Here is a 72,089-nt window from a genome sequence, read left to right as displayed (position 1 = left end):
GCCAAATGCAGTTTCAAACAATTACCCCCCTAATATTGAAAGTAAATATCTCTCAAATATCAATAACTTTCAAAGTGCAGCATGAACAAAAACACGTCCAATATAAACAACAAAATACATCAAGGTTAATTTTGACCTTGGAAACAGTCATTTGCATGGGTGAAAGAAGTACCAATAACACAATGTTAAAATAGTTTGTTTAGAATCCAACTTAAGTAAAAGTACAGAAGTATTATCAGTTAAATGTCCCCTGTGTTACTATATATTAATTAGTTTGATTGTTAATACTGTTGTAGCTGCTCGGGGTGGAGCTAGTTTTCACAACTTTATATACATTTAGCTAGTTTAGTCCAGTGCACTGGGCAGCACTTACTTTACATAAGTAACAATACAATCATACAAATGTAAGTGTTGAATATAGATGCATATCAGTGGGTGTTGGTGCAATTATGCAAAGAATCAGTGTAAAATATGCAAATCTGAATATATACACACATAGACCAAGAACTTAGTCCATGAGTAGATTTTGGGGTGAACTGTCCCTTTAAGTCCTTTTGATATGGTTAAGTTCAGAGTATGCCCCTTATTGGGGGTGGGTCCGGAAACATGCTGAGTGAGGTCTAATGCCTCCAGTAGGCTAATTAAGTTTCTAGCAACGGGTTTGTTTGGTTGTCAACATGAATGTTAAAATCAGCGATAATTACACGATTGTAGTCAGTGGAGAGAGAACCATATTTAGACGGATAGATTTTTGCGGATAGATGTAATGATTAAAATCGTAGAATCGCACAATTTATAGATACAGAAAGGTATTTAAAAGATGCGAATTCCCCGAGAGGGATTTCCTTGCATATTTAGAGAAGACAACTGATATTCCACTGCCTCTCTTATCAGATCAAGGATCATAAATGTTGGAGCAACGTGCTTAACGGCCATCCAATCTGCAGACTTGCTACGTTAGTTTCTAAATTTGCGGAAGAAAAACTAATAAATGAGTCTAAAAGTTGCTAAAATAACATGAGATCTTCTGCCCTTGTGTTGTACAAGCAAAGCTAACAGACTGCTACCTAACAACTGTTTTGACCTTTATGGGCCTCAAACAGTTGTTTGAATGTCAGTTTAGAAGGGGATTGTCTCTTTTGCAGAACTAACATTTCAGCCATCTGAAACAAGGAGCCCCAACTGACACTTTTATAAGAACCACTGGTTAAATCTTCAAAAGAATGTAATGGCGTATAAGTATAAAGGTGCATGAAATGGAAATTCTCAAGTAAAGTACAAGTACTTTAAAATTGTACAGTTCTTGAATAAATGTACTCAGTTACTTCAAGTCAACTTTACTATTTCAATATTTAACCAAGCCCACAAAAACAGAACCATAAAAAAGTTGAATCACACCTACTACTTATTTAAAGCATTTTATCAATACGTTTATTTAAAAAAACACTACACATTACATATCCAACAAAATATTTACTGTTGCAAATTAATAATATATAAATGTAATTTCTAGGAGACAAAACCTCCTCCCAAAAGGTGTAGTTGTACTATAATAACATCCACCACTTCCGCATTTGTTCCTAACAAACAAAGGCCATTGTTTGCACAACCACAAGACTTGAACAAATGACCAATGCTGTCATTTTTCTGGTGATGACAGATTCTGTATTGAAATTGGAAATGTCAGTATTGTAGCAGCACAAATGCAGATTTAACTATTTGGGCCATGTCCAAAGCTGCTAAGGTGTTGAGGTTTTCAAGCAGAAAAGGAGGGATAGAGATTCAGAATGAGATGAAGACAGACTGAGTAAGTGTTTACCTGGTTGGAAGTCTCTGTGGTGCAGACAGAGTCTCCAGCCCTGCTCTCCTTCCAGCACTGGAAGCATCTCTCTGTAGACCCAGGCCTCGTCGTGAACGTTGTAGGAGATGAAGGCATCGTAGTGGTGAGGAGCTCCCTTCTTCCTCTTCCTGCTATCATAGAGGAAGGCCAGGAAGAGGTAGAAGGCGTAGGCTAGCTGCCACCTCAGAAAGTGGTAGATGAACGATGTGAGGAGAGTTAGCAAAGTCAGACAAGTGCTGCAAATGAAGCAGAGGAAACTAATGTCTATCCAACAGGACTGGATGTCAAAGTCCAGCAACTTGCTTCCTTGCTCCGCCACAGGAAAGGAACAAGTGTACTGATGGCCATTAACAACCTGAGTTTGGTTGTTGCTCTTCACCCACTGGATAAAGCCGGCATTAGAGCAGTCACAAGTGAAAGGGTTATTGTTCAGGTCCAGGTATGTTAGTGCAGGGAGAGACTTGAAGACCGTCTCATTGATCACTGTAATCTCATTGTCACTCAGTTTCAAACATCTTAGTGCAGAGAGGTTGGCCCGGGCCAGAAAATCCAAAGACTTGAGCTTACTGTTAGAAAGATCGAGAGCCTGCAGGTTTGGGATTGGCTGAAACAGTTCAGGACCCAAATCTGACAAATCAGTCTGCCCTATTACCAGACTCTGGAGCTGGGGATTGAATTGAAATGTGCCAGGATCCGGCGCAGCAATATATATATTCTCAGCTGTGAAGTCCTCTAAATGTTTCATAGCCTGCAGCATTTGCATTGGTACGTCAAAGGGGAAGCCATAGTGATCACCCTTACATATTATTGTGAAAACTTTCAAAGATTTTAAATGGAAGAAAGCTTCATAATAGTTTGGATGAGGACTTTTGAAACTATCGTCAATATTGAAATAGACTGTGAGATTTTCCAACTTTTGTAATCCTCTGAAGTTATTTTCAAACTCGAGTGGTAGAGATACACTAAGAGTTCTTATGTTGTCCAGTCCGTCAAAAGCCTTACTTTTCACCCTTCCAATATGATCTGACCTCACATCCAAATATTTTAGGGACCCTAAACCTTGAAAATACCCCGTTTCAAGAACAGATACAAAGTTTTTGTTCAAATCCAAGAACTCGAGCTTCTGCAGGCCTATTTTGAAGGTGTCTCCGAATGTCCACAGCAGGTTGTCACTCATATCTAAAACCTTCAGATCATTAAGATTTTCAAAGACACACCTGTCCAGTTTGGCAATGTGGTTAATGTTCAGATGAAGCTCTGTGAGGCGTGTTGTGTTTATGAAATCCTCACAGCCCAAATCAGAGATAAGATTGTCACTAAGATTTAGGATCTCGAGGGAGGAGAGACTCCTAATGTCATCTGGCACTTTGGTGAGTGAGTTGGTATCTAGAGTTAGGGACCTCAGTCGCTTCATCAATCGTATCGAGCCTCTAGACAGTTCAGTCATGCGAGTAACTGACAAGTCAAGCTCAGTGAGCTGAGAGCAAGTTACAAGTTTCACACTCAAATTGGCGACATGATTGTAAAACAGATCCAGCCTCTTAAGTGTGGGTATTTTGCAGACCGTAGCTAAGAGACCTTTGTGGATCCACTTCTCCATATAATTCAGTCTTAGATGCATCAGTGAATCAAGACTCTGCAGGACTTTTTGGATCTCTTCAAAAGGAATCAAAGTGAAACTGAAATACAGTTTGGTTATGTTTCTCAGTAAAGTCTTATCAGGTATGTCCCATTTGAAGCCAGCATCTTGGCAACTTTGAGAAAGGTCTATCATCTCAAGGTGAGGAAAGACCTGTGTTGTGATGCTGAACTTTTCAAACTTATTATTAGAAACATCTAACACCTTCAGGCCTGAGGACATGTTAAGGGGCAGATCTTTGGTCTGAAAGGAGGTAAATAGATTATTGCCAATGCTCAGCTTCTGTAGGTGAGGTAGTTGTAAGATGGGCTGAATGTCAGCGACTTGTCGGAGCTTGTTGTGGTGTAGCATCACAGTTTGTAAGCTGGACAGGAACTGAAAGGCAGAGGTATGGATGAACTGAATGTTGTTGTTACTGAGGTCAAGCGTGGTAAGGTTGGACAGACCCTGAAAGAGGTTTCCTGTCAGGCTGGTGAGTTTGTTGTTGCTTATGTGAAGCTTTGTCAATGCCACCAAATGGATGAAAGATCCATCGTCCATGTGAGCAATCTGATTTGAGTCCAGGAACAAAATTCTCAGCTTTGACAAGTCGCCAAAATCTCGCCTGTTAATCTGTTCAAGCAGATTGAAGCGGAGATTTACTGAGCTCACATCTCTGGGGATGTCATCAGGGATAGTAACAAGTTTTTGGTTTGAGCAATCCAAAAAAACGTCAGCCAAGGTATCCTCAGAATAATTGATGGCACAATTTTTTAGCGAATAAGCAAGTGAACAGTTAAGATGAAGCGGGAGACATAAAAGGAAGAGAAGAAGTCTCTGTATTAAGTACGAAGACAAACTTTCCATTGCTAGCATGCTGATCTTTAAGACCATCGCTGGCATGATTGTTGACTTAACTGTCTGGTGGAGATTTGTTGCTGTTAATGTTGTTCAAGGGTTTACATCTGCAGAAGACAACACATGTTCCACAACATTACTTCATAGTAAGTAATAGTTTTACATTTTGGGAAATACACTGGATTGCATGGTTCTCACTCCCAGCTCATCAAATACTGCTGTTTGGCCATTGTCCCTCCACTTCAAAATATGACGCTGTAGGTACCTAGCGTAATTTCAGAGCACCATGTTAGCAACAATAAATATGCAACGGTCAGACTTTCAAAATAACGATGCTGTGGTTAACGTTGTGAAACAGTCGCACTTCAAAACCACTTCCTTAGGTTTAGGCACAAAAACTACTTGGTTAGGTTTAGGAAAAGATACATACCTCATGTAACTAAAGTACATTGTAGCCTACCTCACGTATCTTAAGTACATTACGTAAGTTCGTTCACGTGCGTTACTTAAAAGTAATCATTTACTTTTGGTTTCACACAGGTCTCGGACCCTGGTCTCCCGTGTCCAGTACTTCACCTGACTTTGAAGACAGGCGTGTCCAGAAATGACGTTAGAGGTGTATCTGTGGCGTCATATTTTGAAGCGGAGGGACACTGACCAAGCTTCAGTATTTGATGACTTCAGAGTGAGAACAGGTTGTGGATTGACATCACTCTCGGTTAGGAGACGGTTAGCTTAGTTTAGCAAAGGGAAAACAGCTAGCCTGGCTCCGACCAAAGCAAATCCACCTACCAGGATCCTGTAAATATCACTAATTAACACATCTTGTTTACAGCTAATGTCTATTTTCATTATCGATTAATCTTACAATTATGTTTTTGATCAATCGTTTAATTCTTGAAATGTCCGAAAGTGATGAAAAATGCCCATACAATTTCCTATAGCCCATGGTGACATATTAAAATGTCTTGTTTTGTCTGACCAACAGTCTAAAAGCCAAATATATTCAGATTTACTATCACATACGGCAAAGAAAAGCTGGAAATCCACACATTTAAGAAGGGATGTCTGCACGAATCACTTATCTCAAGTACCATTTTCTTGATTCTAGTGCATTGTTTAAACTTCCTGAAACAAGACAAACTGTAAGAAACAAGAAATGCTGTATATCATATTACCATATCACCAGATTTCTTTTTCTTCAAGGAAAATAAGTCTTGAAGTCTTACTGAGAGTTATTAAATCATTAAAATGTTTTATTTTATGATTTTTTTAGGGAGGCATGTTGTTATTAAAGAAATTAAAGTTATATTTTAACACAGAAACAGATGCAGTGACACAAGGTAAATAACACAGATAAATAGATTTCTCTGATACTCACGGTTCTTCTTTAGAACGTCTCAGCCGTCAAAGCTCAGCACTGAACACAAAGCTTCCTTTCAGTTCTAATATTTCCACTTCCTTTTACATTTGAATGATTTCCTTAATCTCAAAAACACAGGGACAAAACGTGTGTAACAAAATAAGAAACGTTTTCCTGAAACTGTAGTTGTACTGTGAGCTGTTAACAGACTTCTGCTTCTGTGTCAGAGCCCAGTGACGCTCACAGACAGAGAGCGTGAATAAACTGTTGTCTGATCTAAATGCTGAAAGTTTTAAAAAAAACTTGTCTAACACTGAGTGAGCACAATCCGAAAGTATCAAGTTTGATGTTCACCTGTTCAATATGATCAGTAACTATTAAAAGAAGCTACAAGAAATACTTCAGAAAGGCTCGTTAGGTATCAAATAAAGTTGTAGTACACAAGTTTCAGGAAATATTTCACAATGTTCAAGTAGATGTTTTAAAAGCTTGTAGCAAAACCACCATCAGCAGGTGATAATTACAACTTCCTGTCACCCTTTTTTATTCTTCTGTCCCCATCATTGAAGTGAGACTTGATAATGAGCCTTCAGTCCTCCCGCAGCTTTCATCTCTGAAGTCTCCTCTCTGTTTTATTTTTTTCTTCTTTATGTGTCAGCGAAGTTCTTCTTTTGCTGGATTCTAAGTTTGGACTTGCAAATGAGGCTTCCTGTCATGGTCACCCACTGTGGGCTTCTGGGTAACGCAGTTAAAAGAGACGAGGAGGTTACAGGAGTTCAAGCCATCTGAATGATGTGGAAAACAAAACTCCATGTTTGTTTAACACTCAATTTGTTTAATTTCGGTCTTATACAGTTTTCTGAATCATCTACTTTCATGTGATTTTGTTTTTTACAGCTTGAAATTAGGTATGATGTCATAATGTTGATACAATGTCAACATCCTGTCAGCTGTTTTTTTCATAATGCCAATTATCGTAGAAAAGGTTTCAGTCGTAGTCATCTGGACACTGTTTTCAGAATCAAGACGTTTCGGCTCCCATCCGGAAGTCGTTCTCAATTGTGAAAATGGTCTGAGAACTCAGAAATTTAAGCTACTCTGTGTTACTTCTAATTTCCTGGCTGTGTTTTCGAGTTCCCGAACCAGATCCAAGGTTTTCTGCCCAAAATTCTTCAAAATAAGACGGTGACTATGACTGAAACCTTTTCTAAGATACACTCCTGGACGAATGAGGGACTACACCGTCTCATAATGCCAATTGTTATTTTCCCATAATCACATCATAATATCAGCAGTTATGACATCACAATGTGTTGTTTCGTTACAATGATGACATCATAATGGCAATTGTTTTGTTACCTTGGTGACGAGGTTCAAAACCCAGCTCACTTCCGTGTGGACTGGTGACTAGCTTGTTAGCTAACTAAATATAACATGTAAATCAGATAGACTTGAGCTGTGTCTGAATTTGCATTCCTCCATACTTACACTTGCTATTTTGAGTGCGTACGCGCGTTCACCCTGATCACACAATCACGGCAACATGCTGTCAAGTCAAGTCAAGTTTATTTATACAGCACATTTCATATGACAGGTGTAGTCTCGGTATAGTGTAATCCAGTGCTCATAACGGTCAGAAAGTTGAGTGTGGCACACCGGGCACTTCTCATCCTCAGTGGTCGCCATCGTGCTCCGGAGAACGCCGCATTATGCAGATGTAAGTTATGCATGTGTTTTTTTTCCACTACTTACCACTATACTGTTGTCAGAAGCCATCAGTGCGTTTATTGCGTTAATTTAATGATTTGGTAGAAGAAGAAGCGGTCAAATGTTGTGATCGCCATTTCCAGTAAGTGCGACAGCCGAGTTCAACCCTGTCAAAATTCACGCACTACGCAAGTAAGTACATAGTGTACTACAGGGAAGTGTACTAACAGGAGTAGGTGGATTGAGACACAGCATTAGAGTTACTGGAAGGTGGATTCTTTTCTCTTTTGATGGAGCTAGGCTATCAGTTTCCCCCTGCTTCCAGTCTTTGTGCTAAGCTACTCCTAACACGTCCTCGATCCATCACTGTGCCGGACACGCACAGATGAAACAGATATCCATATCCAACATCCGGCACCTTGACATCAAACAAGAGGAGTTCCAACAAAGTGGAGTGAAGTCTGGTAATGCACTAAACTCGTAACTGCCTCTATACGTTGGTTTTAGTCTTTTCCGGGTCCTTTTATTCCAGTCTGGTGCATTTCACTTTATTCTCCTTGAGTCTGTTAGAGTGTCTGTATCCAGCCTCTATCCTTTGACTTTTGACTTTCCTTTCCTCGTGTCGCCTCCTCTCTGTTCATTAGTCCATTAACGAGATGAAGAGTCGCCTTCAGCGTCTGTCTGAGCCCAGCTGCTCCTCTTCACATTTACACACTGCTCATACATATTACATATCAAACCTCAGAGGAGTCACACCTGCGATTAAAGCACATCTCCACTCACAGGTTCACAAACTGCACAGTAATGTGAGGGTGAGGTTGAATTCCCTCAGCGGAGCAAGGCACCAGCACTGTCGGGGTTAGAGGTTCAAATCCCACCGGGAGCACCGATTCCAGAAATATACGCAGCTGTTTTCCAGGTGGCAGACATTATGCGAGTTTAAAAAGAGTTTCAGTTCTCCTGAGAATAACCGAGGAGGTGAACTGTTTCTGCTTTATCTGACTTTACCTCGTTAACTAAAACATGGAGCCCGAACACTTCAGCGGAGACAAACTCACAGGTGATCTAAGAAATTAAATATGAAAACCACCAACAAAAACATTTCCTCCAATCAAAGAACAGCCAACATGTCTGAGAAATACATCACCAAAAAAGTTGCAGACCTTTCAACCAAAAAATAACCTGCAAAGACACGGGTGGGTTTTATCAACTCTGAACCCAGATCCTTTCAAATCCCTTATTGAATCTTTCCAGGTTTGTTTGGTGGGAAATGAAGACATCTTGTTTAAAATAAATATATATGTCCTGTTTTTATTTCCCTCAGTATCAAACCTGAACCACCGAGACAGCTGAGCTTTAACGGTGTCACTAACATTCTTTGACCCTGTCCTGACTCATTTTTCCTTTTCAGCCATACGTTAAAGCAGTTCGAACATTTTAAATTGGTTGACAGGTCAAACAAAACAACAACAATAATATCAGCTGATCTAAACATCCACACTGCAACAAAGAAAATCAAAGAAAGCCTGTTTTACTAAAGAACCTCTGTAGCTTCTTCTTAAAACTGCTTTTTTAATAATGAATCATCTTCAGCTGAGGTAGCGTAATGTGACCCCTCCTCGTCTGATAACCGTGGAAATAATATTTATTCTACTTTAAAATTCAACTCAGTAAATGAATGCATCAATGTGATAAGCGAATAATAAAATATACATTATTGTGAATTGTGCCATTCTTCATAATGAGGAACTGCTTAGATGTCCATGAAGTATCCTTGAACTTCCTCAACCCGCTCGCTTGCTGTTAAGTTATGAAAAAAAGCTCAACGCTTGAAATGCAAAATTCAAAGACTCTGGGCTTTTATGATGTCTGCTTGCTTTGCTCTGAAATGCGTCTGAATTGCTCTTCATTGTGCTCTTCATTGCATCACAACCACTTCGCTTCAGACGTTAAGTGCTGCTTGAAAACGAACAAAAAGCTCTTTAACAGGCCTTCAAACTCTGCAAGGAAGTTTCCACAGACATTAAACCCTCCTGAAGGAGAACAGAGAAGGTGTTATCGTTTTAGATGCAAACAGAGAGCGAGTGCTCACCTGAAGTGTATCCGCGGCTGCTGAATCTAAAAATAAAGCTACAGCCAGCAGCTGATCAGCTGATTCGCTCAAACTGCGAGGCCCAAACTAATTCTGGGAACTGAGGGCTGGGCCCACAATGTCTTTCAGAGACTGTCAAAGCCCCAATTTCATCCAGACAAGAACGGGGGGAGCTGCTGGGAGCGGTGACTTCCTGAGAAATGATCTGACAGATGAACGCCTCGCTAAGACTCCTCTAACTCATCCAAAAAGAAAATACGCGTTTTTCCTAAAGTGTCGAACTATTCCTTTAATTAAGTTAACACAAACTAACATCCACTCAGTGAACCTGGAGCCTTCAGCGGCCCTTAAGGTCCATCTATAATAATACATGACAATTATTTTGCTATGTTGATCTATTCTGTGCACACGACATCTCCTTCCTGTCTGTCCGTCCCGGGAGAGATCCCTCCTCTGCTGCTCTTCCTGAGCTTTCCAACATTTTTCTCTGTTAAGTTTTTTCCTGTGTCTGAATCAAGGCTCTGAGGACGGGGGTGCTGCATGCTGTACAGACTGTAAAAGGCAAATTTGTGATTTGTGATACTGGGCTGTATAAATGAAGCTGACGTGACTCGGGAGCAGTTTGCAGAGTCGGTATTTCTGCCTTGTTTAAAAGAAATAAAGTTGACTAAACTTTGACTGTGATGGATCATCTCTCCGCAGCAGTTTCAAGTCTCCGCAGGTTGATTTGCATTGAAATGAACTGAAACCATCAAATTGATGATTTGTGAAAACAACGTGATGATTTTGTCTTTTAACTTTGGTCTTTCCTCCATTCTTATTTCTAATCATCTCAAATGAAACGGAGCGCTTGGTGTGCTTGGTTTTCTTGCTGACTCTTGTCGACTAAAGGCTTCAATCTCTTCTCTCTCTAACCCAACAACTAAAGTCACAGAGAAATATTGGAAAACCCTGAAGTTGGCTTTAGTAACTTCAGTTTTCACACAGCTGCAGCAATATGGCAAAATGAGGAGAAGAATGGAGGGATTACTGGCGATTAAGAAGCCGAGCTGAGTTCCTTTTTTTCCGGAGCGTAATCCGCCACCGGGCTGCGACTCCATCACTCCGCTCGCCCGACAAAAGCCTCTGAAATCCTCCCCGAAAAACCCCCAAACTTCGCTTCAAATAACTGTTCTCAATGGCAGCAGAGAGCCTCCCTTTCTCTGCAGCAGCGCTGCAAAACCTCTTAGCGGGAAGGCCGGCGTGAACGGGAGCGAAGAAAAAACTGGGACATCTGAAGAGAAAGGCCTCGTATTCCTCCTTATCTTTTCAAAAGGGGGGAGGGAGGGAGCGACCGGGCCCCCCGTCCCGTTTCTATTCACACTCCGCTTTCAGATTAAATACAGATGAAATATTAATGCAGATCTTTTATGGCGAAGGGTTCCTGGAGATAAATCTTCAGGAGCTGAGGCTGATGAGCAGATCCGGCTGGAAACAGACGGGATGTTATCGGCTCTCCGGCGGCCATGTTGGAGGTCCGTCTTCACAGATTGGAAAAGGAACAGTTATAAAGGAAAAGGATTTCTTCTTTTACAAAACCTGGGTCTCATTTTCATGGTTTTGTCCGTCATTAGTGTCAGTCAGGAGTGAATCGGGCCCGTGTGTTGGATTTCTGTCCGATCGTTAATGAACACTTTGTAATAAACGCAGGAACTCGTGGTGCAACGAGCCGTGAGAGGAGCCAGAAACGTGCAGCTGCTGTGTGAGCTACACTACGGTGCCGAGTTCAGTTTGAGAGCTGCTGGATAAAAGCTTCGATTTCCGACCTGTATCTCAAACTACGATCGAATACGTTTGTAAATCTGAGGCAGGACTCGAGCCCCCAAACTGCTGCAGGTGCTTTCAGGCTGCTAGTTTAGAGCTCGAAACCAAAATGACCTGAAGTGTTCTCGCTCTGCCCGTTTTACTGAGGATCTCGGTATCCCAGAATGCATGGCGGAGATTTTTATAATGTCTTAATGTGTCACTTTATTAAGTGTTGAGATGTTTTAACCATTTAGATTTCCAACATGTGGTCAGTTTATTAAAACGACGCCCGTTTGAGAATTTGCTCCGGCGTTTCGGAGATGTGAGGTCGGCTCGCTGCTCCCGTGTGAGTTTGTCTGAAGGAAAAGTGCAGCTTCGTGTTTTTACTGGACAGTTTAACAACAGAGCTGCTCTTATATGTACAGATATCACCACATTTCAGTAAAAATAAATAAATATGAGAATGAACAGTGGCTATATTAAATTTATATTTATTTTTTAATAGCAGGAAACAGGAAGTGAACGGCGATCTCTGGTGTTAAAGTCTTTTCGCCGGTGTGAAACCCAGGCCACCTGAATCTCTCAGCGGACGTCTGCTCACCACCCGAAGCTCAACATGGACGAGACCGAGCCACCACTGTTTGCGGTCCTGGCTCCACAACGGGGGGCCGAGCTCCCCGCTGACATCAGGACAGCAGAAACTCTGCACAGGTTCCGTTCAGACTGAACCTCGGCCCATAAAATGTTTCTGAATGCAGCGCTGGAAGCAGCGCAGCAGCAGGAAGCTGATGTACCTCCTTGATTCTTGCAGTTCTGGTATATCCACGAGTGTGTGTGTGTGTGTGTTTTTGTGTTTTTGTGTGTGTGTGTGTGTGTGTGTGTGTGTGTGTGTGTGTGTGTGTGTTTGTGTGTTAATTGAATAGATTGCTAAGAGACCATCTTGTGGCTCAGAACAATCAACACCATGTCTGAGTTTATGACTCAATCAGCACACACACACACACACACACACACAGAAAGCATCGTAGAATAAGTTATTTTCTTGCAAGAAGAATTTGTTAAAACATAAATATTGTTTTTGACTGAATGAAAAGGTACCAAAAGAATCCTGCACACAGTCGATCACTTGCACCAACTTTATTTACAGCGTTTTGGTCTAAACATTGTTAATCGTGGAAGAAACTGAGTACAAGTGACCGACAGTGTGCTGAATCCTACATACCAACAAGACTGAACCTTTTACCAGTCGACAGAATAACCTGCCACAATCACAACGATACCCTCGATGTTAGTGAACATAGAAACTCTGCCGGATAATGAAACGATCATACGGGTTTCTGTTCTGACCAGAGAGGAGAGGCCAGTCGTACGCGGGAATCGAAGCAGTGGAGTCAAAACGCTTGTTGAACAAAACGCGTCGCCATAGTTGCCGAATTCTACAAAAACTGACCCCGAACCTGAAAGTGAAGCATTTCTTCCTCCATCTTTAGCTTCTGCCTGCTGAATTTTAAGCTCTGTGATTTTCACAGGCTTCTAGTTTTTATCAAAGAACCAGATGTTTTCATCTTTTGCACGGATGAACATCTGTGGCTACTTCCTGAACCAGGGCCTCCAAACAAGTCCTGTGCAACCCTAATCTCCGTCACTGCAGGATTAGTGTAGCTGCTCCATAACTTTGAAACCTCCTAACCACTAGGGGGCGTGCTATTTCTCTTTCTCTACAGTAAAACTAACAGAAAGTTAGTTCACTCCTGCAACACAGACATTTTTTTTCTGCTCTGTTAAAAGCTTCAAACATCTAGAAATGATTTTTAAACTCAAAGTCCTTCATCGTCGTTTATCACAGTGTCATTCCTGATTTTACCACCAGATGCCGCCAAAGTGAGACATTTAAAATCTTACTACAGTGACTTTAACTTGCATATGAAACGAAATGTGTCTTTTAGTTCACTCTTCAAGCCGCCAACAGACAGAAACGTAGAGGTGAGGCCCTCCAACATGGCCGCCAGAGTGGCAGCTGTTTCCCTCGGGGGGTCGGTGTCTCATTAGTTTGAGTGTAGCAGCAGAGCCAATCAGCTTAATGCAAACAGAGAAAGAGGGATGAGAGACAAGATAAAAGAGGAGGGTGAATTTAATGTACCTCTCGGGGTGAAGGAGAGATGAGCGACCGACGGAGGAGAGGAAGCTGAAGCGAGGTCAGAGAAGGTACATTTCCATTCGCTTTGCCGTGATGAACAGAAGAGTGAGAGGTTTTTGTTTTTTAAAATTCACTGCAGAAGGTTTTCCAGCTTTTGTATCAAATGATAAAAATGGTTTTATATTTCACGCTTTTCTTTTGTCTCAGCTGAAGTCCCTCAGATTACGATGGCTGTCTGAACATGAAGAGTTCCTCGCCATCAGAAGGGATTTAAAGCTAAACCTGTCGAGATTTCACAGACTGAAGCTGCTGGAAGAGACTCCACCTGAATTTAAACTTTCACACGAGTACTGTACTTCAGGACAAGATGGAGGTACTTTACTTGAGTATTTTTCTGCTACTTTATACTTCTACTCCGCCACATTTCAGAGGGAAACACTGCACTTTTTACTGCACTACATTTATTGACACCAGAAGTAATTTTGTAAACTAAGATTTTACTTTAAAAACATGTACACAGTTTGTAAAATATGATGCATTTTCACGAAATCTGCTTATTGAGTAATTCCAGTCCTGAACTGAGTCCTTAATGTCTTTTTGTTTGTTTGTTTTTAAAAAGTGAGGAAGTGCCAGAGCTGCAAGAATATCCCAACGTGTTTTAATGCCAAAGAGTATTTTCTCAAATTTAATTTTTCATAATTCTAGTGAAGCAAACTTATTTTTTTTTATTCAAATTAAAAACCAAAATATCGTTACTGCAGAAAGTGAGCTCTGCAGGACTCAGTCACATATATAATAAATACAATTAAACAGCATTCTTTGCATGAGTACTTTAGTTTTGATACTATTAAGTAAATGTTCCTGATACTTAAGTAGGATTATGAAAGCAGAATTTTTAGTGTGACTTTTACATAAGCGAAGTATCTGAATACTTCTTCCACCTCTGCTGTGTTCGCACATGCTGAGGGTAAAAGTGGCTCCTAGCTGCTGAGTCAGAAGAAGATGATGTTTTTGCTCTGAGAGTTTTTCACAAAGTATTTTAGCTCCAAAAGTTTCAGGTCAGCCTGAGAGTCAGCGCACCAGATGACTCCTGAGTCACTCGGCTGCTGCAGGTCACCAGTCGCGTCAGTGTTTCGTAAAAATACAATGACAAATTACTTTAAAATCTATATTTTAATGGCAGCGAGTCAATGAAGATCCAATCGGCTCCACAACTCAAAACAATCCAAACACTGGAGAGGACAGTCTGTACAACTCTGTACTCAGTCTGCAGCGCTGATGAGCTTTTATTATGAATTATTAATCAAATCAAAAATGCTCCTCAGACCATTCGGATTCAACAAATGAGATATAACGTGCAAATCAGTGCAACCATTGGACAGAATCGGGCTAGCTGTTTCCCCCTGTTTCCAGTCTTTGTGCTAAGCTAAGCTAACCAGCTGCTGGCTGCAGCTTCATATTTACCGGACAGACATGAGAGTGGCATCAACCTGAACACCGAACTCTCCGCAAGAAAGAAGAAGAAGAAGAAGAAGAAGAAGAAGAAGAATGTCTAAACATAATGCGGTTGAACCGTTGTCTCTCTTCAGACTTTAGATTTGAATAAGAATTTAACTGTTCATTTCTTTGGTTATCTAGCTTCATTTTTCAAGTCTTAATCTAAAGTAAAAAGTCTAATATCTGAGGCCACAACAGCAACACTTATAACAACACACACACACACATATACAATATATCAGGACTCTGTTATTATTGTGGGGACGATGAGATTATTTACTGTGATATCTGTCAGCTCCCCGAAGAAAAACTGCTTTATTACATTCAGAGTTCATTAAAGCTGCAGCACACACACACACACACACACAAGCAGGATATTACAATGAAGCAGTTTAAACTTCCACTCGATCCTCAGCAGGTCGGAGTGAACGCGATGATGATTAGAAACACACATTTTCAGTAAGAAAACACAGAAAGTGCAGATTATATGAACACAAACACACAGAACCGCAGTGGAGAGTCTGAGCTTCAGGCTCTCGTTTAATTAATGTAGACATAAACACATAAAATACAAAACTTTGAGGATATATTTGAAAAAAATGTGGAAAATGGTGGAATTATAGTGATATCATGTGCAAACGATTCCATCCTTGTCTTTAAAATAGAAGATGAACTCTTTTCTTTCTTTTAGTTACATTTGTATGTATAATTGTATATTTTTTGTGTATGTAGTTTGTTGTCTTTACATTACACTTTTGGAAAATAATTTTCATTGCCACTTTGTAAAGTTTAATTGGTAGTATAATTCAACATTTCCTGTTAGTATGAAACCATAAAGTATTTTGATTTCTTGCTGCATTAAAACACTGTGAAGATGAGCGCATGATTACATACTGTGTGTAACATGCAGTTAGTGTGTGTTACGTGCCGTAGTGTAGTGGGTGTTTCTGGTGTTTCTGCATGTACTGGTGTTCTACACTCAAGCTGTTTACAGGAAGGGCCAGAGCCGCCTCTATTTCCTGAGGAGGCTGAGGTCCTTCAACAACAATGCTGAAGATGTTTTATGAGTCTGTGGTGGCCAGTGCTATCCTGTGTGCTGTTGCATGCTGGGGCAGCAGGCTGAGGGCAGCAGGCTGAGGCATGGCTGGGGCAGCAGGAGGGCGGCAGGCTGAGGGTTGAGGGCAGCAGGCTGAGGGCAGCAGGCTGAGGGCAGCAGGCTGAGGGTAGCGGACGCCAACAGGCTCAACAAACTGATCCGTAAGGTCAGTGACATTGTGGGAGTGGAGCTGGACTCTCTGGCGGTGGTGTCAGAGAGGAGGATGCTGGCCAAACTACACGCCATCTTGGACAGTGTCTCCCACCCGCTCCATGACGTGCTGGTCAAACAAAGGAGCGCCTTCAGCGGAAGACTCATCCCCCACAATGCACCACAGAGCGCCACAGGAAGTCATTCCTGCCTGTGGCCATCAGACTCTTTAACTCCTCCCTCTAAGTGTCAGTCTGTATGACCCGAAGTCACTAAACTGGACATTGATCATTACATCTCTGCAATGCTTGAACAATATTCTGTGTATTACTCCTGTGCAATATTTAGTTTTCCTATTTTAGTTTTTCCTATTTATTGATATTGATATTATATACCTCTATTACTGCTGTGCAATATCTTAATAATCTCAATAAGCTACACTTAACTCGACAGTACATGCACCTCTACTTATTACTTATTTGGTTACATTGTATTATTATACTGTATTATCATCATCAACCGGTAAACCCACTTGGTAATTCACACTTATTTTATCTTATACTTATATCCACCTGGTACTTAATTTATTTTCTGACCTGTTTTTATAGTTTTGTAGTGTATTGTATTATATTTTTTGCTAGTACTTTCTCCTGTGTGCACTGACGTAAAAGCGAGCTGCTGTAACAAAGAGTTTCCCTTTGGGGATCAATAAAGTATTTCTGATTCTGATTCTGATTCTGATGTACTGGAGAGGGTGGTGGATCACACCTGAGTATACTCACAATCGAGACTTGGACTTTTTTTAAAAAGCTGAGCGAGCACTGCTGATGGGCCAGATGGCAGCATGCGTGCTGTGTGAGCTTATTGTTCTATATTTCGGTAGGTGCCTTCTTCTTAGACGGCAGACTGGTAAAACTTTGGTTTTGGATCTTGGTGATTGTGACTTAACCGTTGTTTCTGTAACCTACAGGTTACCGGCCTCTTCCCATTTTGAAGAAGCACATTTGTGTTGTTTATATTGTAAATAAACTACGTAACGGTGTGTAGCAGGAAATTTGGGACACACTGCTTCTTATAAGACTGTGCCGGTGGCTAAGGCTCATGGGATATGTAGTCGAATGCAAACATGGTCATTGTTTATCTTCATTTACTGTCCGGTTCAGAAGTAGATATTTACTAAACTTTCACAAAAACACATTAAAAAAAACATTTTCTGTTACAAATATGAGTACGTTAATATCTTTTGGCTGATTAAATCCACGGGCATAAAATAAATCTAAAGTCTGTCGTGGTTATTTTATGAGTCCAATAACAGAATCTTCTTCAGCTCATTTTATGTTTCACTCTGGTTCATATTAAAGCCAATAAACTCACAGTGGTTCCAATTTATGGCTTTAATATTTCTTGTAAAAGCAGCAGTTATTTAGATTAAAATCGACCTCATCTTTTTCCTCACAGGTCAAAATACTTCAAATTATCTGATAATCATTTTGACTCATACTAATATTTTTCATGTGTGTATTTTAGTGGAGTTTGCTCGGTATCACGTCTCAACACATCAGCACCAAATTCAGCTACATTATCAATAAACCCTGTTTCCAGATGTCTGCAGCTGGTTAAAGTTGTATCTGTTACACAAACTCTTTGGTTATAATTTATGTGGATAAATCTGTAATTTATTTGGTCAAAACTGTTACTGACTGGACATTTAAATGCTTCACTTATGTACTACATCAGTGGATGACATGAGAGGATAAGTCAGGAATGATTTTTATGTTCTGACACTCAAAGCTAGAAACACGAGACTTGAGAGTTGACTTATGTACTATTTGACACTTGGAAGTTAAAAAAAATAAAGTCTCAGAGAAATCCAAGGAAAAAACAAAACCTTGACTTGAACCTGCCTTAAATGACTCAAGACCTGACTTGGACTTGTCCTTTATGGACTTGACCTAAGAGTTGTCTCAAATAACTGAACTTGGACTTGCACTTTTGTCAAGTGAGACCTGACTTAGACTTGAGACTAGACTTCTCTGGACTTGAGACTAGACCTGACTTGAGACTAGACTTCTCTGGACTTGAGAATAGATCTGACTTGAGACTTGATTTATGACTAAATCTCTTGAGACTTAACTTGAGACTTGTTATGACAGATTTGAAACTCGAGACCAGACTTTGACTTGTCTTAAATCACTCGAGACTCAACTTGGACTTGCCCTAAAGGACCTGAGGCTTGACACTGACGTGAGAACTGACTTGAAACTTGCTTCGAATTACTTAAGACTTGTCTCACTTGACAAGACTTGAGAGTTGACTTGGAGCTGCCCTCAAAGCCTTAAAACGTGACTTGAGACTTGTCTCAAATCACTTGAGACATGACTTGTTTTTGCCCTCATTGACCTAAAACTTGACTTAAGTCTTGTCTTTTAAGGACTTGAGACTTGAACTGAGACCTTCTCAAATGACTTGAGATCTGCAGATCAGACAGTTGCCCTGACAGACTTGAGAGTTGACTTGTAAACATCCTCATGATGAGAGACGCAAGAAACCTGTACTACGAAGGGAGTTTAATCTACTCAGATTTAACTCTGGGTTATCAAACTCTGACTGCCTGGATCGGGGTTGAGCGGTACTGCGACGGTGAATAAGACGTTGGTTAGTTGAGCCGGTGTCAACTTAAGTGTTCGGCAACGCAGGCAGAAATGCACAATGATAATATCAGGATATGAGAAGTTTAAAGAAACTTTAACGGCCAAATCCAACAACGTGGCGGCCAACAAGGCCAGGGATCAGGGGCGCGGTAGTGGGGGGAGGGAAAAGTGGGACTGACTACCCAGGGCCCAATGGGGGGAAGGCGCTCGAAAAGCCTGGCATGAAAAGTTTGTTTTTGTTTGCAATTTTTTATTTCTAAGTAATTAGTGTCTAAACTAAAATAAAATTGGCTGAATAAATCGGTTGAGAGACTGAACTTTGTATCCAAAAGAAAAATAGTGGAGGCTTCCTGAGGCCCCTCTCACCCCTTTACAAAAGGAGCACAATGGTTTAGTCCGCCCTGCACGAGGCTTTGTCTTTAAACTAATCGAGCCGAGTGGCTGCTGAAGCTGCAGCACCAAAGTGCTGAGCAAGTCACAGAAGAAAATAATGTTCTCTTAAGCATGATATTCCTCATTTAACTATATTTCATTATATCAACAGAGAGAGGAAGATACATTTATTTATATAGATATTTTATTTATTTACACCACAGACAACACAAACTGTTAAACTGTGAATTATTAAAGAAGACAAACTGCTGCAGCTCTTCTGGATTCAAACTTACTTTAAGTGTTTAATTTTCACTCGCTGCCAAGTGCGTTTTGTGTGTAATCTATAGTAAAATCCCACCACTTCACTTTACAATTATTTAAAGCTGAATTAATAGATTTTTGGCCACAAGAGGGCAGAAAAACATCAAAATAAAGACAGACAGACAAACAGACTACAGATCCTCAGCTATTAATGTTTTTATATATATATATATATAATTTTGTTAGTTTCTTGTTACTGTGATTTGTTTTATTTTATTTTATTATATATTTTACTTTCCTTCCGTTTTTAACATGTATTTTAACTATTGTTTAAATTGTCGACTCTTTTCTTTTTGTTTTGTGACAAAGTCATTATTATTATTAATTAGTATTATTATTATATTGTAATATTATGTTATACTATATCATTCCATTACACACTATTATTATAATATTTAATCAAATTATCATATTATATTGTATTCTATTGTACGCTGTTATAGTAGCTTATGTAACTTACATATAAATACAATATTACATAATATAACAGATGTAATATGTGAAGCTCAGTACAGTTGTGACTCATTTCTGCATGTTTTAGACAATATTTCAGCAGATCACGGGTTTTGTCCTGTGCCAATTTATTACACCTATTAAATAATTATTCATACATTAGTATCTGAAAACAACAAGTGGTGTCATATGTCTGAGATAAGGATTTAATAATCAGATAATGTGTTACAGGCTCAGTCTCATGCTACATGTGCTGCCGACGTGCCTCTGAGCAAAAACCCTGAACCTGAAACCCGCTCGGTGGTTCAGGATAAAACCTTGTAACTGCCAACTCTCATGTGATCAATGATTTTTTGTGCAACTACTGCAGCTTTTCTTCTCTGCTTCCTGTCTGCAACAACAGTGAAGACCAACAGCGCCCCCCAGTGGTGCCAGTTTCAAATACACTCACAAAGGAGCAGGACGCGCACACACACACACACACACACACACAAACACAGTTATGTTTCCATCACTTTTGGGGGCCGCTGCCCGACGGCAGGAAATATTTGAATGTTGGTGTACACAGTTACAATTCAATGTAAAGTTTATTCACAGCCTAACCAGGGGACTGGAGGTCCAGGACCGGAGGACCAGGACCCCAAATGGCACCAGACGACACGGGGCATGTTCCTTTCCCTCCCTCCCCTTATCCTCTTCCTCCTTCCCTGCCCCCCTACTCCGTCCTTCCCGGCAGAGACAACCTTCCTTTCCCCCTCCTCTAACCCTCCCCCCTTCCTACCCTATCAACCCTTTCCACCCTACAGTGCCTCTGTCTCACCCGTCTGCCCAGAATTAAATTAATAGACCATTTTCAAAATAATAATCTGAATGTGATGCCTTTCACGCTTCCCTCCAGCTGGGAACCTGCTTGGGAGCAGCTGGACGGAGGGGTGAGGTCGCTCACTGGATCAGACCTACGGTGCCTTCTCCATGGGGAGGGGACCCACTCTGCCTGGAGGATTAAAAAACAATTAAAAATTGCAAGAAAATCCTAATATTATCATCAAACCAGCTGATATGGGGTCAAAAAATGTGATTATGGATGAACAGTATGCCATGGAGGCCAACAGGCAATTAGCTAATCTCAAACACTACAAACTAATCAGGGAGAGTATGAGACACAGGTACGGGCCAGCATTCAAAACCTACACAATGAGGAATTCTTCATCTAAACAGCGAGAGTTTATGTTTGGACCAGGTGACCTGCGTATTATCTTCTTCCTAAAATTCATAAGGAGCCACATACTTGGCCCGTCCTCCCGGTACACCCATACGCTCAGACTGTAGCAGCACTTCGTATAATTTCGCTCTGTACATGGACTCATTTCGTGGCCCTCTCTCCAAAAGGCAGCCTAGTTACCATAAAGACACTTTTCATTTTTAGGAAATAATTCGCCACATGCCTCCCAATGCTTACCTCTTTACAATCGACAGCCTCTATACCAATATTAATGCAGAAATGGGACAGTCCAAAAAATATTAAATATTACACAGATAGTAATAGACCAGACACTGAAATCTTGCAATTATTAGAAATAGGCTTAAAATGTAATGAAAATAATAATAATAAATCCCAAATCATCAGATTTCACAGAATTGCATCCGGTGAAATAGACGTACACATTTTGTAGACAGGGAGGTGGAACAGAAAGAGACACTGGGCCATGAAATTCCTGTTTAATCCACACGGGGGAGTGGGCGCTCCAATTATGGGGAGGTTCACTCTTCAGAGCCATTGTGTGCCAGTCCTGTGGGTTGTTGTATGTGGGAGAAACAGGGAAGACGTTGCTGACAAGGCTTTAGCAGCACATTTATAATATTGGGGACGACAGACTGATCGCCCCACTGGTCCAGCATCAGAGGGAGGCCAGCGAAAGAGACGGGAAAAGTTATGGATAGAAAAGTTAAAAACCAAAGCTCCTTTAGGACAACATAGAACTGCACAGTGTGTAGGATTTGAACAATGTGATATCTGATGCCTGTTGAGAACAATAAAAAGTTGAATATGACCATGGTGTAAGAGTTGACTCCTTAACCTTTTGACCTCAAAATATGTGGGAGAATGAATGCCTCAGCACTTATTTTTAGAGCTATCCTCAATTTATGTGAGTGAAGGTATATATAAAACTTTGTCCTTCACCCTCCGCGGGTGGTCTCGTCCTTCAAGCTCGGGTCCTCTACCAGAAGCCTGGGAGCTTGAGGGTTCTGCACAGTATCTTCGCTGTTCCCAGTACTGCACTCTTCTGGACCGAGATGTCTGGTGTTCTTCCAGGGATCTGCTGTAGCCACTCCTCCAGTTTGGGGGTCACTGCCCCGAGTGCCCCGATGACCACGGGCACCACTGTCGCCTTCTCCTTCCAGGCCTTCTCCAGCTCTTCTCTGAGCCCTTGGTACTTCTCTAGTTTCTCATGTTCCTTTTTCCTGATGTTGCCATCGCTTGGTATCGCCATGTCAACCACAACGGCTTTCCTCTGCTGTTTGTCAACCACCACGATGTCAGGCTGGTTCGCCATCACCATTCTGTCAGTCTGGATCTGGAAGTCCCACAGGATCTTGGCTCGGTCATTCTCTACCACCTTTGGAGGTGTTTCCCACTTTGACCTTGGGGTTTCCAGTCCATACTCAGCGTATATATATATATATATATATATATATATATATACACACATACACACACACACACACACACACACACACTACCGTTCAAAGGTTTGGAGTTGCCCGCTTGATTCGGTGCAGTCAGACGGCTGAGAGGAATACTTTGAACGGTCTTTCGTGCTTTTAGGTTGCAGAAAGTCGTCTTTACAAATAGACGTTATTCTGTATGAAGTTTGCAAAAGTTATGTTTTGCACCTGGAGAACAAAACGCTGTAATGGTTCAACCAGACTGAGACAAAGATCCTCTGAGCGGCAGCTAAATGTAAGAACTCAGCAGTCGCTGGTAAAGAAACTGGAAGCTGAGCGTTAAAATCTGTGCAGATTTAAACTGGAACGGGTTCCTGTTTCAGCGTCAAAGCACAGCAACGAGCTGCTTTAGCAAAAAACCTTCACAGTAGAAAGAGCAGGTGAGTCCAGGGTCAGCACCGCCGGAGCTGGATCACAGGACGTGGACGGACAAATCACAGTTTGGACCAGTTCAGTCTGACCGCTGAGTCGGGGCATCGACTAAACGGAAGTTTCAATCATTTAGTTATTCTAAAACTCTTCCTACATAATAATAATACATTAGACATTTAAATAATACATTTGGTGTATAATCATACTGGTTTTATCTATGTTAAAATAGCCTTTTTTTCTGTATATAGGCATGCCTTCTGGACCTCCAGCCCACAGAGGCTGTGGTGCATCCTGCACCTGTGCACCCAACAGGTTTACTCCTGCAGGGGTCACTGTTGATCACTTTTTTGGATGGATGGATTTTACTGTTGTGTACACATACACCAGAACATAATTTTACTACAACATGGAGGGTGGGAAGGAACAACATTATGCAGACCTCTGTTGTGCACTGGACCCACAACTGTGACAATTTAAGAACCATCTCTTCTAACCCTAACCTTAAACCAAGTCTTCACCCTAAAATGTAATGATTTATGTAATGGGGACTTGCATGCCGTCCCCACAAGGAAGGCGAGTCCCCACAATGTGACTGTGTAAACAGATTTATGTCCCCACAACATTAGTAATACCCGCCCACATACACACTCACAGTTACTGTGGTTTATGAAGTAAAGAAATTCCCTCTTTGGAAGCAGACAGAGGACATTTCATTCTGAACAGACTGTAACTCTGTAAGATCTCCACTAGATTCATCTACTGCAGACTGCTGAAGTCTCAGATTAACTTTAGAGAGGGAGAGAGGGGTGGAAGGAGAGGGAAGCACAATGCAAATTGCACCTAGAATTTTAAAATAGCAATAATGTAATGGTAGTGGTAATATTAATATTAATTAATTAGTAATAATAGGAATGACAGCTATAGGAATAATAATGTCAGCATCAGTAACAGAGCCAATAACAACAACTGTAGCAGCAGTTGTCGAGCAGGAACACGGGGGCAGCAGGTGGCCCACAACCACAGATCCAGACTCTGCAGGAACATGGGGGCAGCAGGTGGCCCACAACCACAGATCCAGACTCTGCAGCTCTGGAGGCAGAAATACCTGCTGAAATCGACAGAAGGAGAGAGGAGAGAGACGAGAAAGCACAAAACTATGGGAGAGAGAAGATGTCGAGTTAGTAACATGCAGTAATGGGATAAAAATGCACACAGATGGAGAGGGAGAGAGAGAGGAAAGAGGTGCATCATGGGAAGTCTCCCGACAGTCTCGGCCTATAGCAGCATAACTAAGGGATGTTTCAGGACTCACCTGAGCCAGCCCTAACTATAAGCTTTATCACAGAGGAAAGTCTTAAGCTTACTCTTAAATGTGGAGATGGTGTCTGCCTCCCGAACCCAAACTGGGACCTGGTTCCATAGGAGAGGAGCTTGATAACTGAAGGCTCTGGCTCCCGGTCTACTTTTGGAGACTCTAGGAACCACAAGTAACCCTGCATCCTGGGAGCGCAGTGTTCTAGTTGGGTAATATGGTATTATGAGATCGTTAAGACACGATGGTGCCAGACCATTAAGAGCTTTGTAGGTGAGGAGAAGGATTTTAAATTCTGCTCTGGATTTTACAGGGAGCCAGTGCAGAGAAGCTAATATTGGAGAAATATGATCTCTTTTCAGTACACATGCCGCAGCATTCATCAACTGGAGAGTCTTAAGGGACTTATTCAGGCAGCCTGATAATAAGGAATTGCAGTAGTCCAACCTAGAAGTAACAAATGCATGCACTAGTTTTTCTGCATCATTTTGAGACAGGATGTGCCTGATTTTTGCAACGTTGCATAGGTGAAAGAAGGCAGTCCTTCAAGTTTGTTTCATGTGGGAGTTAAAGGACAAAGATAAGATAAAGATAACTCCTTACGGTGCTGCTGGAGGCCAGGGCAATGCCATCTAGAGCAACTACGTCTTTAGATAATGTGTCTCGGAGGTGTTTGAGACCAAGTACAATAACTTCAGTTTTGTCTGAGTTTAACATCAGAAATTTGCAGGTCTTTATGTCCTTAAGGCATGCTTGAAGTTTAGCTAACTGGTTAGTTTCATCTGGCTTGATCGATAGATATAATTGGGTATCATCCTCATAGCAATGAACGTTTATGGAGTGTTTCCTAATAATACTGCCTAAAGGAAGCACATATAAGGTGAATAGAATCGGTCCAAGCACAGAACCTTGTGGAACTCCGTGACTACATTTGGCGTGCACGGAGGACTCACCGTCAACATGTACAAACTGAGATCGATCTGATAGATAGGATTCAAACCAGCTTAGTGCGGCTCCTTTAATGCCAATTACATGTTCCAGTCTCTGTAATAGGATGTGATGGTCAATGATGTCAAATGCAGCACTTAGATCTAACAAGACAAGTACAGAGACAAGCCCATTGTCTGATGCAATTACAAGGTCATTTGAAATGATGCACTCTAAATCCTGAGTGAAAATCCTCAAAGGCCACTTGTTTGGTTCAACTAAAGTCACAATCATCATTTAACCTCCAGATAATCATCATGCTGATGGACGATTTCAGACTGAACATCTAAAGCTTCTCTTCGAGCTGAAGAGTGATTTTTCAACTAAATGAGCGTGAGCTGATTTCCTGTTACAGGCACAAACTGACGAAAGCATCCATATCACAGCCTCTAATCTAACAACCCATCACATGTATTCATGATACATGAATACAAAGAATTATTGCATTTACTGTATTCAGGGTTTAAAGCTAAAATAAACGATCTCACGACTTCAGCTGATACAAAACGCAGCTGCTCAGCTTTAACAAAGACAAGAAGACCAGATCCCATCAGCCTGTTTCAGCCTCTTCACTGGTCCCCAGGAAGAATTGATTTTAAGAAGTTACACCTTCTAAAGAACTTCATAGTTCAGCTCCCACTTATATTACTGACTTGCTGCTCCTCTGTGACCCAGAGCCTCAGATCCTCAGACAGGACTAGGCTGGCTGTTCTTAAGTCCTGGTTCAGGACTAAAAGTGACCTGGTTTAACAGTCAGGAACCATCAGATCTGAACTTCCTGCCTGAAGATCTGAAGCTGCAGAATCTATGACATCTTTTAAATCTTCTCAAAACCTAAAAATAGCTTTTTATTAATCCAACATGTCTTATCTGTTTTATTATTATTATTTTTACTATTGTTGTTTGTATCTTATATTATTGTTGGGTATTTTATTTGTGTATTATTTTAATTATTTAAATATGTCCTCCACTTTTCGGAAATGGCACATTCAGTGTGTGCTGCTGGCAGGTGAATGCACTCCAAAGACTGGGTACGCCACACCTGGTTGTCACAATCAGTGATCAACAAGTTACACCTGAGTTCACCACAATCACTGAACATTAGAAAAAGTTAAGAGAATACATCAACACTGACTGGGTCACTGGGTCACTGTTGGTTCTGGTCATCTGGATTGATTTTCTCGACATGAACTGGTTATTTTCTTCTCTGTGGTTTTTAAGTCATTTAGATTTTCTTTCTTTTGTCTCTTTTAAGATTGTTCCTCTTATGTCTGACTTGTTCAGGCCGTAACGTAGAAGCGAGATCTGCACAGTAACAATTTAAACAAGTCATTATTAAAGATAAATCAGCTCTCAGCATTTAGTGATGAAGTGTGGGTGTTAACTGTAGGTGCTAACCTAAACTGCCTGTATCATGAACAAAGGACAAACTAATCACAATCAAATGGAACAAAACCAGGTTGCCTGAAAGGCAGCAAGCTTCCAGGAGCGACGGAGGGAGCCATCTTGGAACTGACCAGCTTATAGAGGCTCCCAGCAGGTGAGGCCAATCCCTGAATGAGGTGGGAGGGGCCAGGCAATCAGGGAGGACATAAAGAGGGAAGCAGAGGCTGGCGCTGTCATACGCCCCTGGATTCATGTCAGGAGGAATATGAACTGTAACTCTGCTTCTTAAACTCCCAGTAAATTATAGACCCTCCTAACAATAAACACCTTTCAAGTCTTTATTATTACACAATGTGATTCTCTTTTCTGGTCAGCCTAACCACCTGTGATCTGCTTAGTCACTTTTTTCACAATTCAAATTTAAAATTAATTTTTCGGTCTGAAATCAATAATAGAGGCAATAAGGCAAGAAACTATATAAAACTGTGTTTTATTGAAAACAAAATAACACAACAAAGATTTCTGCAGTCTGAAAAAGTCTGAAGCTGCAGCTGATCGGCACTTATTACAACACACATCCTGTTTGACATCAAGATAAAAACTCACTGTTTACTGTCCTAAATGTGTTGGTAAGAGCTCTGTAAAGGGACTGTTACAGTGAAACGTATGTAAACACTATAAACACAATGTCTGTGTTGCAGAACACTGCTCCTGTTAACCAGACGTACTGTATATTTGCCAAACCAAGCAGTTCTTCCTTCAAGTCTTTTCTCTTGTAAAACCGAAAAATACAGATTGAAAACACTTCTGACAAAGTTTAAATCTCAGCTTTAAGTCGCTACTCCAAGTGAGTTTTCTACTGTCATCTTTGTTTTGATTCGGTAACAGAGGTAAAAGTTTTTAAATGACTGTCTGGGTTCTTCAAACATCGGCTGTGACATGAGTCCCAAACTGGGGATAAGGTTGTTACAGGCCAGCTGACTGTCAGGGGCAACAGCAGAGCTGATGCTCAATGCCAGACGATTATATAAACAGTGTTTCTGTTGTCACGAATGTGTTTTGCACAGGCATTAAATGTGTTGCATCAGTCTGGACCGAGTGTTTCATTCTGAGACTGTAACATTCAGATTTGGCTGAGTTATGACTCAGATGGTTTCTGACCCTAATTGAGGCAATCATGCACTAAGAGCTTTAAAGTACCTTAATCAGCTCCATGAGGTGTGAGTCACAGCCGCCGCTGCAGCTGACCTTGTTGGTGAGCGGTCAAAAAGCAGAAATGTGACACAAAACATCCACAAAGAGACAAAGAAGTTACAAAGAAAGATCCCACTGGTGAAAGAGTCAAAAAAGTCACACTGAGTAAAAACCAGAAACTGAAAGAAAACAGGAACAAAATAGGAAGAAAATCAATTACAGCTGCAGTTAAAGAGATCTGCAGCTTACAGACTCTTTACACTCTGAGCTGTTACACTATAGCAGCTTTAAATCTGTCCTGTGGCTCTCTGTCACACTCAGCTGGACTTCATCCTCCAGCCTCAGACTGCTGAGCTGAGCTTTATACGCTGATGAAAAAAAAAAACTTTAAATTCAAGTATTAATTTGTTCTTTCAGAGAGAAATTTCTTGCTCTTGCATCTGAATCTGAATGCACTTTTTCAGAGAACGCCGAAGAGATGCCAGTAGTCGGGGTGGATGGGAAGAACTTTGGTGATGTCTGCCTTTGACTACCAGGCTCCTTGGCCTTGCGGCGCAGATGAGGGAGATGCCGTGATCGATTGTGGAATACCTCATGGAGAAGTCCAGGCTACTGATGCCAGGGAGGGTAGAGCCATGTGGGGATGAGAGGTCTATGATGGGTCCAGGTGGACTGGAAAATGGGCCGATCATGACTGTGTCTTTAACTTTCTTGTCTAGAAGTTTCTCTACTGTGTTGGGTTCGAAGATCAGAATCAGAATCAGAAATACTTTATTGATCCCCGAAGAGAAACTCTTTGTTACAGCAGCTCGCCTTTATGTCAGTGCACACAGGAGAAAGTACTAGCAAAAAAATATAACACACTATAAAACAGGTCAGAAAATAAATTAAGTACCAGGTGGGTATAAGTATAAAATAAAATAAGTGTGAAGTACCAAGTGGGTTTACCGGTTGATGATGATAATACAGTATAATAATACAATGTAATAATATAAGTAATACGCAGAGGTACATGTACTGTCGAGTTAAGTGTAGCTTATTGAGATTATTAAGATATTGCACAGCAGTAATGGAGGTATGAATAATATCAATATCAATAAATAGGAAAACTAAATATTGCACAGGAGTAATACACAGAATATTGCACGATTATTCAAGTATGGCAGAGATGTTAATGATCAATGTCCAGTTTAGTGACTTCGGGTCATACAGACTGACACTTAGAGGGAGGAGTTAAAGAGTCTGATGGCCACAGGCAGGAATGACTTCCTGTGGCGCTCTGTGGTGCATTGTGGGGGGATGAGTCTTCCGCTGAAGGTGCTCCTTTGTTTGACCAGCACGTCATGGAGCGGGTGGGAGACGCTGTCCAAGATGGCGTGTAGTTTGGCCAGCATCCTCCTCTCTCACACCACTGCCAGAGAGTCCAGCTCCACCCCCACAATGCCACCGGCCTCACGGATCAGTTTGTTGAGTCTGTTGGCGTCCGCTACCCTCAACCTGCTGCCCTCAACCTGCTGCCCTCAGCCTGCTGCCCTCAACCTGCTGCCCCAGCATGCAATAGCATACAGGACAGCACTGGCCACGACAGACTCATAAAACATCCTCAGCATTGTCCGGCAGATGTTGAAGGACCTCAGCCTCCTCAGGGAATAGAGGCGGCTCTGGCCCTTCCTGTAAACAGCTTCAGTGTTCTTAGCCCAGTCCAGTTTAAATGGATTGTGGCGTGTGTAGGAGGACTCTGGCATAACCTGCAAACCTGGGTGGAAGCCGTGTGTGAAACCTTGTATGAGGAAGTTAACGAACTGGGGATCTGGGTGATTCTTTAAGGCATTTGCAAGAGCACTGATTTTGATGGGGGGTAGTTGAGATACTTACACAAGCTGTGCGTGCTTGGATTGTGGGGACAAGCTGGTCTGGCGTGGGCTCTGCCGCAGAAGGAGCAAGTGTGGAGGAATCTGCAGCTCGAAACTTTACATCCTAAGTCATTAAAGTTGTTACAGACCATCCTCCTGCCCTGGTAGAGGACTGGTCCTCCTCTCTTATCCACACCTTTAGGAAAAGGACCGAGGGTGGTTGGCTGAGTGATGGCTGGTTTTTGGGATTATAGACAGCGGGAAGGGACAGCTGGCAGGGAGACAGTGAGGGTGAATGCTGTTGCTGGATGGGATGGTGCGCCACACAGGTCTCTGTACAGGGAGGGGCGAGCTGCGAAGACAGACAATACAGCTCCGGATCTAGTGTCCCTAAGTATGTTCCCTGGTTTTATTCTTGCTGGCGTCCAGCGGCTGTGGTAGGAGTAATATTTATACTGTGTCCTGCTCAGAGGCACATTTCTACTGGCAGAATGCCTTCATATTATTTATTCATTATTTGCATCTGTATTTATTGATATTCTGATTGTGAATTCATTATTGAATAACCCAGAATATGACTTTGAACATTGGAAATGATTGATTAGGCTAAATGTTTCAGGGAAAACCTACTCTCTCTGACTTTGATTGTATCCATAATAAAAGTTAATGGTGGAAATAACAGATCGTGAAATAAATGAAGAACGTTGTTTGTGGTCCTTTTGTTGTTCAGACCTACAATTAACAGATTGTTAACACGATGGTGGATCAGAAAACAAATCAAATCTAAGACTTGGGAGTGATACACTTGAGTTTAATCTGTTATCTGCCTTCACTCCGGTATGAAACTCCAGTGATGTTGTGATGTATCAGATCAGTCTGATCAGCTGCAGCATTCAATCAATAACTGATATCCAATAAGATTAGATTAGATTCAACTTTACTGTCATTACACATGTACGAGTTCAAGGCAACGAAATGCAGTTTAGGTCGAAGTGCAATAAGCAAGTGCAGGATATAAAGTGGTACTCTGCACATTACATACAGATGGCATTACTATAAACAGAAGTATACTGATGGATATGTACAGTAATGAATTAGACCGGGCAGAACAGCAGTGCAATGAATAGTAAGTGGTGCAATTTTTGGAAATAGTTGACAGTGCAGTAGATGAGTTATTGCAGTACTCAGTACATAGAGAAGTATACTGGTCAAGCAAAGGAGCACCTTCAGCGGAAGACTCATCCCCCCACAATGCACCACAGAGCGCCACAGGAAGTCATTCCTGCCTGTGGCCATCAGACTCTTTAACTCCTCCCTCTAAGTGTCAGTCTGTATGACCCGAAGTCACTGAACTGGACATTGATCATTAACATCTCTGCAATACTTGAGATAATTGTGCAATATTCTCTGTTTAATACTGCTGTGTAGTATACTGTTTTCAGTTTAATTTATTGATATTTATTCATACTTCTATTACTGCTGTGCAATATCCTCCGTCTCATTATCATCTTAATAAGCTACACTTAACTTTACAGTTCGTGCACTATTACTTACTACTTATATTATTACATTGTATTATTATACCATACATGCTTATCATCAACCGGTAAATCCATTTTGTACTTCACACTTATTTTAATTTTATACTTATACCCACCTGGTGCTTAATGTATCTGACCTGTATTGTAGCGTATTATATTTTTTGCTAGTACTTCTGTTCCTGTGTGCACTGACGTGACAGCGAGCAGCTGTAACAAAAGAGTTTCCCCTCGGGGATCAATAAAATTGTTCTGACTCTGATAGTACTGGAGTGCAGATGATGCAGTATATGTATAAATAAATAGTCCGGTAGTGCAAATGAACATGTGGGACATGTAGCAAAAACAATATCAATATAGCAGCATTTAAGTTAAGGTGTATGAGGGGACAGTGGAGTCAGCGGGGGGCAGAGTTCAGTAGGAAGACAGCTCTGGGGGGAAAAAAGCTGTTTCTCAGTCTGCTGGTCCTGGTCCGGAGGCCCCTGAGGAGAGAAACCAGTCTCTGGGCGGGGTGACAGGAGTCCTGAGGCGCCTGAGTTCACCAGGACAGCTGAGGACAGTCGGTTCGTCTTCAGTGTCCTCAGGAAGAAGAGGCGCTGGTGACCAGGCAGGAGGTGTTGGTGGTCCAATAAGGGGGCGTGTCGGCCAGTAAAAGGCTGCTCTCGTGTCTCCTCGCTCCTCGGAGCTTTGGGACGGCCTTCAAGATGGTGGACCAGAACGACTTCCGCTCCCAGCGATTACTGTGTAGCGAGGAAATGTCAAGTAAGAGACTTGGAATGTACCCCTTGTCGTTTCATACATTGGTTTTATAAGAATAACCATTATAGCTGCTTTAAAGATGATCGTGCAAAAGGTCAATGATCAATGATGAGTTTTGCTGGGAAAATCTCAGCCTCTGCAGGTGGAAACGCAGCCAAGGTGGGATTTAAAGGAAGACAAGAAAGGTGGAATAAATATATCTAGGCTTGTATATAACTAAAACCCAATTATTAGAAAGAAAAATGAAGCAAATAGGCTATTGTTAATGAAACAATATCAATAACAATAACAGTAATGCAAACAAACAGTGGACGGAGAGTTTTGGTTTGTGTTCATCAAACTGGAATTTGAACTTGACCATCAATGAAACTGTAAAACGGCTGAAGGCTAAAATCAACGTTTCTGCACTTTGTTGAGACGTTTAAGATCATTCGCCTTAGAATCAACATCCACGTCAAACACCTTCTGTCTGAGCCAAACTATATTTAGGAGCGTGAAACCACGAGATGCTCTTTGTTATCTGCATACCTGTAGTTCACACACCAGAGGAGGTGATAATTACTGCACACACACACACACACACACACACACACACACACACACAGAGATGTGATTTTCTCTGGTCTTGTTGCAGCTGCTGTGTTGACACCTCGATCACGCACGGCAGCAGTCATTAACATTAACATCCTGTAATAACACAGCTGTCCGTCAGTGCAGCTGTGACACACACACACACACACACCCATTGTAAGATTGTGTGTGTGTGTGTGTGTGTGTGTGTGTGTTTGGGATAATTTCAGGTTCGCAGTGATTACAGTCACATGTCTCCTCTTTCCTTTTAGAAAAAACAGCAGAACGAAAACAATTCAAGTTGTTGTTCCAAGTCAGAAACATTTCTACAGTGTTATATGTATTTATAAACCACAGATTTATCAGTATGAGTTTAAATGTTGGCTGACGAGTAGCAGTAAGATACGTTTGAGGTCATTTAGAGTCTCCATTACTGAGTTTGTCCGCCAGAGAGCGCTGACAAGCTGATTTTTACGCTGTAAAATGTCCCAAACACCACAGATCAGATTAAGAATCTGCATCAAACATGTTTGTGTTTGTTAAGTAAGTTTGGTGATATTCCACATTTCTATTCTCGTCATCAAGTCTCACGTTCAGACCCAAACCATCATGAGCGTATCTGCTAACAGGTGTGTGTGTGTGTGTGTGTGTGTGTGAATCACAGCCTGATGGATCTTCTTCCTCCATCGTCGTCCAGAAACTATTAAAACTCATCAGCGAGCCGCTCTGCTGCACCTTCATCACCACGAACACACACACTGTAGTTTATTCTGCCTCCGCCCCACACACACCGTCCTGCTGCCCCAAACACTCACTACAGCACCACATGTGGATTCATCCGCCGCTGGAAATAGTCCCCAACAGATGCTCTGTTTCCTCCTGTTTGTTTGTGAGCAGCTGTTGGAGGAAATCACTGAGCCTTTTTAAACAGGAAGCTATAAATCTGTGTTTTTAAAGATTTACGTCTTCAGCAGGAACCAATGGGGAGGTGATCATTACTGCGCACACACACACACACACACACACAGAGACTCACACACACCTACACCTACACACCTACACACACACACACACACACACACACACACACACACACATACACTCTCTCTATCTCTCTCACACACACACACACACAAACAGACTCACACACACACACCTACACACACACACACACTCTCTCTATCTCTCTCACACACACACACACACAAACAGACTCACACACACACACACACACACACTCTGTCTCTCTCTCTCTCTCACACACACACACACAGACTCACACACACACACACACCTACACACACACACACACACACATACACTCTCTCTATCTCTCTCACACACACACACACAAACAGACTCACACACACCTACACTTACACACCTACACACACACACACACACACACACACACACACACACACACACACTCTCTCTCTCTCTCTCACACACACACACACACAAACAGACTCACACACACACACACACACACACACCTACACACACAGACTCACACACACACAGACTCACAGACACACACACACACACCTACACACACACACACACACTCTGTCTCTCTCTCTCTCTCTCTCTCTCTCTCTCACACACACACACACACACACACACACACACACACACACACACACACACTCCAGCTGATCCGTTCTTCAGTTAACTTCCATGTAAACAAACTCAGCTCCTCTTCATCCCTCCATAGGTCTCCCCACGTCTCCATCATCACCTCCGTCTCCCAATGAGCTCTGGTCCATCGCTATAGCAACTGGTTGCCACGGGCGACGAGACACAGCCAGCGCCAGCCAGCATCCTCCTCACAGTTGCCGTCGAAGGCAGAGAAGAAGGCGCGGCGCGAGCAGAGGAAGACGCTTTTTCTCTCGCCAAAATAAAATTAAAATAAAATAATAAAATAAAAAAAAACATCCAATCAGACGGCTGGATTCTCCCGTTCCTGCTTCCACCTCCGGAGAGGGAACGAGAGGATGAGAGGATGGTGACAACTTGCTCCTCCAGGAAAGTGTTGCTTCAGCGCTCGGCAGACGGTGACCCCGACGCTGCTGCAGGGTGAGTCCCAACTTCCCTTCCATTTCAGTTTGACATTTTACCTGAATCGTGTCTGTCAGGAGTCCTGTGGGTCCAGACTGCGAGGGTTCGGGGTGGTGCAGCGAGTGTGTGACGGGCGCGCGATGGCGTCTCCAGCCGGTAAACACACAGGAAACTGTGATGTTTTCGTGTTGCTTACTCTCGGCACGGGCGCCAAAAGCTATGAGCCCACGAACTTTTGTCAGGAAGGCTTTGGGATTTTAGTGTCATGAGGTGCAGCTTACGTGCTACTTCTGAAGGTGCGTGTTGGGTTTTTAAAGACAGATAATCAATTTTCTTTTTTTGATTTTCTATCATTAAAACAAAATAGACATGCACAGATCCAGTTGGATGGTCTGAACGGCATTTAGAGGTCAGGAGAATCCCAAAATAAAAAGCTGAGGGGTCACGAGACGACACAAGTGTTAGTCGCAGCTCTAATAAGATATTATACCGTCTCTCATATCCAAAAATCCAATATCGGTCGTAACTGTGAAGTTATCTGATTGTAACAAGTTTTATTTTTGTGTGAATGGCACATGTGATTACCCAGAAACTTTAACTGACTCTGTTTAAAAGGAGTAGAAGTCATTAACTAACTGGCTGCAACTAACAGCTGTTTTCATTATTGATTAATCTGCTGGAAACCAGCAGAAAACTGAAAAAAATGTCCGTCACAGCGTCCTCAGGCAGAAGGCGACCTCATCACATATCTCGTTCTGTCTGACCATCAGTCAGAAGTGTTTCAACATCTTGGTGCGTTCAGGGACGGCGAGCAACCACGTCTCTGCTGATTCGGGCGGAGGCCACCACCTTTTTCCTGTTGTTGTGTCTTTATGCAACGTCACTGCACTGTCCCCCCCCCCCCCCCATGCTTCTTCGTCTGGTCAGCTATTTGGATAAACTATTTCTTTCTCAGTTCAGTTCTGCAACCACTATTATTAATATTATTTATGTGTTTGACAATAGAAAGACGGCAGAATTGGATGATTCAGTGTAAAGAGGTTTAGTATTCTACATCAGTCAGTGAGGAATAATAATGTGATTTATAATTATGAACTCGATGAATGAATTAATGTCCATTTACACTCCATGTCTCTATACTCTAAAGCATATTGGTTGTAACCGTAAAGGAACTAAAGTCCGATACCTAAGGATTAGTTTAGCTGATTTCTGTTTTTATGTCTTGATTGAGGGGCGTGGCCCAGATCAAAGTATCTCATCTGTTTAATCACACACACAAACAGAAATGTAAAAGTGACAGTTTGAGTTTTTTTATGTTGAGTTATGTGCTAGAACAGTTTGCTGTCGCCTGCCGTGAGATTTAAATAAGATACGAGGTGTTAATGAGCGAGTTTTCGAGGTGTCGGTGGTGCTTTTGAGGACGCTAACGTCTGACACCCCGCTGTGTTTATTCTGGCGGCGTGGAGGCCTGTGGCAACGAGTGGCAGCACGACACGGAGGTTTGTCGAAAGTAGAAGAACAAGCAGTTTCTGTTCAATGTGCAAACTTAGTAAATTATCATTGTTATTATTATTATTATTATTATTATGATAAGCACTTTGATATGACATCAAATGCAGTTATACAGAATGAAATTAACCACACAAACAAGCGTATTTAGCTACATCCCGCCTACATCTAATACAAGTCAGTGGGTGTAAAAAGAACCAATGAAACAATGGGATTCATGAGTGATTGACTGAGTAGCCAATCATCTAGCGCCACCATCAGGTCAACACGTTAACGCGTCCGACACTTTGGTTTCTGACCAAACACCTGCAGAGCTGATGGCGCTCCCATCAGCCTCGGCTGCACTTTATGTTCAGTGCTAATTAGCTAATGTTAGCATGCTAACACGCTAAACTAAGATGGTGAACATTATACCTGCTAAACATTAGCATGTAGCAGCTACTTCAGTAGACCGGTGTGTTAAAAGATTGCAGTTCGCAGCCTGCCATGCTCTTCTCCTCTGTTGCTCTGTGCACAGCGACACAGCTAAAAAAAGAAAGTGTAGTGATTTGTGGTAGAAAGTTGCTGAAACGTATGTAAACTGTTCAATCCTCAATCAGCAGCTGAATAACTCACAGCAACCGTAATGCACTCTGAGACGTGAGAAGAGGTTCGGACTGTCCCGTCGGAAAGATTAGGAGGCCTCTGGCTGCCTCCATTTCTTGAGATATGCTTGTGGGAAACCGGTTCTGTCTGATTTTGTTGACAAGATAACGAAGAAGAGGGCCTCGTTCTCACATATCTAGGCGAAAATCAATGAATCAGTAAGTAAAAACAATGCAGTTTTCTCCCTGTAGACTCCTCATGGAGCCTGGCGAAGCTGCCTCCGACGACAGAGACGGACAGTTTGGAGAAAGTGCACTATTCCTTTAAAGGAGAGATGAATCAGCATGTCTGTGAGCAGGCAGACATCCACCTGTGTTTCTGGTTACAGGTTCAGGTTTTATCAGCAGATCCAGATATATGACAGACCTGATATTCCAGATCCTGAAGCGGATGTTTGTGGAGTCAAGATGCCGAATGCACTTCAGATCACCAGAGGAAGGAGTGATTGTGATGTCAGAGAACCTTCTGCTGTCACACGTTTATAGAAACTACACCATCAGAGGCGAAAGTGTTAAAACACGCCGACTGTAAACAGGAGGAGAGCCGCTGTGACGCTAAATCTGCGGCGCGTTTCATCCAAAAAACAGCCCCGGGGCGGACTGCACGCGCTCAGTACGAACCTGAGACTCACACAGAACAGACAGAGTGAAGCTGTCAGAGTATTTATATCCACACTGACCTGTTTTAACTTCATTTATATTTAGATTTCTGATCAACTGATCTGAACACAGTGATAAGACAGTGTGTGTGTGTGTGTGTGTGTGTGTGTGTGTGTGACTGGTCGAGAGACATGCAAATAACTATCATTACAAGCAGAGAGAAGTAAAGGAAACAGTAATTATGTTTCCATGAAATTGCTGCACAAGTTTTGAGTGAATTTCTGAAAATTTGTTTGATTAATTAATCAGTTTATAAAATATGAATCAGTTTCTATCCACTGCTTTTACATGAAAATTATTCAAGACGACGTGACAAGTGATTATTCCTGCAACATTAAAATCTGACTGTGGTGGGAAGTAACTAAATACATTTACTCGAGTACTGTACTCATGTACAATTTTGAGGTACTATAGTTCTACTGCACTACATTGCGGAGGGATATATTGTACTTTTTACTACATTTATTTTACAGCTTTAGTTACTTTGCAGATTCAGATTAATAATATAAAATATAATCAACAAGTAAATTGTGATGTGTTATTGAATATGTGTTATATGAATAACACGGCATAAGTCATTTCACGCCATTTAGTCGGTACTGGCTTATAATGTGCAGCGACAGCGTGTCAGTTTACGTGCGTATGTCAGAGCTAAAAATGTCAGTTGACATAACATAAAGAATCAAAGAGACAAAGTCCGCATAAGGACGAGGTCGGGGTGGATGGATGGGTCAAACCACAGACTGTATATAAAGATGGCCGCCGCGTCTCCACGTCCTCCCACTGTACTAAATGAAGCCAAAATATCCCGGATACGGGAGCCGCCATCTTGCTCTGGTGACGTCATTTGGATCCAGAGTCTGCGCAGTAGTGATGGAGTTGGAGCGCGGTATCGAGGTCCCGCCCACACACCCAGCTGACTCATTCGCGAGCTGGCCTCAGCTGTCAATCATGATGTGAAACCCCCTATTTATAGCATCAAATAACTAATTAAAACCAAACTTATCAGAAAAATTAACCCTTGAACAACAATCAGCGTGATCAGAACTACCGAAACTGACTGAAACCATCTTTGGGAAAAATGTATTTGTTGTGTACTTTGAGTTTTTAGTTTGGCCCATGTCCCATCCGCTAACATGGAGGGGGGCGATCGAGATGTTTGCTGCAGTATAGGTCATAAACCCCGCCCCCCTCCATGTTAGCGGATGGGACAGGAGCCCAGAGGCATGAGGTGAGAGCGCACAGCTGAAGCACCACAAATAACAAATCCCTCCATACGGAGTGAGTCAGAAAAACGAGAGACGTCCTGCAGATGGAAACGAATAAAAAAGCAAAGGGAGTTAATAGACAATTAGAATAATTTCTATTTCAAATCAAACATTTTAAAATATAAGTGGATAATAACAGAAATTACTGGGAACATTTAACAGACACAAAACAAAAGCAAACTGCACTCAGCTGCAAAACTTTACGGGCGTGTTTGCGCTGTAATATCGTTAGCGTAATATCTTTTGTGAATCATGAATATGCAAGCGATGCACAATCCACGGTGCTGTGATGATGATGACGAAGCTCCTCCTGAGCAGAGTTTTATCAGTATCAGACGTGACACCGTGACACCTGCAGCAGTGCAACAGGATCCTACCAGAGCTGATTAAAGTGAAGATAAGCCACAGAAATATAGTTGATGGAAACATGATTGTTTTTTTAATTTAGCTGAAATTCATCAAAAACTTGGGCGGCATTTGGATGCAAATTGAGGCGAGGATGGAGATGAAGCAGCAGACTGGACGACAGATTGAATCAGCTCAGGAGCCAAAAAGGAAAAACATTTCGACACCGGAGAATCGCAACCAAACCCAAACAGAAGGAAAAATAAAACGGAGGGAAGGAAGTGTGAAAGGGAGAGCGAGAGAGAGAGAGATGGAGAGATGGAGGGAGGGAGGGAGGGGGAGAGGCGGCGACAGTCCAACACTTCCTCGTATCAGTTCGACAGATTTCATCAACAGGGAGATGAGACACAGAGAAAGTAATTACAGCGGTGAAATAAAGTGAGATGAAGTGTGGGGAGAGAGAGAGAGAGAGAGAGAGAGAAGAGAAAATGGAGGAAACAGCTTCAGCAACATCAGCCGAAATAAAACCAATTCATTAGAAACAAAAGAGCTGATCAGGGATCAGACAACAAGCAGTCGGTCTCACATCCGGACTGGAAACGGCTTCAAAACGCTGATACGTAAACATGTTGTTTTAAAAGTCTCCTAATGAAGACAACAACAATACAATCAATTCTACCTTGTAGCACTTTATTTTAACTCCACTATTAAGTATTCATAAGCAGTATGTATTCAATCAATACATTATTTTTAACACACTGTTATGTAGTTGTAGTTGTACGCAGACATCACAGTTTCTCCTACAGTAAAACAAAGTCATTTAGGGATACACGATTGCACACATGTCCAAATCTATAAAGTGTTATTAAGCATTTATTAGCTGTTAATACACATGTACAAATCATTCACAGGTGGCTTTAAAACTGTTTATAAATGTGGGGTTCATTCCTGACCTGTGAACCAGCAGTAGGACGAACAAACCTTAACTCAAGATCCACTTACAAGATTTATTCCGAGCTTTCGGCTACAGTTGTCGTGACACTGAAGAAAGATCATTAAAGATCCCCTCCAGACAAAAAAATACTCTCTTGGAATAATAATAATCCGTGTCTGAAACCAAAAACAGCTCAGTAAACAACTTACAAATTCTCCCTCGTGTAAAACTCCAGAATCTCTGAACATGTAAATATTGGTCATTTTGTTTCCACATCACACAGTGTTGTGCATGAACGCCCTCAAAGGGCGCCGTTCATTGAACACGCTCATGTTTTTGAACGGTGAACCGGACGCAACTAATGAACGTGAACATGAGCGTCGTTAAGTCCCGCGAGACTTAACACTGTGCTTTACGGCACCCGGCATGCCGGTGGTTCGTCACAGAATCTGATGGGTCGTAGATAAATATCTGATGATCACAAGAAATCGTTAACGGTAAGGGTAAGACCACGAGCCAACAGCCTCAAAGCTCCTCCACTCAAGTCCAACTCAGCATTTTGTAAAGGAACAAAAGGGAAGAAATGAACGTGAACTGGTTCATTTAAATCTGTGTGAAGTGAGCTTTGAGCGAGCTCCGGTGACGCGAGTTTCATACTGGATCGTGATTGGCTCCTAACTGTTTGTGATGTGACTGTACGTCAGCCTCCGCTCGGACATCATTCTGCACAGTGAAGCAAAACACATTTCGGACTGAGGGGGCCTTTATAGCAATTTGCATCAAAAATCTCACTCCTTCTTCTCAGAGTCAAAACTCAGTCAAATCTGAACACACAGACGTGAAACACACATTCTTAGATTCAGTGTGAGTTACACTTCCCGATGTTATCATTGTCTCTGACGGCCTTCACGAGGAAAACTTCCATGAATCCACTTAGAAATCATAGGAAAAAAAGATGTTCCTTGTACTTGCAGAACCTGACTGAGAATCCTGCTGTTTCTAAGTTTCCTTCGGTCTCACAGTGATCCAGAGACAGCTGTCTGTCCGTCCACGGGTCCACTGCAGACAGGAGCTGCTGACTGCTGGTTCGGCTGCTCTGATGGAGCCACAGTGTAAACAAATACAAAGGGAGTAGATGAGGGCTGTTGGGCCTCTTACACACTGCAGCCATGTTTGTACAGAAGCTGACACGGCAGGCCTCCTGCCTGTAACGCAGCTGGACCTCACGGCTGCTGTTCCTTATTCGCTGGCTGAAGAAGAACTGTTTGTGGTCTTAAATTCAAATGCAGGAAGCAGAAAAGCATCTTAAAGTCCAAACATTCAGTTTAATATCCTCCCCTCTCTCTCTCTCTCTCTCTCTCGATCCCCCTGTGGTCAGTGCCAGTCTCTTGACAGCCGTTGTCCAGCAGTCTACCTGCTGAGATGACTTATTGACGAGCTGTCAGGCATCGCCGTGGCAACAATCACTTTCCCTCGTTAGAAGCACATTCGGTGGTTGTGTTGTTGTTGTACAGAAAGCCAGCAGCAGCAGCGGGGCTCGCTTCAGATCGATGTGTTCACAGCGGGGACGCAGTGTTCATTCACACATAATTAATCTGATCTTCATTTCAACTGAAAACACAAAGCCACACCAGGAGGAAACACTTGTGTGTTCGCATGTTTGTGCCTGGATGAGCTGTAAAGCTAACGCTAACGTCCACAGCCGCGTCGTACTCTGGTTACTTTACGGCTCCACTGTGGTTCAGATGTTTCAGAACCAGAGCTTCTGTTTTTCAGTTTAAAATTGTTTTGCCTACATTTTCTAAAAATATAAATTAATTTTCAGCAGCTAGCTGCTGTGGACGCTGATGTTGTTCTGTCAGTTCACCACTTCGGTCCAGACTGAAGCATCTCAGCAGCTGCTGGATGAAACGTTCTTCATCGTTCACGCTCCCCTCAGGATGAACTGTAATAACTCTGCTGATCCTCTGACTTTCCATCTAGCGCCACCATCAGGTCGACATGTTAACGCGTCCGACACTTTGGTTTCTGACCGAACACCTGCAGAGCTGCTGACGCTCCCATCAGCCTCAGCTGCACTTACTGCTAATTAGCTAATGTTAGCATGCTAACATGCTAAACTAAGATAGTAACGGTGGTAAACTTTGATGAAACCACTGACGACATTTGAACTGGACAGAAATGTCACAGAAACTGTTAGAAACAGTTTTTGCCTTCATGTTCAGAGAGTCTACAGCCATGCTAGCATCTCTGTGAAGCTGTATGTGAGCTAAATGCTAACATCAGCATACCAACATGCTCACAATGACAATGCTAACATGCTGATGTTCAGCAGGTATAATGTTATATATTATAATATTAATTAATATTATAGATTCATTTATTTTTTGTTCTTTTTTAAATAAAAAAACTAAAATGTCAGCCTCATGATGTCGCGAGAAGAAAAGTCAGAGGATCGCCAAAGTCAGTAGGGTTCATCATCTGGTGACCATCCATTAAGCCTCGCTGCTAGCCTGGCTACGAAATCGAGACTGCATTTCTTCTTCTGCACATCTCTCAGCGCATTTCACCAACATCGAAGCGTTTCACAAGGGATTCAAAATGTTGACGTTTCTGCTGACGCACACTTTCCTGATCCACCGTTCTCATGGAGATTACCAAAGACCTTTACCCGGACACGAACCGCAGGCCTTGTATCTCGACAACTTCTGGATGGATTGCCATGAAGTGTACATTTACAGGCCTGTATATAACCGTCAGGTACTTGCAGCCAATGTTTTACGTCAAACTGAATGTAGACTTTTTTAGACGCGGCGCGCAGCTGCTTTGTGGCTGTACTCCTGTCGATGACCGCACTGCCCCGTGTCGTCTTGTATCCGGATGTCCCGATATATCAGAGCGCGTCCACATTAAAATGTATAAAGACATGTTTATCTCTTCTGCCCTTTCTGCTCTCCGCCAGCACAGGGGCGGCATTCTTCTCTCCCAAAAACAGAGCTTCTGCAGAACGATGACAGACCGGATCTGATCGCTCATTTTAAACATTCCACAGTACGGCTGCTGCCGTTAACCTGTATCTGCGTTGATTTGTCATAAAATAACGACTTCATCGGCACCACACCCCAGCAGCAGGATTTATGAGCTCCAACAGAAGCAGAAAAGTATGAAAACGACAGAACGGAGATTTAACCCGCTGATATTAACTTTTAGCCCTCAAACAACCGATCTGCAGCCACGCAGCTCCAGACGAAACAGCTAATCGATTAGCAGATCGACATAAAATGTATCGATTGTGTATATTTGTTTTGTTTTTAAACATTCACAGGTTCCAGCTTCTTAATATTCTTCGTCTTCTGTGATAGTAAACTGAATCTCTTTGGGTTTTGAGCTGCTGGCCGTGACGACGTCACTGTGAGCTCTGTGATGGACGTTTTCTGACATTAAATAGACCCGGCGATTAAACAATTCATCTTGTAAATAATCCGCTGATGGATCGATGGTGGAATGCTTGTTATTTCCAGCCGCAGCCCTCTCGTCTCTGAGCCTGCAGGAAGTCGTTCTGCACTTCTTCTGAACTCAAGATGCTGCAAATTAATCTTAATTGGTTTAATTAGGAGAAATAAAAATCACTGTTTGAGTATACATTCATATACATATAAAATGTACACAAATACACACACACACACTTTTAAACTTCCAGACCTTCTGCCTTCCACTGTAGTCCGTTTGTATCTGTCACTTTCTTCTCTCCTGCAGACAGAAAAAGTCTAACACCTAAAAATAAACTCCACGGCTGTAATCTTTTTCTCAACTTTCCTCAGATGGAAGAGGAAGTGACCTCTCTTCCTCTCTTCTTCTACTAAAGTGCTTCTTCTGCGCCGCTCGCTACACACGCCACGTTACAGTTGAGCTTTTTTTAAACGCACGTTTCACCGTTAAGATTATCTCTGGTTTGTATTTCAGTGAAGGAAACAAAAGGAGAGGCGCACACACACACACACACACACACACACACACACACACACACACACGCAGTTTAGTAATGGTTATTGATCTGTGGTCGTCTCTTCTGATCTCTGGCTGTAATTGATCAGTGCTGCTGTCAGTGTGACGTGAGTCACCGGGCGCCGGCTGGACGCCAACACACACACACACACACACACACACACACACACACACAGATATACACAGAATTATGTTTGACTGTAACAAAGGGGGTAATGGCGGTCAGTAGCGACAGTTACGTAACCTGATGATGATGATGATGATGATGGAGCATCATTACACACACACACACACAGCTCCACCCTCTCTCTGCAGGAAGGTGGATGAGTGGCGCTGAGCTACAATCTGTCTGACAGATGACTGTGTGTGTGTGTGTGTGTGTGTGTGTGTGTGTGTGTGTGTGTTCTTCAGAGCAGCATGTGTGAATGTTGTGTAACACCTTTGTATGTCAGTTATAATTATTAATAATGATTCAGCTGGTTATCATGCTTTCTATGACACTGAATACAAGCGAGCGGCAGTATGAAACGCTGACCCGCCAGCTGTGGTTTCACTTCAGAGGCCCGATAAATAACGACCAAAGACTCTGTTCTCCCAACGTCAGCAGTGAACCTTTAACCTCAACAAATCTTTCATTCCTGTCTTTACTACGAAGACTTCTGTCTGTCGCTGCATCGTCTCCGATCATCAGCTCGAGCGTCTTTACGGGAGAATTATCCGTTAACAAAAACATCTGCATGATTTCTGTACGCGAAAATGCAGCAGGAGCAGCGTGGGCTGTTTCCAGCCCCGAGTGGTGTCTGCAGGCTGCCTCACAGGCTGCAGACAGCCACAACAGACTCCACCAAGAAGGCGGGGCAGCCTGAGATCTGATCCCAACGTGAGCCAGATGTGCAGGTGCAGGAATCTGATCAAGGAGTGACTGTAATGTGTTCATCAACACCTGATCCAGATTAGAAATCCGCATCACATGTTTAGATTTAATCAGCTCAGTTAGCTCCGAACAGACGACACTCATCTGACACCAGAGTCGGGTTTTTCTGCAGTCGAGGCTTCAGTCACTTCAGTAATACCAACACACACACACGCACATGCACACACACACACGCACACACACACGCACACACACCTCGACAGCATTTAGCGCTCATTTGTCAGAAGCAGACGGCGACAAATCCGACTTTTCCCGACGGAGAGGAACAAAGTTCATGTGTCGACTCCATTTAGAGTCATTTGTCAGAAGCAGACGGCGCAAATCACTTTTCCCGACGCTAATCCAGAAAGCTCTGATAATCACACAGAGTCTGCACACAAACAGAGCACACACACACACACACACACACAGCACACATAATCACACACACGCACACACACACACACACACACACACACACACACACACACTGCATATCAATGTGTTTGATATGCTAATTAGCCTATAACAACATCAGGTGACTTATAGAGAAGCAGCCAAATGCTGCTTTACTAGAATAAAGTCAGTGTGAATATGTGTGTGTGTGTGTGTGTGTGTGTGTGTGTGTGTGTGTGTGTGTGTGTGTGTGTGTGTGTGTGTGTGCAGTGGCTCTCACTTTAGGCTGTCGTGTTCATTACGAGCTAAAAAACAAACCAGTTCAACAGGAAACAGTCACGTTTGTCAGTTTAGGGTTTAACATCAAAGCGTTCATCTCCCAGCATGTAAGGTTTAGCATTTTTGCAAACTAAATGTTCATTCAGCCTGAGTTTTGGCATTTTTTGGCAGTTCGCCGTGGCCAAATTTGTTTCGTGGCTGCGTTGTATTTGACTGAGCATTTTGTACCAGTTTTAGCTAGCTAGCTAGCTAGTTAGCTAGTTAGCGACGTCTGAATCTGCTGTGGTGAACGTGCAGTGTGTGTTTCCTCTGTACGTTCAGGAAGCAGACTGCAGAGTTTTCAGACTGCACATTATTATTATTATTATTATGCTCGTCAACAACTCACAGCTGCAGTTATTTCACCTTTCGTGAGGTAAACTGCAGAAAGACTCAAAGTCATCTACAGGAATGTGCGCTTGATCATATTCATGTGATCGGCCACCGCAGCCTCTTGCAGGATGACGTCACGTTTCCTTGCAGCAAAAGTTGAGTCAGGTTCAACTTTTTCGATGGACTGGCTCCGTTCAAGCGAGCGGGAGGACTGTGCAGAGCTGAAGTCGGTCTAAACGCAGCCTCAGAAGCAGAGTCGGGCACAACGCAAGTCTGCAGAGGTCAAAACTCCAGCGACTCGTATTAAGAACAAAGATTTATTGTCGGACCAACACGTTTCGTCTTGTCCTCCATCGGGTCCTCGTCAGAAAAGAACATCTGCCCCTGGAGAAAGACAAAACAACACATCCCTCCAGCGCAAGGCAAGCTCCGCACTGCATCGCCAACAACAACTGGGCAATATGGCGGAATCCAGAGCGTCTGCTGCCCGAGGGCCGCTGAAGCAAAACAAACTCAACGTCAGCGCAGGCACACAAACACAGCGGAGAGTGCGAAGACTGGGCCGTAGTTTGTAGCTAAGCTACCAAGGAAGGTAACGTTAGCTAGCGTAGCATTTCAAATGATGCATCAATCCAAATAATCCCACTGTGCTAGCAAACTTGTGTTTTTACGACTTCGTAATTACAGATACTTACTGCTTTATTTCATGCTAATGCTATAATTGCTAAATATTTCACTGCAAAGCGGTAACTCTTCACTCTTTGCACTCAGTCACACACAGGCCTGCGGAGAACATTTGCCACCGGCCTCCACTGGTTAGCTAACGCACAAATCCCAAACATTAGCAACGCCGATGTCTCCCACCTGTCCCCGTCCGCCTTCATGGCGTTCAGCTCTCTGAGGTCCGTCCACCGGTGGACAGCCTCGTGGTAACGCGGCTCTTCGCCTCATCGTAAGACTTCTTTTTCAGTTTCTGTTGTTGTTGTTAGCACGTGCCAGATTTACCGTCCCTCCCGCTCGCACTGCACCTTGTCCCGTGCACGACCTGTTGCCGATTGGCTGGAACGGTGTCGTGTGGCTCCGCCCGCCTTTGTTTGTTTCCTGTTTACAGAGCCAGCGCTGCGTACAAACACCGCACACACACACACACACACACATCGGGCAGCTGGCGGACCGTGAGGAGACGTTCACTGACGGGTCGGCAGCAACACGGCCCGTCTCGTTTAAATGTTGGCGTTTGTGAGGACACAAGTCAAAACACAGCGCTTAGTCGGAATATATTAAGATTCTGCAACACAGTCAAATCATACTGCAGAGTGTGTGTGTGTGTGTGTGTGTGTGTGTGTGTGTGTGTGTGTGTTCTTTCAGCCTCCAGCACATTGAGGGTTGTTGTCATTCAGAGCTGCAACATCACACACACACACACACACACACACACACACCGAGGAGGACGTATACACATATTTTCACGTCCAGATGTGTGTGAACCGAGGAAGAACAAACACACACACACACACACACACACACACACACACACACACACTGGATGTGAAAATAAGTATATGCTTCCTCCTCGGTGTGTCAGGCAGAACAATCACACACTGACAGACAGGAGAATGTACAGCACACACACACACACACACACACACACACACACACACACAGCTGTACAAGAGAAAGCAGATCCAGGAACAGTCAAAATCCTCTTTTATGGCCTGAAAATCTCAGAAACTCGCCCAGGACTCCCACTCTCTGTCTAAACTTGACTTTATGTTTGACTCTTATTAAAAGCAGGCCGGGGCATCGTGCACTTTATTTAAAAGCATCTCTTTTCACGTAAAACCCAGAGGTTTGAATTCGTTACTTAACTGTACAGTGTTTCTGCGTCTGTTTGTTGTCCCTGCACACTAGAGGCCCCCGCAGACCCGTGGACTTCCTGTTTTTAATCTTTAATCAGGATGACAGTCTTTACACTGTGAGAGCGTGATTTCATGGTGTGACAGTGACGTCGTGGCACCTGATCTCAGATCTGAAGCTAATAGGTAAAGCGTTATCGTAGCTAACAGTAATCACATGTTAATTCTTCACCTTCAGCGACCAAAGGTAGACTTACTAACCTCTTCCAGCGCCGCGAACCATCTCACGCCGTCTCCATCAGTGGGCGGAGTTTGCTCTGTTGTCACGGAGATGGAGCTTTTGTAAATTGTTGAAACGTGTGTAACAAAATAACCCAAGTTATGAGGTCCGCTTACTCGCTTTTCTGACCGACAGTGACTGCGAGCCAGCTCCACTCGCCCGAAGAAGGCTGTGCAATATAGTTGAAAGCTATGAAAAGCAAGTAAGCGAGCCTTAGAGCTCATAATGTACTGTACCAAATATCAAGAATGAATTCTCGTGCTCAAACTGGATTTTATTTTACTTTCATATAAACAGGTTAACAGCCTATGTGAATGAATGTGTACATAATGTGATTTCATGTGTTTTCAGTTACAGGGTTTTCACAGGAGACATAAAGAAAACAATCAGGTGTGTGTGTGTGTGTGTGTGTGTGTGTGGGCGGGTTTTACTAATGTTGTCGGGACATAAATCTGTTTACACAGTCACACTGTGGGGACTCGCCTTCCTTATAGGGACAAAATGCAACGTAAATCATTCAGTGTTAGGGTGAAGACTTGGTTTAAGGTCAGGTTTAGGCAAGCAGTAGTCATGGTTAGGGTAAGTCTCCCGGGAATGAATGTAAGTCAATGTAATGTCCCCGAAAGGAAATGGAAATGGAAACACACCTGTGTGTGTGTGTGTGTGTGTGTGTGTGCATGTGATGAGCAGTAAATTGATTGCATGAATAAAACACCGTCATCTCTCTGCTGTCAAATCCAAACTGGAGACTCTGTGGAACCACATCATCTCCTAATTAAATTATGTCTTGCATGAAAGCGCACACACACACACACACACACACACACACACACGCTTCCCCGCTGTGTGAAAACAGCAGTGCAGTAAATTGACAACAAGAATAATCCACAGTTTTATTCATTGTTCTTTATTTTGCTGAATTACATCTCAGTTTCCTCCAAAACGAAAAATCTAATGACTGCAAACCTCAACATCGACTCCGGCGGTATTTAAAAATAATGAAGGCAGTTTTGTTTAAAGGATAAATTGTGTTTAAAATAATGAAGGCAGTTTTGTTTAATTATGACAGGATAAATTTACAAATAAAGTGACTTATTTAACCAACAAACAAAGGACTTAACACCCAGTTTGAAACCAAAAGTCAACGCTGACTTATTTAAAGTTTGAAGTTACGTACGTGACTTGAACGTAACTTATGTTAATTGCCATACTTACATAACGTACTTATTTTAACCCAAACCATAATCTGTTTCTAAGCCTAACCAAGTAGTTTTCTTACTAAACCTACCTTTGCCTAAAGCGACCGTTTCACAACGTTAACCACGTGTTTAACGTCACGTGACTTGTGTCACATGATTTACGTAATGTATGCTTACAGCCCGTCCTCAACTGCAACCGGCAGCGGCGCTAATTTAGGAAACGTTTCTGTGGGTCGGGTTAGAGAGTAAGAACAAACGACCTATGTGGTCGTGTACAACAGCAGTTCTGTACTTACTTGAGTACTTCTATTTTATGCTATGTTCTACTTCTACTCCATTACTTTACTTTACCGAAAAGACTTTACAGTAAATAAAACATATGATGAGCTTATAAAATACAATTCTTTAACCAGTAGCTTCCAACATTTTTGTCTCCTCGTCACATTTCAGATGTCCGTGTGTTGTTAGCAGTTCAATCAAACCATCGTTTGACGACTAAACTTCTCACACAGTTTTATTTAAATAACTGTTCAAGGCCCAAAAAGGTCAACTGATTCAATATTTGAAACTAAACTAAACTAACTTAAACTAAAAACCGATTGTGTATCAGAACGTTTTCTTCTTCTTTCCTCTCCCATTAATCATCTCACAACCCCTCAGATTTATCTGGTGACACTTTGGAGGGGCTTGACCCCTATGTTTGGAACCACTGAACTGAACTAGCTAACTGTGTATAAATGAGTTAAAACTAGCTAACTATATAAAGCAGTTAAAACTAGCTAACTGTATATAAAGTAGTTAAAACTAGCTAACTGTATATAAAGCAGTTAAAACTAGCTAGCTGTATATAAAGTAGTTAAAACTAGCTAACTGTATATAAAGCGGTTAAAACTAGCTAACTGTATATAAAGCGGTTAAAACTAGCTAACTGTATATAAAGCAGTTAAAACTAGCTAACTGTATATAAAACAGTTAAAACTAGCTAGCTGTGTATAAAGCAGTTAAAACTAGCTAACTGTATATAAAGCAGTTAAAACTAGCTAACTGTATATAAAGCAGTTAAAACTAGCTAGCTGTGTATAAAACAGTTAAAACTAGCTAGCTGTATATAAAACAGTTAAAACTAGCTAGCTGTATATAAAACAGTTAAAACTAGCTAGCTGTGTATAAAACAGTTAAAACTAGCTAACTGTATATAAAGCAGTTAAAACTAGCTGACTGTATATAAAGCAGTTAAAACTAGCTAGCTGTGTATAAAACAGTTAAAACTAGCTAGCTGTGTATAAAACAGTTAAAACTAGCTAACTGTATATAAAACAGTTAAAACTAGCTAGCTGTGTATAAAACAGTTAAAACTAGCTAACTGTATATAAAACAGTTAAAACTAGCTAGCTGTGTATAAAGCAGTTAAAACTAGCTAACTGTATATAAAGCAGTTAAAACTAGCTAACTGTATATAAAGCAGTTAAAACTAGCTAACTGTATATAAAGCAGTTAAAACTAGCTAACTGTATATAAAGCAGTTAAAACTAGCTAACTGTATATAAAACAGTTAAAACTAGCTAGCTGTGTATAAAGCAGTTAAACTAGCTAACTGTATATAAAACAGTTAAAACTAGCTAGCTGTATATAAAGCAGTTAAAACTAGCTGACTGTATATAAAGCAGTTAAAACTAGCTAACTGTATATAAAGCAGTTAAAACTAGCTAACTGTATATAAAGCAGTTAAAACTAGCTAACTGTATATAAAACAGTTAAAACTAGCTAGCTGTGTATAAAGCAGTTAAAACTAGCTAACTGTATATAAAACAGTTAAAACTAGCTAACTGTATATAAAGCAGTTAAAACTAGCTCCAGAGCAGCTACAGCAGTAAAATGCTGCTCTAACGTTGATGCATCAGTATTAACAATCTAATAAAGTCAGATAGAATCAGATATCTAATCGTTTCAGCTGAACTTGTATAAAACTTCACGTTTCATTTATAACAAACAATCAGATTTTATGAACTCATTATTTATTTTGTGTAAAAATTTTAATTTGTAATGTTACTAGTAACTAAAGTACCTCAACTGAAGTAATTGAATAAATGTACGTAGTTACGTTCCACCACTGATGTATGTATATGTGTAAATGTAATTTCAGAAGACGGAGTTGCAGTTATTTAGTCCAAAGTGTGTTTGATGTGAGGCCATTTACGGTCTCATGTGAAAACTGCACACACACGCTGTACACCTGCAGTGTAGTGATGTCACGAGTGATCCAGGTGTGTCAGACTCCTCTGAGGCTGAACCACTCAGATATCTGCAGTTCGTTTCAGGTTTCATCCCTCACACAGTTTCAGACGTCCACAGAGACCTCAGTGCCCTGCTCCAGGGGCCCTCAGCAGGAAACACAGCTGTTCAAGGACCTAAAAAAGTCTGTAAAGACCTGAAACTATTTGGATTCAAGGCCTGGAAAATGGCTTTAAATGTCTGTAAAGGAGGTTTGATTTTTTCCCTCAGCATCCGAACCGAACACGTTGGTGATTTTTGTCCCAAATCTTTTGCCTCACTGACGTTGTCGACTTCTAAAAGCGGTACCAGGGCTGACCCAGAACCTGTTTGGGGCCCCCGAGCAGGACGTTCAGAATCAGAATCAGCTAAATGCCAAGCAGGTTCACACATACGATGAATTTGCTTCGGTGTTTTGACGCCTGACAATAAACACAGCGTGATGGGACGCAGCAGTCCTCACACGTGTGACGTCACAGGGCCCCTGCGTCGGGCCCCCGCAGGCTGCTTCCGCCTCAGGCTGGTTCTGAACTGTACGAGTTTTCATCTCGTGTTCGTGTGTAAGAGCAGCAGATGAAATAATCAATAATTGAGTCAAATGTCTGTCAAGAATAACAAAAAGCTGCTCTGCTGTTAAATTAATAAAAACTGGCCTCAGAAACTAAAAAAAAAAAAAAAAAAAAAAAAGGGGAATATTTGGAAACAGATTCAGGTAACACGGCTGCGAGTGTGAGGAATGAAAGTATGGATGAAGTGAAGGATGATTAATACATGATAAATAGCATCTATATCGTAAATATTTAAAAGAATTTTCAAATAATGGCCATTATTAGGGGGTGGAGTTACCTGCACCAAAAGGTTTCCCACAAACACACATTTTCATAAAATATAACTTAACTAAACTCATTAATCTTCAGGAGAAAAGCAGTGCGGAGCTACTTCACACAGCAAACAGCGCGTATATACAAAGAGAGGTGATTGATTAACCGATCAAATACATTGATAACAAGACGAGATGAGTCGGGATCCGCCCGCTTCAGCTCAGCAGCTGATTGATCGATCGGATCGTACGTTAGCCTCACAGAGCAGAGGTGGAAAGACGAACTAATACTGTCAGAAAACGGATGTAAGAGTCAGAGATCCGAGAGATCGGACCCAAATTCTGCACGAAATTCGGAAAAAAATCTGTCTAAAATGTTTCCAAATAAATCTCTTTAAAATAAAATAAATAATTAATGTCAGCTGAAGGTAACAACATCCAGCAGCTCAGTGATTCGCGTGACTTTGAGTCCGTACACAAAGTGAAGAGTGAAAACGACACGCGGTGGTTTTACAGTCCGGCGCATAATGGCCGCCTATTTCCCAAAGTGTCAAACTGTCCCTTTAAGGCGACGCGTTGACACACCGAAGAAGCAGCAAACTGAAGTGAAACTCTGACAATGAAAAGGAAAATCAAACCAAACACGAGCTGGAGACGAGCAGTGAGCAGGTATAAAATATAATAACGTCAGTAAAAACAGATGTCAGAGTCACTTCCTGTCTCGCACAACAACTGTTCATCATCTTTATCGTCTCTTTACAACCTGAAGATGTTTCCGTCAGACACGACAGCAGACGCACTCGTTTTCACCACACAGCGAAGGAGAGTTTAGAAGGAGAGTCTCTGAGATAAACGTGCAGCATTAAGGATCTCATCTTCACGACCTTCGGCTGCTCTCTCAGGGATTTTTACCCTCGACGTCTGCCGCCGTCGGTGCCTTGCTTGTTGCATGAATCTCATTTTTTCCTGCAGAGAGGAACACACACACACACACACACACACACACACACACACACAGCGAGGCTGTTTAGCCTGAAGCGGTTTTGGAGGCCGGTTTGGTTTCCCGATCAGAAACGAGCTGCTGTTTGCATGTGAATCAGCTGCTGCAGCAGGTCGACTCTGCTGCAGAGTCCCACCCCACCGACCACATGACATCATGACATCATGTGGGGCATCTCGATTTGATTTCATTTTGTCATCAGAATATTCTTCTGAAATGTGTCTTGGGTCCCAAGACGGACACCGTTTCACACGCGTAACAAAACATTCAACCGAGCAACAAAACAAATACTAACAAACACGTATTCCATCAGACGCTATGAATAAGCAGCTGCAGTGCGATCGATCAGCTGCTTTTATTCCAGGTAGTTAGTGAGAGACAACGTCTGTGACGCCTCGGGACGTCCAGACAAAAAGACGAGCGGGATTTCATCACCTTGTCTCACTGAGTTGCTGATGCTGTTGACCAATAGGAGCGCAGAGCGCTCTTTAACTGTAAACGTGGAGGAGAGAGACCGAAATCAGGTTTTCTTTCATTTCAGTGAACCCGTAAACATGCGTTCAGGTCATTACGCCAAAGTAAAGTCCAGTGATTTTTCCACATCAGCGTACTACTAGCAGATAAGTCGTATAAAGCCTGTAGTGTCTCCAGAGGGAGCTGTACGTCTGATAGCTGTCCTCAAGTGATGTCACTCGAGTCGGCGTCGGTCGGGGCTGAAGGGTTTCTGTTGGTGTGGAGTCAGAAGGAAGCGAGCTCAGCAGACCTGTGCAGCTGCTGCTCGTCTCTGCTGCAGGCTACGTTAGCCGCTACAAGCATAACACACCTGAATCTCCAACCCAACTGTCTGCAGCCCCGTTGCACTGTGGGTAATGTAGGCATCAGGTTTTGACAAGAAAGAAGAACGTGTGGAATAAACAAGTGCAATGCTAAATCTCTTTAAAACCCTGATTACATACAGAAACGCTGATGTTGGTGCCGTTCCAACATGACTTTAATAAATGTTTTGTCTCTTTCTTGAAGCTCAGCTGTTGTTTGGAAATCAGGCGCAGAGAGAAATGTGTCACTTCCTGTCTGAAAAAGAAACGTTGTTTTTGTACAAAATCAGTTTGGTTTTTTTTGAATATTTCTAACTGAGCTGGTGAGAAACTGAGGCTCACAGCTCTGCAGAGGCGTCTCTCTCGCTCTCTCTCTCCCCCAACAGATTGACACCTCCTCTCTCGCCCACACTCGCTCCTCCACTCTTCTACACCAACGCATCTTACAGCAGGACTCTTCGCTGTTGGTTTCCACCTGCAGCAGCAGCAAGCGTCTAATGCAACGATACACAGCAGTTGTGCATGTTGTTGGGGTTCACTAAAGAGAAGAGGGACCCCAGTGAAGTCTTTCACAAACGACTAAATGAGACCGTTCGAGTGACAGCGCCCTCTAGTGGCCGCGGTAATTATGATGCGATGATGGAGACAAACGCGCTGTTCACTTCCTGTTTCCGATGGTTTCTTTCAACCACGGCCGCCATCGCTAACCTCACTAACCTTAGCCACGTGGCAATTGCCGTAACCATGACGACGAAGGTCCCCTAACCTTAGCTAAGTCCGTATATTAACCCAACCACGATGTTTCTCTAAACCTAAACAGAACCAAGCCTTCACCGCGGCGCCGTCACATCATGATTCTGATTCCTGCGTTTCCAGACGGCACAGGCGAACCACAGACAGACAACATGTCCTTCAAATGAAACAACAAAATACATCGTTTGCCACGGCCTCTAGTACGATGCATAGCGGTGTTTTCTGATCCAACACACACACACACACACACACACACACACACACACACACACACACACACATCTCGTCTAATCTTTTTTTCCTGTTTCAACCTGTTGCCGTCTGTCTGAGAAAAACAACTGTCACTGCTGCTGCAGAACAGTCTGTCTGTGGGCGGTGAACTGACCCAACACAACACTGTGTGTGTGTGTGGGGGCAGAACACACACACACACACACACACACACACACACACACACACACACATTTTTAAGACTAGAGATTCAGCTCATGTTAAAGGGGAGGGATGGAAAACAGGCGGAAAGCAGCAAAGCGATGGAAGTAAATACGATTCTGTACAGAGGATCAGGTGTGTGTGTGTGTGTGTGTGTGTGTGTGTGTGTGTGTGCACAGATATCAATTATATGTGGATATCAATTAAACAGCATTTATTTTAAAATTGATGATTTTGTAATTTAGCATCTTAATGAACTGATGAAAGTCAGTGAAATGTTTTAAATCTAACATCAGTGTGTGTGCGTGTGTGTGTGTGTGTGTGTGTGTGTGTGTGTGTGTGTGTGTGTGTGTTCAGACCACAGTGACCACAGTGCGTGTTGCGGTTGCCATGGTTACTGAGGTCTGTCTCCCCCCCCTCTCTCTCTCTCTCTCTCTCAGCCTGGCGACTGATAAGACCATGGCAGTTAGTAGCCGTCACCATGGCGACGCTCCACCATTTATCAGCCCCGAGAGATTTTTTATCACGGCTGTCCAGATTTTGTTTTTATTTAAAAATACTCGTCAACCTTTAAAGCAGCCAATCAGAGTCAGCGTCCTAATAAACGAGGCGGCCGTGAACGTGTCATCGGTGCTTTGAGCTGCAGTTCCCCGAACGTCCACTAGATGCTGCTGTGATCAAATTCTGACTGTATTGAAGTGAACGAGAAAACATCTTACAGTTGACAAAACAGTCTCAACTCAAGGTCCACTTACTGTGTTCTGGAGCTTTCGACTGTATCACTGTACAGAATCAGAATCATGAAAATCAGAATCATGAAAAGGCTTAACAATCTTAATCTGCTGTTTAAATGGCTGAAAGCTCCAGAGCAGGTGTGAGTGGACCTTTAGCTCAGATGGCTTTGTTTTGCTTTCACATTTTGATTTCACTTCATTCATTCAATATCATTTCTTGTTGGAAGGGAAGTTATTTTGTAGTGTTTTGCCAGCATGTGACGTAAACGTCCCTTCAACATAATTTTCAGTTGACACAGGAGCTGTGGTAGAGGTTGTTGGGAGCAGTTAGCTTAGCATTTTCAGGACAAATGAAGAAAATTTAGAGTTTAAAGGTCCGGTCAAGCATTTAAAAGAGCGAAATACATGGCGAAATGTCAGCAGTCAGATGGGGCTAACAGGTCTGCGAATAGGAATATAGTTTACGAACTTAGCCAAGTTAGCTTAGCTGTTTATGTACGTTAGCTATGCCAGGCAGACACAGTGACAGAGGCTATGCTTTGTATCACAAGCATAGCTATGTAAACCGCATCTTAGCAACAGTAAATCCCATCATGTTGTTACATAGAAATTCTGATTTGTTTTTGCAGAAGAAGAATGTAAGAAACTTAAGGGACAGGTACAGGAAGCAAAGAAGGTTTCGGAAAGAAATGAAGAGTGGTGCTGAAGGAGGGGAGCGAAAGGAATGGAAGTGCAGCTCCATTTTATGTTTCATCGACCCCTATTTAAAAGATAGGCCGACCAGTGGAAAGGGAGGAAGATGATGTGATACTACGACTGACGCCAGTGACCCAGAGACACAAGTCTTCCTCAGTCTCTGACCAGATACTGCAGAACGCTCAGTCTCCTCAAAACACCCCAGCGCCGCCTTCATATTCTGCAGCAACCTCACTTTCAAAATCCTCCATTAGCTCAGCAGGTTGCCCCCCAGCCCTCCATGACACTCCGCCAAGCCCAAGGCTCTACAACCACCCATTCCTCCAAAGCAGCAACCCAGCAGACAGCTCAGCCTCCCAAGACACCTTCCCAACCCCATACAGGCAAAAAAAACAAAAAGGACATGTCCAAGTCCAGACGACTGCTGTGACGAGAGCCTCGTGTCTGAGCTAAATAAAGAACGTGACCCAGAGGAATTATGCCTCTCGAGCCTCGCGATGTTAAGGAGTCTACCTCCAGAAAAAAAGAGGTGTTGACTGTATCACACAGAGCACATTTCACATCAGCCCCTGATATGTGAGCTATCCACTTTAGATCTAGATTCCCGAGCACAGTGCACTCAAGTTCAGCCAGTTCATCAGCCACTCAGGTTCAAGGGAGAAGTTTGCCTTCAGGGCTTTCTGGCAGAAAGGCTTTCTTCCTTTCTTTTTTCCTAAAATCTAACCAAGCAGTTTTGGTGCCTAAACCTAACTAAGTAGAAAGGCTTTCTGGCAGAAAGCCCTGAGGACAAACTTCTCCCAGGTGCTGTTGAACACCTGTTCAGTATTTGTCATATATACAAACCAAGTCCTAATCAACAATGTTTTTGGTTAACATGTTACTATACTTGTAATAGCCTAGATGGCATTTTTCTTTGAATAATAATCCAACCAAAAATACTTGCACAACCATTCATGAGACGTAATCTGTCAAATAAACATGCGTAGACGAATAAATGATGTGATTCTGCCAGTGCTATCAATATTGAGGAAGTGCCTGTTACTTCACACTACACTAGATGTTATATTTTGAAATTGAGGTCCATTGAGGTCTTTGTGCACAGATTTTGGATGTCAAGATTTCTATAATACATATTCCACTGTACATTGCACCTGCCTCTTTTTTTAGGCTCAGGCTTCAAACACAATTACATCGTATTAAATAGATCATTGTACTGCAATCAAACAGTAATACAATGAAATGATAACAGCAATAATTTGAATATTGATTTAATCAGATGTAATCTGGACAAAACACGACATGAGAGAATAGCAAATCACAATAGATTTTCAATAGAAGTTGGATTGGTGTCCATAAAAAAAATTCTTAGGCCTGTATTGTCATTGATGCAGCGGTAAAATAAATGTTGGGCCAACTATTAACTCCTCAGTCAATAATTACAGTGACACCAATAATTACAAATTACCAACTTGCATCAATGTGATATTATAATCTATACAATGAATTCCAACCATAAATCTGTAAACGATGACTGCCGTGTGGTTATTAAGCTGACGTTATGTATTTTAATTGTCAAATAAATCATTCATCATCTTAAAAGGTAGATACTCAATTCCACAAAAATAAGAAGGTGGGTAAACAGAGTTTAGGCAGGACACTACCCAAACACTAGCCTACCCCCGAGCCAGATGGCCAAGCGTTCGTCTAGACAGATTGAACGGCGGAATCCAATGTCCATTTTGCTGATGAGAGGTTTCAAACTGGTTCTTGTCCAGCCTAACGTATGATTGGAACCTCTCGTTGTGGATCCTTAGCTCTGCGACCAAACTGAATTTTCCTTTTGCATAATGAGACAACAGCGCATCATGCACCCAAACTCTTCTTGAACGCCATTTTTTTCATCACCGTCTGGTCAGAATGGCAACTGCCAGGACCTTCTTTTGAAATAAAATGAAATGCATCGTACACAAAACAGTCTGCGACTGCAACTGTTGTTGTTGCCTGGCAACATGGTGAATACCTTCCTTGCGCAGCTTTTGATGACTGCGCTGCGCTTTGCCTCTGCAAGTGCTCTGTGCCGGCTGCTGCGCCCTACCTCATGGTTTATTATGAGACATCCAATATTTTGGTGTCAGCAAAGCAATCATAGAGGGAGGACAGCTGATTCAGGTTATTGGGTTTGGCAGAGAAATAGATCTGTGTATCGTCGGCATAACAGAGATATGACACGTCATGAAAGAGGCCGAACCATGTCAGACATTTTGTAGTCTCTAACCGCGACATTATATTATATCAGTGTCAATAACAGCTCTTCATCACAAGGTCAAACTGTGGCAGGAACACTCTTCGACACTTTGAAACAGAGTGAAGAAGAGTTCAATGATGAAGGTCTGACCTCCGCTGAGTTTTAGAACTTCTCCGAGAACTTTTTACATTTCTTTGATTTTACGGAGATGGCTCTTCAAAGGCTCCGGCCCGGTACGCTGTGATGACTTTTCATAGTGAGAGTGACACCTCTGAGGTCAGCGTGATATTTTCCATCAAATCTAATTACTTTTTTTAGGTTTTCACACATTTTCAGAGGCAGCAGCAGGAGCCTGGAGGGACTCTGGGACTTTAGTTCTTGCATTATAAAAGGAGAACATGCTCCTGTGTGTGTTCAGGTGTGTGTGTTTTTTCCCTCTACAATGATGAATCAGCTCAAAATTCATCTGTAAATTATAACTGACGATAAACAGCAGTTTTAAGGGATTCATTTCTCTCCAGGCAGACAGAAACATACAAGCTGCATTTTAAAGGTTTTCTCCTGCAGAACATCAGAAAGCTGAACTGAATAAAAATGTAGAAGAAGACTGGCGGTGAAATATTAAAGAGGGAGGGAGGAGAGAGTTTAACCGTGCAGACTCAGCAAATCCTCCACGGACGTCCTGCAGTCGGCTCGATGTGCTCATTAAATCTGATCAGACCCAGCGTTATGTGATGCATGTGAAGAGACATTTCACCAAATTTTACTTGATAATCATTTGAACACGTGAAATGTCATCATATAAAACAAATAACACAGGTTCTGTGACTTCGGTTTGTACTGAAGTCTGATTTTTGAAGACGGATTAGCCTCCAGGCTGATGATGAGGAATGATTTCTGCAGATGGAAAATTCAGCTGCTGTTTCTGCCAGTTTTGCATGTAAACAACCGTCAACAGGGTCGTATTCACTACAGATCTCATCTCCCCACCAGGAGTCGTCCTACATGGAGCTAAAAGTTTGTAAGAGTTTCCTCTTACTGCTGAGAGAACGATGACATCATGTTTCATTATGCACAGTGATTGGTTGACACATTAAATATTCATCAATACGCAGGTGGAACAAATTCATTTAAATTTAGATAGATTTCATTAAAAACATTTTAGATTTCATTAACTGCGTCACAGATTTCACACACATTGTTAAGATTATTGTATCTGTTATCTGACAAAACAAATCATCAGACTTTGATGTAATAATTCTACATAAAGCACCGATTATACTGGATAACACCCCTAGAGGCTAGAAGACCAAAAGGGGGCGGTACTTCAGCTCTTGATTAGTTTCCTATTATGAGTCCAATCAAGATTTTAATCTCACAATGTTTATCAGCAAATGACGGCTAACAGAGCTAACAAGTTTAACATCGCCCTGAGCAAGATCATTATTTCCTACAGAGAGAGCGGCTGGCTTGTATACCACGTTTTGCAGCCAAACTTCAACTAAATTGAAATACAGTGATGTCTAATGGGATTCTGGCGTTGAAGGGAGGCAGAAATTATGACGGCAACCATTTTTCAAAAGAGAAGAAAGGAGGAAAAGGTTTGTTCATCTCTGATTCTCTGATCCTACCAGGACTTAAAAAAACACGTAAAACACGTAAAAAAAACCTCAAGCATGTCAGAAAATATCAAAGAGCACTGATTTTAGAAAATTAACCTTCTGTTTGTTTTCATCTGATGCCATCCTCTTGCTCTTCCTTCTGTGCATTACCTTCTGCAAACTATTCGCTCTTGTGCATTTGGTCTTTCGTTGTAAGGTGCCACCATGTGACCCGGACATTGATAACAAGTCCTTTTATCATGTGACTAAAGTTTATAACCTGAGTCATGTGCCATCCACGCTCTGATGAAAGCTATAGACAAAGTTAGGATTATTCTGTTGCACTATTGTTCCTGTGCTCGAGACAAAACAGGTCATCAGTGACTTCCAAAACAGATACAAATGGCTGACATGAAAATGATCCATATGACTGCTTTCTGATCAGACACCTCTACGGTTAAAGTTTGGTTAGAAAAGAAAAGAACAAAAGCTACTTGGTTTGAGTTTATGAAAGATTGTAGTTTGGTTAAGAAATCTACTTGGTTAAGGTTAGGGAACTATCATCGTCATGGTTAAAAGAAACTAATGTTGATTGTTGGTAGGAAACAGGAAACCAGCGGCGTCTGGTGTCAAAGTCACACGCTGTGTTGATCTGTCTTTGTTCATCTGAATTGGGGAAACAAATGAAAAGTTTCATATCAAACCAGGACCAGGACCACCACTTAAATCAACCCTCAGGTTTTGGACACAGAAAAAGACACAGACTGAAAAACAGCAAGACAACATTTGAAGCCAATTGAGTTTGGCTTTAATCTCCATGTGGGAAGCAAATGAAGAGCTTCTTTCTTTCCAGAACGTTTTGTTTAAAACAAATGACACCCACAGTCCCACCCACAGACTGCTGGCGTGAGAACAACAGTGAGAGAAAACACTGAAGTTATAAAGAATCTGAAGGCATTTACTTATGAAACAGCTCTGTTTTATGAGTTTTAGAATCATGAAGACAAAGATAGACAAAGAGACAAAATGTCCCTTAGAGATATCGTCAAATCCTCAGGACATTTCTGGTGGATATCTGTGCTGCGAATTTGGTGACTCTAGCACCATCATGAGGTCAGAATTTCCAAATTACGAACAAGATGTTTAAAAATATACAGACCAGATTTGCATGAAATGTACTGATCTCATTCCTGCTCTCCAGGACTGTGTCACAGCAGCTCACCATCAACCGTTAGTGAGCCTGAACAGGAAGTCCTTCAGTTCTCAGTAACTAACTAGTGATTCACTAAATCAGGTTGCACCTTTAAAACTGAATAAACGTCTCAGCGAGTAAAACATTAATAAATCTGTTGCTAGAAACATCTGTAGCGCTGTCCAATCAGGAGTGATCAACTATGTAAACAGGAAGTCACTGTAGCATCGGGAGCTAGCATAACTTCCAAACATCACAGCTTCAGAGACTGAAAGATAAATCTTTGTAAATGTTTTAGTTTTATTTCTGTCTGCAGACACGGAGAAATCTGTGTTTCAGAGTTAGTAGCATTCATGCAGTTTATAATGAGAGGGAAATATCTGACTATGCTAAGCTAACTGACGTTATCTACTCATGTTGTGTTATCTCCCCTGGAGGCATAGAGCGACTAAATAAAAATACGGACTGGATCTAAGTTGAATAAATCTGATTTATGTAGGGAAATAAAAATGTGCTGACCTGAATCATTTCCTTTATTTCAATTGAATTCAACTGGGCTACTTTTTTATTTGTTGCTCCCCCAATATTGTTAATGATTGATAAGAATTCAATCCATTTACGTGTGGTCGAGCGGGGGGCGCATTAACTTTTTTCGGCTTCTGAAGGGGGGGCATGACAGTAAAAGTTTGAGAGCCACTGCTTTAGGGGAAACTAGTTGGGCTTAAGGTTTCAGTCGTAGTCATCTGGACACTGTTTTCAGAATCAAGACGTTTCGGCTCCCATCCGGAAGTCATTCTCAATTGTGAAAATGGTCTGAGAACTCAGAAATTTAAGCTACTCTGTGTTACTTAAGCCCTGCCCTCAGGAAGGAGTCTTCCTGAGTATCTGCTGTTTACCCTGCCTAGTTTCACCTGAAACTGACCTAATTGTTTCCATGATGGCCCAGTAATGACTACGACTGAAACCTTTTCTATGATAGAACACTCCTGGACGAATGAGGGACTACACCGTCTTAGTTGGGCTTAAGTTTTCTAATAGGATCATTTATTGCTTTCTAAAATACTTATGTGGCAGAAAATATCATGTTTTTTTCTGCTGTTTCTATGTGTTGTTGCTGCAGGCCCCCGACACAAACACCGACAATGTTTTCCTGTGGACAGTCTCTCACTGGACCGAAGAGGATCATCTAAACCAAACAATCATTCTCCATCTCAACATGGCCGATGACCTCTACAGCAGCACCTTCTCTGCTTCTGAATCGGACTTCTCCTCCTCCTCCTCCTCCTCTTCCTCTTCAGTGTCCGCCTCCTTCCTCACACTCGAGCAGAGGGCGGCCTTCGTCTTCGTCCTCATCCTCTTCATCTTCCTGGGCCTGCTGATTGTCCGCTGTTTCCGGATCCTTCTGGACCCGTACCGGAGCATGCCGTCCTCCACCTGGACGGACTACATGGAGAAGGACACCTTCGACTACCGTATTTCCTGACAGGCAGCCTGAGAGGCAGCAACCCTGACAAACAACAAGTTAAACTGAGGCAACGATCACACTGAGAAAGTATAGCAGAAACACAAGCACACATTTCCCCTCTAGTGGTTACTATGGTGTTGAATAACAGGAGAGCGACCAGACTAGTAGACAGCATGACGAGAAATTAGTACCAAGTAAAAGTTTGTCTACCCGAGTATCCACTTTGTTCTTTTCAAACCTAAAAACATTGTTTGCAAGTAAAGCCAAAAGTTGCTGGTAAGGTCACCTTCTCCAGCTGTTTTGGCACATTAGCGGCCAAATAAATATCTGGTAGGATTTGGAAACGCGTTAGCCTCCAGGGCCGGGAGACAAAAAAACGTAATTTCCAAGGAGTGATGCCACACCTGAGATTCGACTTGACAAAATCAAACAAAACACCATTGACTTGTGACTTCACTTAACTTTAGTATTTTGGCTATGAATTGAGCCCAGAGTTTAGAAATTGTTATTAAAAAGTGCAGTTAATCCTGACAACAGACATACTTCGGATCAATCTGACAGCAGCCGGTCACGTTGTTCTGGTCAACAAAAACATACAGAAAAATTCAAAACATGTGGCTAAAAAAATCATAGATGGAGACGCAACAACTTCCAGCTTTATTCAAGATTTGGGGCTGCACAAGGAGCCTAAATACAGTCAGCATGGTAACAAGTCCAAGATACATCTGACATTTAACGGCCTAAAGGTTGTATCTTAAAATCATTAAACAATTGGTCTATGTCTAATGTCTAAAGTCAGCTAGCTAGATGTCATTGATGGGTGGCCATCAGTCACGTTATCCTGAATCAGACCTTAATAGCCAAGACTTACTTCAGTGACTCTGTAACACCTCTGACTGTCACCTTTGGAAAACCAAAAGCCCTGATGGCTGCTAAAATGGTCAAAGTGGCTGCTAAGTTTGTCAACCAGAGTAAAATAGTAAAATTGACTTATTTCACAGCCACACATTGTCAGCCATCAATCAAATCAAATTGAATTATTACAATTAGACAGTCGGGGAAAAGTGTGCTGGGTGTTTTTTCTGCTTCCTTTCTGATTGTCGCCTCAGTCTGCCTGGCAGGCAAACATGAGGGCAAAAAACACACCATGTATAAACAGTGTTTGTATCATTTCTAAAAATCTAAATTTAACAACAGTTACTTGTTAGAAATAAGCAAATAATCAAAGTCGTACTGCATTTTTGCTTCACAAAAGCAATTTTTGAGCATTGAGCAGATCACAAATGACGGCATCATGTTTCACAAATTGCAGAGTCCTACAGCGCTCTCTCAAGCGTGTGCAGAAGTCGCAAGTATGCCGTTTGTTTTGATTAGTGAAACGTATCAAAAATTAACGGAAGGAAATTATATAATTCTGTAAATTTGGTGAAACTGTCAACAGACCTAATCATGAGACAAATGGAAGAAAGAAACTGCAATAAGCAAAAATCTGGGATAATTTAAACTATCTTCATTCTTTGTTTGGAAAATCAACTTGTCCGAGGACTAATTTCTTGCCTGTAGCTGTGATTTTTGCCCAGATCTTAAACCTGTGAAGGTTATAGAAATCCCTCCTCTCTGCAGCTCTCTGACTGCTGCACTGCAGGATTCAACAGCAATGCAGCGAACATGCAGTAAATGTAATGTTGTTAAAGCTGAGGAGGGATTTCTACGACTTCTCCATCCATCAAACTGCCTGCCAGGCTTTGTGTTAGGGTTGCTGTCTCTCACGAGAGAAGAACATTTTTTATTTCTTTTAAACTTTTTTTTCCTTTTGACAAAATGGACAAGTTAACTTTTATTAACAGACTTTAAGAACTTATTCAGAGAACTTGTGATGCTCAGTGAAGCTCACTGAGGAAACAGGTGAACAATGTGGTGTTATTTTTGAGCGAGGAGGAGGAGGAGGAGGAGGAGGAGGCCTGGGAGAGTTGAATGCAGGAACACAGAGGAGTGTTGGAGGCTGTGTTGAATTGCTCTGACTGCAGAGACGAGACGACACGGTTTCCAGCGACTCTCCGTCGTCCTGCCAGCCCGGCCGTTGCTTAGTAACTGGTGTTTTCAGTGCCAGCTGATGTTTGAAACGCCGGGCGTCTCACCACGCAGCCGTTCGGCACATACAGCTCTGGTGCATGTCTGCAGCCAACTCGCCTCAGCTCTGAAGAAAAGGAGACAAATGGGTGAGAAATGGTGAATCATTTCTTCGGTTACTGTTTGACACAAAACCGACCATCAGCTGCGTGCCTTATTGGTTTTCTAAAAATGGAGAGAACCTGCCAGACCCACAGGTGGGTCTGTTATTACAGACTCCCTGTATGCTGTATACCCAAGCATCATGCTTAAATTGTGGTGGCGATCCCGAAGTTTCCAATGAATTTGACAAAATGTAAATATAGGGTAAAAAACAGGCCTGTAAAGTGAATATCAGCACCGACCTGTAGCTGGCATTACAACAGCACATTTGATGAGCTTTACGGGGTCTTGCTCTCCTGATGGCTTTAATTGTTTCTGACGCCATATTGGTTCCCAAACAGGCCTACATGTTGGTGTTAGCATGTTAGCATCTATCAGATTAGCAAAAACATTTTTGACTTCCTCCATTTTCACACAAAAGAAAAAATTTCACACTGATCTGATAAAATGCAGCAGAAGGAAAAAACTCAGAGATTTCACTTTAAAATATGAGGACGTCACTCCGGACGGGATTTAAATGACAGGAGGAGCAGCCAGTTCGAAGGGAAACAGGAGGTCATTGTGGTTGAAATTATTACTGGGTGGGGGTGAAAAATGGCACACATATGGATCACTGACCAGAGCAGGTGAACCCAGACTGAATGGGGCTTTACACAACATTTCCTGCATGTGTTTGTGTTGACAGTGATAGTTGACGCTTGACTTGTCACTGTTTTTTGTTTTATTTTTTCTTCCAGCAGCTGCAGCAGAGCCCCTTAGGCGACCTGCAGAAACTCTCGCTATAATGGGCTTCCTCGTGGTCGGAGGTCTCCTGTCAAACCTCCTCACAGGGAGCCTGAACCCTCGAGCTGAAAATCCCCCCAAGCAGAGAACTGGTTTGATGTCGGTGAAAAGAATCAGAAGGAAATGAAAGGCCACTCCCCTCTGGGCGTTTTACTACAGGGGGTTTGAACACTGAAACACAGTACGGTTTACTTCCTGTTTGGACCAAGACACTGGAAACAGTGGGGGGTGACGGTGCACACAACACCGGGCCGTGATATCAAATGATAAGTTATATTTTCCCTCCTTTTCAGGATTTCATTATCTCAAACAAAGTGGCTCAACTGCTTCAAATTTTCTTCCAAATCAGAGACATGGTCCTGGTGGGGGCCCAAACCCTCAGATTCAACCCCGCCATCGTCCCCGTCTCCCTGCAGGGTGGCAGAAAACCCTCCAAGGTTATCCCTCCCTCCTCCTTCCTCCCTCCTCCTCGTTGGGACCAAATTATCACTCCGCTCGACGAATCTTTAAAAGTTTCCGAGGCTCTCCGGAGGGGTCCTCTCTGCAGGGAGGGTGACCGAACCTCCGCCTGAAGGAAAAACATCGACAGAAACAGAAAAAGGATGACTTCTTTTTTTTTATTTATCTTCCTGACTGTTGAGACACTGTTATCCTCTCCTTGTTGAAGCCTGTGCTGATTGAACGCAGCGGGATAAGATGGAAAAGTGGATCTGAAATCTCAACGTCTGCAATGGATGGATTTTTTTGGGGGGGTGGAAAGTTGCAGAGTTTCTTCTTTTTTGGGAACTTATGAAAGATTTGGGGCCCTCTCGGATCCCACGCGGGGCCCTCCCAGACATCAGCGATGGAATATAAAAAAGGAGTTTTGGTTTCTCACCCAGCAGGACTTCTTCAGCACACAAGTGAGGATCACTGAAGAGTTTCGTTTCCACAATGATACGGATCCAATTAGGAAAAAAATCGGCCAATCTCCGTTCTTTCCAGTTCAATGCTTCTAATTACAGAGTTACTAAGTTTTCTTTTCATGGTGTTTTATCATTTCTTAAGTGTTTGCGTCAGCTCATTTATACTCTGTTCACACTGCAGCTGAGTTTCTAAACTCAGATTTGTTTTGCTTTCATGTCATAGTGAACGGTGAAGATCTGCATGGAGTCACGGTTTTTGACTTTCTATCTACAGAACTGATGAAAACACGGCTGTAGATGTTTTGGATGCTGGAATTTGGGTTTATGTTCACTGAAATCCAAAAATTTGGACAAAAGGGGCAGAGGATCAACATTTCTGGGTCTTTTGTCCGGACAATTTGCTCCAAACCTGCCACTTACTCCACTTTTCCAAATTTGGACAAAATTTACACCCATTTTGTGCAGAAATTCTGCCTCTTTAGTCCAAATTTGTATTTAAAAAGATGCAGCTGATTGTGTCTGCCACCTCAGCTCAACCTAGACTCCACCCCTTTTGTCCAATTCTGGACACAATTTCAGCCCCTTTTGTCCAAATATGGATAACAAAATACGCCAAAAAAGCTGCTTGTCTATTTTCATTTTTATTTATACTAATAAAAGGTATACTATACCTTACATGAAAATTTGGATTTTAAAAACAAAAAGCAAACAAACAAATAACAGCTGCTTTTCTGTTGCACCTCCACAAACTTCTGCCTCTTTTGCCCAAAATTTGGATTTAAAAAACTTTGCCCAAAAAGATTTGTTTTTTACACAGGCTCTGTCCAAGCTTGGACTAGTCTCTTTTTTTTGTCCAAATTTTGATTAGGAAAACTATAACTCTTTAAATTGCCCAAAAAACAGTTGCTTACCTGTCCCAATTTGAATTTGGATATGTTTCCTAAATTTGAACAAAAAGGCCTTCTGGGGGGGTTGGATGGAGCTGAAAATGGCCAGACAAGCAGGAATCACCACCGCTGACTGTGTGATAGGCTGAGACATCCGTCATGTTTTTATGTTTTTTTCCAAAGGCTGGATTTTCCTGCTCTTGAACGCAGCTCTTCAGTCGCCCTCACTCGTCAGTGTGTCTGTCTGAGGTGAAGCGTCTGATAGAAAGATCCTCTGATCTTATACTGAGAATGTAAAGTCTACTCTACACACACACACACACACACACACACACACAGAAATGTTTGTACTTCTAAAGAGGTCCATTGTTGACATAATCCATTTTGTAACTTTAACCTTAAAACCAAGTCTTAACCCTCAAACAGCACTTTAAAGAAACGAGGACCGGACAAAACATGCTCACTTTCCAAAAAGGTCTTTGCTTTCCAAATTGTCTTCAAAAATGTTCCCACCTTTCTATAAGGTCTTCACTTTCCAAAAAGGTCCTAACTTTATATAAAAATATCCTCACGTTCCAAACATTTACATACTTTACAGAAATGTCCTTATTAAAATGTCCCCACTTTACTAAAAAGGTCCTAACTTTCCAAAAACGTCCTCACTGCCAAGATAAAAATAGCTAATTTGTCCTCACAAAGATAGAGGTACAATCACACACTTTTATGTTTATTCCTCACAACAATAAGGACAAACACACACACACACACACACACACACACACGCGCGCGATATACAGTATAAAAGTGTAATCACATCTACAGTACTGCCTTTGTATTCACGTGCACATCTTGTAAGCACACACACACACACTGCTATACGAAACGTACACATAATGCAGCAGTGGACACATTGCCTTTGTCTCCACTCACACAAACACTAGCTGTCGAACACTCCCAGCAGCTCACTGCCGAACCAAACCCTCCAACCGACTTCACTTTCTGCCTCTAAGCTCCATCCCTTCCTCGCTGCCTCGTCCATCTCTCCCCAGATGTCTTCGCTTTTTTTCAACCCATTTGTCTCACAAACTCACACCTTTATTCACTTTATCTCTCTCGCCTTCAGCTTTTCTTATACTCGTGGCCGGCTTCTCTCTCCTCAACCTCTGTCATTTTTTTATTTCATTTAGCTTTACAGGCTTGACACGTTGAAATACTTTTGTGTTGCTAAAGCATATGAAGAAGAGAAAATACCAGATAAAGGAAGAACGAACAATAAAGAGGAGCTCTCTGAGAGGAAGACGTCTTACTCTGTCTTATCTCTTCAGTTCTTCTCTTGCTCATCTCTCTCTGAAAGAGCTAAAACTCTCATTACTCTACTGTCAGCTGCTGCAGGAGGGAAAGAAATCTGTGTGGAGGCTTTTAGTTGCAGTTAGATGCTTTGAGGCTCTGGACAGGTATGTACAGTATACCCGGTGTTACACTGTGGGGACATAAGTTTATACACCTACATTGTGGGGACACAGACCTGTTTCTACACCACGTTGAGAGGACTCATCTCATACTTAGAACAACTAAGGCAGTTGAAGCTCTTTGTTTAGGGTTACATTTTTAGAGCCTTGCCTCTAGTGAGACTTAGAAAAAGTCATGAAAATATAAAAGTTTCGTGGTAAAGGATGCATGAATGTATTTAGTTAATTCTGTGGCACTCTGCTGAGTAGATTTTGACATTTCTTAATTGACCCATTTTTGATTGGGACTTTTTCTTTAGGAGAATGTGTGTTCTGTGAATTATGTAGACATTTCAGCTGCTGATTTCATCATGAAGTAGTGACTACTGAAGTAGTGACTACTCGCAGGGCTAGCTAGTGGACTTCTGTATCTGGCAAGCTAATGGCTAACACGCTAGTAAGCCGCAAACATGCTACTCCTAGTCAGTCACAATAGCTCTCCCCTGTAACATTTTGTACTTGCTGTCAGTTAGCAGTGACAGTTGCTTGGTTGTTAACATGACAAGTTCACACAGTTTATGATGTCCTCCTGTCTTCTAACTGTGTGTAAACCTCTGTTGTGGAGCGGCTTATACTCTGACAGAGGAGCTTCAATAAAACTGGATGCTGACACACAGATAATAAGCATATTAGTTCACACTTGTCGAGCGTATCCACTGATCCTGACGATTCCACTGAAATTAATTGATTTCCAAATTTCACATTTTCATTGCTGGTGTGACCAGGCTTTGAGCATGTGAAAATGTTCTTGCATAATGGCCATTGTTTTTGGAAAGAAATGTTGTTCTTGAATTTTTTTCAATGTCATTTTTCAGTGCTTCGAGTTCCAAAAATAAATTTAATTCACCTCCATCAAATTGGGGTAGAGACAGAAATCTTGTCAGATATTTTAAAACCTGGACAAATTAAACCAAAAGTATCTCCATGGATACAACTAGAGCTAAGTGAAAGAACATGCATTTTGTGTTGAGCTTTTTTTTCTTCCTGAACACAGCAGCACAGCATTTACATTTCAGCCATTTTAGCTGCAAATATTCAACTCTCTAATCCAGTCGGTTGCATGTTGGTTCCAGTTCTTCATCAACAGGTGGAGATCCGTCCATCTGAGCGTTAATAGCTCCATTAGTCCCACATCTAAATTACTCTGCAGTGTGTTAATGGAGTTTGTTTCCCCAGGATGACAGTGATGGCTTTAATTATTACCTGCTTAAAGAGCACGCAGGGACAGATGGAAACGAGACAGAGAGCGACGAGCTGAATCCATCCTGCTGAATGTGAAGGGAAAAAAACAATTGGCTAAATCTGAAAGAACATAATTTTCTAATTTGTCCCTCTCCTCCCTCTGTCTCTCTTTCTTTTGAAATCCGTGAACCATCGGAGACCGAAGGATGGCGAGAGAATTTAGCTAAATCCATCAAGATAAACATGAGAGAGCAACGAGAGACGAAGAGAAAAGAGAAAGCGAGACATCAATTAATCCTCCACAGCTAAACACAGCAGGCAGAGCCGCAGGCTGACTTCATCCAACAGAAACATCAAAAGACCTCATAACGAGACAGGAAGCCATTTTCATTTATACAGCCAAACCTCAGAGGAAAATATACAGTTTAGAGACAAAAAAAACACAACTGTGTCTCAGTAATCACGAGTACACAGAGGGAGAAGATTCAGGCAAATCTGACTACAAATATGACAACCGGCAGAGAAAGACAAACATGAGCCTGATGATCCTTTAAATCAAATGTTCATCCATCTTAATGATTTTTTTTCTTTTAGTAATTATGAATAGTGTGTATTGTATATTACATTTTCCAGCATTTTTCAAATCGTAACATCAATTTCTTGCTTGATTTCCGTCCGTCCTTTATGAAATTCAGCTTGACCACCCAACTTGGCCAGATAACTAAAGTAGAGTAGTGCAATTAAGATCGATTAAGATTAACTTAAAATTTAAGAAAGTCCTGACATTTTTTTGTGTCTTATTATTCAGATTCTTGATGTTAAGATTTCAATTCTTGACATTACCTGCTAAAATTGTTAATATCAAAAATGTTATTGCTTAAATCAAGAAATGCATTTCTATTTTGCATCAAGACTGGATCTATTTATATCAATAATTCAATTGTTGGTATTAAGACTATTAAGAATAGTTTAAAACTAGTTACAGTTTTTCTCTTCATATCAAGGATCAAAGGATAAAAGCTAGAACAACTTTACCTAACAACCTTTTCCCCTTGATCATGATTTGTTATATAGCGTTTTCAAAAACACAAAATTTTTATTTTAAGATCACAAAATAAGTGTCTGTAATTCTGTAAACTATAATTGCTTAAATAAATCAATGAATTTCAAGATCAACAATTCAATTGTTGATGTTAAAAATTATAA

General features: G+C 42.0%; 2 protein-coding genes across 3 annotated transcripts in view; one reads left to right on the top strand and one right to left on the bottom strand.

Annotated features, from left to right (window-relative positions):
- LOC122864528 (toll-like receptor 13) overlaps positions 1–5,725 on the bottom strand; it is a 9,029-nt gene extending 3,304 nt beyond the window's left edge. Inside the window, exons 1-2 of one of the 2 annotated variants that reach the window (XM_044172064.1) lie at positions 5,698–5,725; positions 1,820–4,423 (exon numbers count right to left, since the gene is read on the bottom strand). In XM_044172064.1, coding sequence (XP_044027999.1) covers positions 1,820–4,361 — 2,542 coding nt within the window. In that variant the 5' untranslated portion in view covers positions 4,362–4,423; positions 5,698–5,725. Of the gene's footprint in view, positions 1–1,819; positions 5,577–5,697 lie in introns of those variants that run through there. The other variant, XM_044172062.1, reaches the window with a different exon arrangement.
- Positions 5,726–34,308: 28,583 nt separating this feature from the next.
- LOC122864625 (cortexin-2-like) lies at positions 34,309–63,412 on the top strand. Its single transcript, XM_044172165.1, has 2 exons — positions 34,309–34,720; positions 63,042–63,412. The coding sequence occupies exon 2, from the start codon at positions 63,138–63,140 to the stop codon at positions 63,402–63,404; it is 267 nt and encodes an 88-aa protein (XP_044028100.1). The 5' UTR covers positions 34,309–34,720; positions 63,042–63,137; the 3' UTR covers positions 63,405–63,412.
- The last annotated feature ends 8,677 nt before the right edge of the window (positions 63,413–72,089 follow it).

This window comes from Siniperca chuatsi, linkage group LG17 (assembly GCF_020085105.1).
Source record: "Siniperca chuatsi isolate FFG_IHB_CAS linkage group LG17, ASM2008510v1, whole genome shotgun sequence".
NCBI classification, from domain to species: Eukaryota; Metazoa; Chordata; class Actinopteri; order Centrarchiformes; family Sinipercidae; genus Siniperca; species Siniperca chuatsi.
Note: the sequence above shows the minus strand (reverse complement) of the source record. Positions and strands in the feature narration are given on the sequence as shown.

What these genes read in the sequence shown, in the direction of transcription:
- LOC122864625 (XM_044172165.1), top strand. Translation starts at nt 63,138, where the DNA reads ATGGCCGATGACCTCTACAGCAGCACCTTCTCTGCTTCTGAATCGGAC.